Here is a 60,948-nt window from a genome sequence, read left to right as displayed (position 1 = left end):
GACCTAATTGATACTTTTTTTTTTCAAGGACAAATTAGTATAGTTATTAAAACCGGACCGGACTAATTGGTTCGACCAAAAAATTGGTAAACCAGACCTAATACAGGTCCAGTCTAAGTTAAGGACCGCTTAAGATAGAGAACTGATATGAACCGGTCAAACCCATAATGAACTAGTGAAAACCGGTCAAATCTAGTAAAAATCGGACCGAACCGAACCGCTCAGGTCGCAATTAAAGGGAAACCTACGACGCGTCGACGCACCAGCGTTCCACCGTGCTCCATATGCTCCATATCTTGCCAAGTGTCAAGGCTTGTGAATTTTAAAAAATTTTGAAAAATGGCCATCATGGGGTTCGAATCCCTTCACTATAGAATGCAACAAGGATGATTGTACCTCCTAGTTGCAATGCTTCTTACTAATTCATGTACAAATTATAATACATATCTTTTATTTTAGAGTAAAGTATCGCTTTTGTCCCCAATGTTTGGGGTAAGTCCCAAAGTTGTCTCTAACGTTTCAATCGTCCTATTTAAGTGCCTAACATTTCAAAATTGACTTAATGTTGTCCTGCCGTTAGGGATCCGTTAACAGAATTGACGGCGGGACAAAATTGAGACGATTTTGAAACGTTAGGGACAAAAACAATACATAAAAATAAATTTTAATTTAATTTTATCTTTCAATAATATTAATTTTTTTTACTGTACATAGTATTCAATTATTTTTTAATTACATTTAAATAAATTACACTTAATCACATTACTTTCATTTTAAATAAATTTATTTTTTTATAATTTTAAAGAAGAGCAATGCTAGGGGCCAACAACTTTTGTGATTGGTAGCCAGCAAATAACCATCAATGATGATTTAATGGTGTGAGATTGGTGTGAGATTTCATCCAATGACTCACATTTCTCTGTTGGTTACATGCTGGCCAAAATTCAACAAAACTGCTGGCCCCCTAGACTTTTCCTTTTAAAGAATTTTGATACATTAGAGAAAAATATATAATTTATATGTTATTGTATGTATATTTTTTTTCTTTTCTGCAAGTTTCTATACTAGTCATTCTACAAACATTTTATGATAACTAAAAATCTTAGTAAAATTATAAAAAAATTAATTTATTTAAAATGAAAGTAATATGATTAAGTGTAATTTACTTAGATGTGATTAAAAAATAATTGAATACTATGTATAGTAAAAAAATTGATATTATTGAAGGATTAAAATTAAAATTTATTTCTATGTATCATTTTTGTCCCCAACGTTTTCGTCCTATTTAAGTCACTAACGTTTCAAAATCGTCTCAATTTTATCCTGCCGTCAATTCTGTTAACGGATCTCTAACGACAGGACAACATTGAGTCAGTTTTAAAACGTTAGGGACTTAAATAGGACGATTGAAATGTTAGGGACAACTTTGGAACTTACCCCAAACGTTGGGGAAAAAAATGATACTTTACTCTTTATTTTATTTGTATTCAATTTATTTTAATTATAAAGTCACTCATTTTTAAATCAATTATATTTTATTTAACTATAAATTTTATTAAATATATACAAATTAAAAAGATAAATAAAAAATTTTATTAATCAGAATTTATTTTTTCTTTTCATGATTATGATATTTATTAATATCATTTTTTAATAAATTATATAATAATAGGTAAAGACTCACATGAAATTGTTTTCATATGAAGTTGATAGTTGAAAATCGTTAAATGATATTTAGTCAAACTTGTCGAATCATCTAACGGTTCTTAAATATTAACTTCACATGAAAACAACTGTATGTGAGTTTTTACCTATAATAACATAATAATATAATAAATATAAACTAATTAATAAAGTATTAAAATTTGAAAATGATAATAAAAAATAATAATTATTTTATATAAAAACAAAATAAAGATACTTGTAATAAAAAATAATTAAATTTTATATAATTATTTAATTATATCGGATTAATCGGTTCGACCAATGACCCACCGGTTGAACCAGTAACCCAGTAACTCAATAACTTGACCGATTCGATCATCAGTTCAGTTCTAATAACTATGTAAATTAGTCCAAAGTCAACATCTTCAAAGATCTAATTGTTATTTTATTCTTCTTTTAATTAAATAATCAGTTACTAGAATAATTAATTTTGCTATAAAATAATTAAATTTACAGTAGACAAATGATCAAATCTATTTATAAGTATGACAATTTTTTTATTAGAAGTCAAATATGTATTTTATATACAATATCTAAATGATTGATGATTGATTTTTTGTTTATATGTATCATGATTGAAAGTTAAATCCCGGATAGAATTCAATGATATTTTAAGAAGTGTTTTTGACTAATTCTCCACGTGGCCCCTGCACTGTATGAATTTTGTGGAGGGTAAAATGATTTTGTCAATTTGTCCCAAAATGTATACAACCTATTGTATCAAGAAGTTTTTGGCAGAAATTATTTTTAATATGAAAATGGAGATGCTGTTTTAGTTGAATATTAATATTTGAAGTATATTATAATATTGTAGATGTGAAGAAAATGTTGACACAAGTCATATAACATGCACGGAGCATGTTACTGTAAGAGCACCTCCGATGGTCGTTCTCATTATACTTTTTTTGACATGTGAAGGAACCAACCGTTTGAGAGAAGAGAAAAGGAGTCCCTGCACGTGTTTTGAGAAGAGAGAATTTCTCTAAATGGAGACTTGTATTGTCCAATAATAACTTGTCACTTGGCATGTTATTATAAAAATAAATAATTATATGAAATCTTAATTAATTAAATAATTATATTAAATAATTAAATAATAATTAATTTAGTAAAAATTATAATAATTAATTATATTAAATAATTATATATATTTAAATAATAATTTTTATTAATTATTTAAATAATAATTAATTAAACAATTAAATCATAATTAATTTATTAATAATTAGAATAATTAATTATATTAAATAATTAAATTTTTATTTAATTAATAATTTATATTAATTATTTATATCACAATTAATATTGAATATTATTTATATTATTATATTAAATTATAATTAATTAAATTTATTTACATAAAAAATAAATTTAATTTTTACACCTTAAAAAATAATTTTTTGTTAGGTTGGTTATTTTTATTTATAAAATTTAAAATGTTAACCACATTATTGAAATTAGCCGTTGAAAAATTTGCCATTAGAAACTAACAGTTACTATGTTATCGTTATTATTAATAAATTAATATTTTATTACTCTATATATACTACTTACATACACTTCTATTCTCACACTTTGTTCTACTCTTCTTCATCTTCTTCCAAGTTTATAAAATCAAAGTTCTGCTGATATTATTTTTTGTTCGAAAAAATGGATCCAAACCAACTCAACTATTTTTTCAATATTTACAAAACTTTTCTCAAATTTCAAATACCCAACAATCTCAAACCTCAAACTCTCAAGTTCTAAATCAAAATTTCACACTACCAAATACATTTCAAAATCCAAATCCAAAAAATCTTCCTAATTTCAATTTTCAAACTCCTTATAATAATCAATTTCCTATATTCCAATCACAAAATCAAAATTCACAAACACCACATTTTCCATTTTCATCCATATTTAACCACTCTATCAAAAATGTTACTACAACATCATTGTCGTTTTCTAATTCAATTCAATGCATCAAGACATAACCCATCTGGTTGGTGGCTCTTCTAACCCATCCTCTCAGACTCTATCAAAATATTCAGATTTTGCCAACACTCGTAGATTAGATGCTATCTACCTCAATGATGACGACATTGAAAATCGGAGGCAAGATAGTATTCAACATTGGCATTGGAAAAGCAAGAAAATGAATGCGCATCATTAGCACAACGGCTTTCACGTAGCTTAATTCCTTGCTTGTTCCCAAAAGTTCCAATAATGGGGAATTGGCCTTTGACTTCATAGCCTCCTTTCTTAGCTCTCAAAAAGGAATTTGATGTCAAATATTATAGAATAGCACAGTCCAATATTTAGATCTCTGTTAATAGAAAATAACGATTCTTTCTTTTGGATGTTCAAACAAGTCATTAATGGCATCTAGAGCCCTATAAAATGAAGAAAGGCCTTTGGTTCACAGAGTAACCAAATCTGTAGGTTAACGGCTTACATACCTATTGGTAAAGCTGCCTACACAACCGTCTAGGTGGGAAAGAAACATGTTTTTCCTATGATTTAAGGCCACCAGACCTTTTAGCTATGAGTGATTACGTTCCTTAAACCTACTTGCTATAGAATTCATCTTTTTATTCACCATAGGAGGATTCACTGGAATAATCCCGACTAATTCTGGGTTAGACATTGCTCTATATGGGCGAGCCTTCCCCTTTGTTGTATCTTTTGCCTTGTAAGAGTAGAAATTTTCTAGCAGCCTAAGTGCAGTTGAGGTGGCAATTTGGCAACGGTATTACATATTTTAAAATACAATGTTTTCTTTTTGTTATGTGACATGTTTTGGTTCGATTGCCATGTAACATTTACTCAATTCTATATTGTAGGTTTGAGGATATGTGCCAACTCATACAACTTTTGGGATAAACTTATGGAGGATGAAATTATTTTGTATGTGTGAGAATGACCAATCATTAGTTGAAAAACTTGGAATTTCATACTTTTGTATAGCCCAAAATAGATAGTTACAATTGATATTGAGGTGAAGGATTGATGTTTGCTAAAATAAGCTAGTGGGAAGAAGGATGGGGGATGAAGATGACATGTTTTGTTCTTACTTCTTATGGATGCTATCATTCTAATATACCAACAAAGCGAGCTCCCTACCTATGCTGTCACAATCCATTGGTTCATATAAAATTCATGTCATAGGTGTATCAAAAAATATTCTTTTTGCTAAGCGTATATAATAAAATAGGGTGAAAGGTCCGCCCCCAAAAGGGGGTACTAACTAACAGCTGAGTCCTCTCCGAACCGCAAGAGATAGTTTGATATGCGAAAATTATAATTCACATACAACTGGCATGTATACCGAGTCGTATCAAGTAATCAAACTCACTAAGAGTGAGGTTGATCCCACGGAGATTGGTAGATTAAGCAACTTTAGTTAAATGGTATATTTAGTCAAGCAAACATGGTTTTTGAATTCATGAGATTTGATTTTTGAATGTAATTACGGAAAGTTAAATGACAAGGAATTTAAAGAACTAGAATAAAGAAGGAAAATGAAAGTAAATAACTGAAACTTAAAATACAAGAAACTTAAATGACATTGAAAAATAAATCACAAGAAAGTAAAGATTGCAGAATTTGTAGAGAATAGAGAGGTAGATTGCAAGGAATAGAAACAGAATGTAAATGGCAAGAATGATAAATTGCAAGAATGTAGAAGGGAATTGGGTAGTGGGTATTCAAAGAACTAAAGAGCAAAAGAGATGAGAATTAATGATGGAAAGATCATTAGAGATCAGAGATGTAAATTGTCATGAATTGACTTTGCTCATCTCCTTCTCAATCATGGGTATAGATCCATGGCGGATTGTGAATAATTGAATCCCAATCTCTTGGTGATTTAATTTCTCTCAACACAATCACGTGCCACTCTCGTGATCTAATTGGTCATGAGAAGAGGTGAAGTTCAATTTCTAATCCAAAGCCACACAACTTCCAGAATCTCAACTAAGGGAGGTTACATCTCACATACCAACCCAAAGTGTATTGATCAAAGAAATCATGAAAGGATAACTCTAAACTGAATTATATGGATTCTTTCTCAAGTTCACCATATAGTTCATGTAGATTCAACCCTTCTCTCGAATGTAACTGAATCTGTGAAGAACAAGAGTTTCCCCTTGGATGAACCACTTGAATTGAGAAGGAAAAGAATAGTTGTCAATCCATTCAAATAAATAGAGCTCCTCCCCCTAATGAAAGTGGGGTTTAGTGAATCATAGCTCTAAATTCAACAACAAATGCAAAAGTAGGCATTCTAATTAAGTAGAGAAGAAAATGAAGAGTGAAGAAGAAGAAGTTCTTAGAAAACTGAAATTCAAAAATTGCTTCCGAAAGTAACTTCAACAAAAACTAAGTGTAAGAGTATCTAAAAGTAAAAAGTGCAAAAAGTGTAAGAAGTAAAAAGTCTGGAAGAAGTCCCCCAAGTACAAAATTCTACTCTATTTATACTACTCCTAAAACTCATTTGGAGGTCTTCAATTGGATTAGCAATGTGGGCTTTTCCTTTGTTAAGTTCCGGTCCAATGAAGGAAGTATTCCCCTTTGAAGAGACTGTAGAGAGCAAGAGCAAGTCCTCATCAATCCTGGCCCAACTGGGCGTTACTGGCAAACACGCCAGCTTTATGCACATTGGCAACATGCAAGGAATTTTCTGGGCACCAGGCTTGGTGCTTGGGCGTTGCCAGCCCAAGTTGTTGCCAAACACTTGGCCCTTTTCTGCCTTTTTGAACTCAGTTTTGATGCCCAAAGTTGCCTCTAGTTTGAGCTTTAATTTTGTGCTTCACTATAGACTGTTATACATGGTTGGAAAACTCTGAATGTCAGCTTTCCAATGCAACTGGAAGCATTTCAATTGGATCCCTATAACTCAAGTTATGCTCCATTAAAGAGGGCAAGGTCAGGCTGCCTTGGTTGGGCGTTTTTGGTGAACACGCCAGTGACAACGCCCTTAGTCTCTGAGGCTCTAAATGAAACCAGCTTTTGAATCTTCAAATGAACTCGAATCCCATACTATGATATATGGTTGGAAAGCTCTTGATGTCTACTTTCCAATGCCACTCAAAACACCTCATTTGGAGTTTTCTAGCTCAAGATATACTCCATTGAAGAGGGCAAGGTCAGGCTGCCTGGGCGTTGTTGTTAAAGTTGCTAGCAAACACGCCAGCAACAATGTGCAGGCCTTCTCCTCTATTTTGCAAGGGAGTTGTTGCCCAAGTTGTTGGCAAACACGCCAGCTACAACGTGCAACTCTTCTTCTCCATTTTGTATGGGTGTTGTTGCCCACGTTGTTAGCAAACATGCCAGCAACAACGTGCAATCCTTCTTCTCTGGTAGCTTCCTGGCGTTGTTGCCCACATCGTTGCTGAACACGCCAGTGACAACATGCAATCCTTCTTCTCTGTTGGCTTCCTGGCATTGTTGCCCACGTTACTGCCAAACACGCCAGTGACAACGCCCATCCTTGGAAACTTGGCTTGTTTCCTGGTGTTGTTGCCCACGTTACTGCCAAACACGCCAGTGACAATGCCCATCCTTGGAAACTTGGCTTGTTTCCAGGCGTTGTTGCCCACGTTGTTGCTGGACACGCCAGTGACAACGCCCAAGCCTTCTTTTCCCTGACAGCTTGATTTGTTGGGCGTTGTTGCTGGAGTTGTTGCTGAACACGCAGCCAACAACACCCTTTCTTCCTCCTTGCTGCACACACACTTTGGCGTTACCAACTTAGTTTCCAAGTTGCCAACATGTTTGTTCCTCCTTGCTCCAAGATTTTCTTGCTCCATTGTCTTCTTGCTTCATCACCTAACATAAACCGAAGAATTTTTCTCAAAGTTTTGCCATCTTATGCAATAATTTTTAAGGGAATCATTCACATCAACTTGTATATAAACTCCTTGAGTCATTTGCATGAATTATGCCAAATTTTACTTAGTTCTTGGTTCATGGATGCATGGAGGAAAATCTCACAAAATTGCTCATTTATTTCAAAGAAAGTGAATGAAACTAAGCCAAAACTAACTAAACTAACTAGTTAAAATGGTAAATATGAGAATGCATCATAGTTGCCCATCATACAGCTTACCAACTTCACTTGCCTTTATGGGAGACTCGCTTCGGGCAAGTTTGGATCACTTACAATATACTGTTCTATGAAGGAATGGGTTGGTGGGTTAGGAACACTTTTTAATATGATTTTTTTCATATTTGTTCGATGAGAAATGCAAGATGAGAACCCATCTCTTTTTGACTGGGAAATGCTACTCCAATTTTTCCACTTTCTCCATCCCTCTCTATCAAAATGATCAAAAAGGAAGGTGAGATTGCTTCTTATTCTCGTGTTCGATCCGTTCTATTTTTGCCTCGCTCGTTGTCACCTATGTTAAAGAAAGGTTTGGAACAATGTAGAGAATGAGGAGGGGCCGAGAATCTTCCTCTATACAGTGCATCTCAGGGCTCAACTCCCACCTGAATAAGTAAGGCCCCGTTAGCCTGCCTGGGCGAGGGGATAGGGAAAAAGGACCGAAGCCCCCTTCAGTCTGCCAGGGACTGAACATGAGTTAGCTTTGTAAATTGTAGTGCCGAGTGTAGTGTGGTATAGTAGTAGAAACTTCTAGGCCCCTTCCTGGCTACTAGATCACTCCCGTGCTTTGGATACTACGGACCCTCTAGCATCCATTGCAGCAGAGCCTTTTCATGATGGGATAGGAGAGTTTAGCACAGTTCTTTGAATCAATCATTGAATAAAAAAATTCTTTCTTATATAAATCTAAATTGGATAGGATAGATGGATCTATCTTTCTATTAATATATATGACTAAAAAAAGTCTTTCTATAGTTAAGTAGCACAACAAAATGCCCCCAATCAAGGATTTGGCCAGGAAAGACTACAATGCTTAGGGCCCAGGAAACAAAGGAAATGAGCTCGACTGCTTATCCTCCACACTTAGTTTTCTCCGTGCCTGTTTCGCATGTGCTTCACACATTATTGGGGGCTTTTCTTTCCTCTTATTTATTCCTCATTGGACAGTTCGGATGGACTTCACTGTTCTTTCCCAACTAAAATTGAAAAGGCTTATGTCACATTGAGATATTGATTAGTTTTCTGCCCTGGGAATTTGTACCCCCTATTTTGACCTTTGTCTGGACCCTTCATCTTTTTTAATGGAGGCTTGACCCATGTCATTCCAACAACCGACAGGGAGCACCTCAGTATACGATCGCACGCAATAACTGGGAGTCCTTTTACACCTTAGGCCAACTTCAATTCACCAAATCAAGTTTCATCTAGTGTAGTGATTGTGGACTCGTACAAGGATATTGAGTAGACGGTTGATGTATCCGACTCTATCCTATCTTTCGTAGCATGCATACCCATCTGTATCGCAACTGATTCGTTAAGTTCAAAAATTTAGACATCATAATTTAAAAATTTAAAGGTGAGATTTGAATTCAGTGAATTTTTCGAATGGAAAAGTATAATTTTCGGCAAAAATTGCGTAAAAATGCATATCGATAAATTAGCCAGCAGTACTGGCTTAAGTCTGTCTGATACTACGAGTGAGAAAATAAAACTACAAAAAAACTTAGAAAAATATTTAGAATTGAAAATTGGACACTAATTCTATAGAGTTTGGCCCGAAGTTGGGTCAAACGAACCAAAAATGCTAACTGGTTGGACCAGACCTAGGTTTGGCCCAAGCCCAACATGTATATAAGCTAATTAGAGGCCATTCAGCCTCATAACACACACAAAAAGGAAAGTGTGAAGCTGAATGAAGAAGAAAGGGTTTGAGTTTCCACTATTCATTCATCACTTTTCCAAGCTCATAACTTGAGCTATAGAGCTTCGATTTGCATGCCGTTTAAGGCCACGAAAAACTCTCGTTGAGCCCATCATTTCTAGCTAGAAAAAATTGGTAAGAACTCGAAATCCATACTCCAATTCTCTGTCCTAATATATTTTGCATTTTGAATTTGGTTGTTCAGTAGATTTTGTGCTTTTGATTGTTTAGGTGGTATCCAACATTGAAAAATTATTGGGTTTTGTCCCAGTCTACAGTGAATAAGATAAGAAAGCTCTTAGACCTTGTGGGTTGTCAATTTGTTAAACCTTAAGATTGATTTTTGGTAACTTGTATGGTTATAGCTTGAATTATTGTTGAGTTGGAGTTGAATTAAAGAATTGGTGCACTTGGAGTTGATCCTTCGTGGCTAGGAATTGTTGAGCTTGTTTGAGGAATCAATTTGGTGCATCTTTTTTTGTGTGAGAATCAGCCAATGTATAGTTTCGGTTTCCTTTAGTTAATATGTAATATTTCATGAAATTTAGGCTAGTGACCTTTAAGATATTATTGAATAATTAGGTGTATGATTAATTAATATAAATTGTTATGTTTGATGATGAGTGTATGATGATGATGATGATGATGATGATATGGAGTCTTAGATATGTGTGGTATATGAATTATGATGAAGATTGAATGAGTTGCATGTGTTGGAGTATGATTATGATGATAAAATGATGAGTATTAATATTGGTTATGATTGATGATGATTAATAATGTGATTAATATTGAGGGTGATGTTGATATGGATTAATGAAAATCGAAGAGCATCGATGTGATTTAGGTTGAATAATTGAGGAATGTTTGATATAAAGTCTTGAGTTATTTTGGTATTGTTTAGGTTGTCAGTAAAATTGGTTTGAATTGAGAGATTTGGTGTTTTTGAGGATTTGGCAACTTGGGTAAAAAAAATTTTAAACTAATTTCGACGGGTCATAGCATGTCCCTTGGAGTTTGGATTCAAGTGAAATTTATTTCAAATTAAAGATGGTTGAGAGAACTTTAAGATGATATAAAGAATAGAGAAATTGGAATTTCGTAGAGAAATTTATGAATGTTGGAAGTTAGGTGCAAAAAACTGAAATCTGTAAAATTGCAAAAATTCTGGTTGTGTGCCCACGCACACTATCGTGTGCACGCACGGACTAGAGTGTGTGTGGCAACTCGCTCTTACGTACGAGGGGGTGTGCGTATGCACACCCTGAAAAATTTTCAAGTTGTGCATACACACAACTTCATGCGTACACATGAGCTGGTAAATCCTTTTGGTGCGTGCGAACACATGGCTATCATGCGTACGCACAAGCCCTGTTTTTTCCACCTAAAATTCTGTTTTTAACTATTTTACCTTTTTGACAAGTTTGTAAACTTCCATAACACTCGTTTAAGACCTCTTAGCTAGTATTTAGGCTTTAGATTAAGGGAGAGTGTATTGAGTAGACTTAAATGGATATTTTTGTTATGGGATTAGAGCCGATGACTTAGACTTGGGAAGTATGATAGATGGGCTCGTTAATGTGAATTGGTGGAGTGCTATATTGACAATGAATTTGAGTGGTTGAGAACTAATGATGATTTCAATGAGATGAGAACTTGAAAGTAAATGATGATATGTTCTTTTGGTAAGTTACTATGCACCTCGGGTAAGGATGGTGGTGAATCCCGCTTGTCGAGGTAGCGGCGTCGGCGTAGGGACTATAGCAGTCTCCTGCCTATGTTTAGATGTGAGGGTTAAGGTAGTATCCCGCTGGCATAACCTTCTTTACTGCAAGAGTGTGCAGGGCTTTATATCTCTGGGATGCGCATGAAAGTGAGGCGGGTACTATATCCTTGGATTAATAGTGAGTATGGCACTATATCCCTATGTGGACAAAAGTGAGCAGCGCACTATATCCCTGGGCATGGCAGAAAGACTACATTCGAACGGATGTGCCGGGTTGGCAACTTTGAACCAACAATGTGATATCACAACCAATAGGACAGATATTCATCATATGCATCTTCTATATGCTTGTTTGCTTTGTTTAACTTCTGTTATGCCTAAATGAATCACATGCCTACTTGCTATTTGTTTTACTTGCTGTATATGTATATTACTTGTGCTTTACTTGTTTGCATTACCTGTGTTTTCTGTTAGGATTGAGGAGATTTGGTAGGCGGTGGCAATGGGATCGCATGGAGGATAGGTTGGTGAAGGCTGTGGGTCAGCGGTGACTAGTATTAGTTAAAATTTTCTTAAGTTAGATTACCTTGTTTATGGTGAATTTATATCTTTCATAAGCTTGAATGTCTTGTATCAATGTGAAATTCTAGGATTGTCTTTGTCTTTTCGAAATCTTATATCTTATCTATTGGACACTGTTACCATACTGAGAACTTCTGATTCTCATACCATATGTTGTTGTTTTTCAGATGCAGTTCGTAACCCACCTCGGTGAGTTTGCAGATGGTGATAGAGCAGAGGATGGTTTTCTTTTGTATTTTGTTTATTTTGATATAGCATTCTCTCACTTTTGGATTATTGTATTTTGTTGCCTTAGAGGCTTTACTTTTGAAAACTTTGAGAGATAGGATGTTGCTGTTTTAAACTTCAAAACTTTGTTGTATTCAGGTTGAGCTGGCCGACTTAAACTCCGCAGGCTGTGACTTATTCTCTATTCTATGAGTCTTTGATCCTTTATTCCTTTCATCGGATTTCTAGTTATATTATTTCTTGATTATATACTATTATATGGAGTTTTAGAACTGTCGTGATACTTTATCGCTTTTACTTCACATATACAAAGTGAAACTTAGTATGATAGGGTGTTACACTACGTGTCCGGTGCACGGAGACTCCGGTCCCCCAAACTTACTTACTTACTCGTGGCAACCTTCCGGCCGAGGCCTGGCTTGCGTCATTCCAACAATCGGCGGAGAGCAGCTCAATATACGATCGCCTGCAGTAACTGGTTGTCCTTTTACCTCGTACAATGATATTGAGTAGATGGTTCATGGTTGATGTATCAAACTCTACTCTGTCGTAGTATGCATTTCCATCGATATCGCAACTAATTCGATAAGCTATGTATCCGATGCACCGAGACTTCAAACTTCCAGACTTACTTACTTTCTCATGGCAACTTTTCAGCCGCCCAAAAACCAACGCTAGTTACTACTTTCATTGGGGTTAGGAAGTAAGCCCTACAACCCAAAGCGACAAAGAACTAATAGAATTTGCTATAAAAGTCGACTAATGGGAGTATTCTTGTCGATGAGAACATAGTAAAAGAGAAGGTAATAGCCCAAATAGAATTCGTTTTGGCTATACTGCCCAAATCCGCTATGTATAATGCAAAAACTATGGCGAATTATCTATGGTCATTAATGCATAAATTAAGATACCAATTAGTAGTGATTGAATTCTTTCTATGATTCCACATGAAAAATAATTACGAATATATATAATCTACATGTCCAATTAAACCTTCCATTTCTATCCTTCCAAAATGGTGACATTTTCATTTTTCCCAGTGGTCCTCCCTTAGTTTCTAATTTTATATTATTAAGTTAGAAAATTACATACGATAAAAATAAAAAACTTAATAGAATTAACTTAACGTTTAAACCTAATAAAGTACAAAATCAAACTTTTTAATTAAAATATTAATTATGTCATATGTCACTTTTACTACGTAATTGGTCAATAATCTTAATGTAGCTTACAAAGAAAATACGAGTTTAATTTAGGGAAGATGTTAATGTTATTATAGTAAAAGAATTTAAAATTTTTTATTTTGATAATTTTAAAAGATATCTATTATTTTCAAATTTTTATAATTAAAATTTATCTTTCTTGTGTTCTAAGAACATATGCTTAAGTTTATAAATTAAAATTTTTTTTATCAAAAATATAAAAAATTATTAAAATTTATCAAATACATCGTAATTAAACCTTTATAATTATTAGATCATTTATCCATACTAAACTATTCGAATTCTTAATAATATAACTTATTCGATATAAAAATATTATTTATACACTAAAATTAACTATTTAAATTAATTATTATTATATTTATATATAAATATATATGTAATTTAATATATTTTTAATATGTATTTAAATTTTAATATATATTTTATATTAATAATTAATTTTAATGTACGCTTAACATATTCGTATTCAATATTGTGTTTATACGTAATGCTAAAAAAAACTTTAGTGCAACCGATGGACATAGCCTCGAAAAACTAAGAAAATAATGTTTAAAAAAACTAAGACGAAGGTGAAGCATAGTGTGTTTAGTTAAAGAAGCGCGCCAATATCTCAAACCCGTCTCTTCTACGTAACTTTCGCATTCTCTCTCTCTCTCTCTCAGAACTGCTCATTGCAATCATTCTCAGAAATTCATCACACCCTTCTTCATGCTAATTTCAGAGGTACTTTTGCCAAAATTTCAATCTTTTTTGGTGCTGCATGAAAGATCTTCATCTGGATCATTCTATGGTTTCTAAATCTGTCCCCCATGCATATCCATTTTTGAGCTTCAAGCATTTTCCTTTTTCCCAACAGATAAAACAAATTAAAAGAATAAAAATATTTAATGCTTTCTTTGGGGAAAATTTCAATGTTAAGGTATTTTTGGTGATTTTGATGAGAGGCCCAAGTAGAAAGGATGGTGCTTGAGTTTTTTCTTCAGTTGTTCTCTTGCAGTTTCTTTCAGATGGAATGGCAGATCCAGCTAGTTATGGGAATTATGACCGTGATATTGAGCAAGTTAGTTTCAATCATAGAAACTTTGATTCTTCAGATTATATTTCTTTAATTGCAGGAATTATCATCAACTTTTGTGTCCATATGAACATACATTGAGTTAACAGATATTATGAAAAGATAACTCAAAATATTAGGGCTCTTTCCTTTGATTGTTTGATTGTTCATATGCTAAGTTTGTGAATTGGAAGGTATGACTATTGATGGTACTCCACCTACAATTTATTTGATTGCTTGTGTGGCCACTATAGCGGTAGGCTTCTTGAACATTTTTCACTGAACATCAAGGTTGCGTTTGGGATGAGGGACATGATGAGACAGATGCAAAAAATGGGAAACTAATGCTCTTCTTTATGAGATGCATATAGAGACAGTTTGTTTCAATCTTGCCGTGTCTATCTTCTGTTTCACCAACCATATCTATATACCTCCATATCTGAGTATTTGTGTCTTTAAGACCAACCAAATAGGAGCCCAATATATTACAATTAGTGGATAATGGAACACAAGCAGAATACTGGTACTAAATAAGCAAATGTATAGGGAACACAATCTTTCATTCAAATGGAACGCTATTTAGTTATTATCATTTTCTTACATAGTTTTTGATTGGGTAATGATTAGATTCACTTCTTAGCTTATCAATGGGAAATATATTAAGTAAAATAGTGACCAATAAAGTAGTTCTTTTTTTATGCAATAAGAATTTGTTGATAGTATTATATTTTCCAATATTGATTATAATGATGAGGTGCCTTAGGTATTAAAAGTTAATTTCCATTTTACATCTTGATGCAGGCACTAATTATTTTAAAAAAGGGCAGTCAATTAGTAAAGTATTGTCGAAAAGGGAAGCCAAAAGTTGTTCCATTTAGGCTCTCAGCAGTAAGTTCCTTTTTCTTTTGTGAAAAGTTTACATGCATGCATATCATATAGTTTGAATTTCACATCTTTGTATAAAAGGTTCATACTTTATGCCATTGACAGGATGAAACAAAGCTGATTTGGCTTTCTCATGGAAAGGAAAAGAGTCTAAAGTTATCTTCTGTTTCACGCATAGTCCCTGGACAGAGAACAGTATGTGACATGCTTGTTATTTGGATACTATATTTATTTAGGATGCACTTAACCCAAATATATCAATTTTGTAGGCTGTCTTTAGAAGATATTTGCGCCCTGAAAAGGACTACCTGTCATTTTCACTTATTTACAAAAAAGGGGAACGATCACTTGATTTGGTCAGAAAACATAGTAACTTCCATCACATTGATTTCTTGCAGAAAACTTCAACTATATTGATTTTCCTTATTTCATATTTCTAGATCTGCAAGGACAAAGCTGAGGTGGAGGTATGGTTTGCGGGCCTTAACGCATTAATATCTTCTGGACATAATAGTAAGCGCCCTAGAAGTGAGTTTACAGATGTGAGTTTTAATGGAATTTCTTTGAATGATACTCTATTTTTCAGATTACTTAGTTTACATCTTGCCAAATAGTTCCTAATTCCAATTAATTCCTTTAGTCTCTAATTAATTGGTTTCTTATATATGATAATTCTATTGGTTATCTAAAATTTAAGTTTTTGGAGAAATGAATTAACCATCTTTTCTTAATTTCATTTGCAGGATTGTTCTGACTTTGCTCATAATGAACGTCCTTTTGGAGTGGCATTAGAGTTTGCTTCAACCATCGCCCGTGGCAGGTTTTCTGTGGATTCATCTTCTCATGAGTCTTCATTGGATTCAGCAGGATCAGATGTGGCACCAGAAGCTTCAAATATGCCAGTGAGGACAAGTGGAGGAGATGGTTCTTCTCGTATCAGTGTGTCAAGTGTTGGCTGTGCAAGTAGTGTATTGTCCGGACAAGACGACATAGAATCTCTCGGAGATGTCTTCATATGGGGAAGAATTTGGGCACATGGAGCCTCACATGATGGGTTTGGGAGTCAGGTCCTTTCGACAAAGAATGTGCTAACTCCTAAGTCATTAGAGTCTAATATTGTTATTGATGTTCATCAGATCGGGTGTGGTGTACATCACATTGCTCTCATTACAAGGCAAGGAGAGGTGTTTACATGGGGAGATGACTCTGGAGGGAGACTTGGTCATGGGCTTCATAAAAATCGTGGGAGACTGCAACTCGTGGAGTCTTTAGCTGTTACTAGTGTAGGTTTTGTTGCATGTGGTGAATACCATACTTGTGCTCTGTCTACACATGGTGATATATTTACTTGGGGTGATGACATACATAATGCAGGACTTCTTGGGCATGGCACTGATGTGAGCCATTGGATACCAAAGAAGATTGGAGGACCTTTAGATGGACTTCTCGTTGTATCTGTAGCATGTGGCACATGGCATTCAGCATTGGTTACCTCCATTGGAAAACTGTTTACCTTTGGTGATGGAAAATTCGGTGTCTTGGGCCATGGAGATCGAGATAGTGTATCATATCCGAAGGAGGTGCGCTTAATGTGTGGACAAAGGGCAATCAAAGTTGCATGTGGAGTATGGCACACTGCAGCAATTATAGAGGTTGTTGATCATTGTGGTACAAATGCATCTTCATCTAGGAAGCTTTTCACATGGGGCGATGGCGACCAATATCGTCTTGGCCATGCTAGCAAGAATACCTATCTTCAACCAACTTGTGTCTCTGCACTGAGTGACTATAGTTTTCATCAGGTAGCATGTGGGACCACTATGACTGTTGCCCTCACTGCCTCTGGTCAGGTCTTTACTATGGGAGAAACTAAATATGGTCAACTAGGAAATCCAATGTCCAATGGAAGAACACCAAGTCTGGTCAAAGATAATTTAGTGGGTGAGGTTGTAGAGGACATATCATGTGGTTCACATCATGTGGCTGTGGTGACTTCAAAAGGTGAACTATATACATGGGGCAGAGGTGCCAATGGAAGATTGGGACATGGAGACACAGATGACCATAACACACCAATTTTGGTTGAAGCCTTTAGAGACAGACACGTAAAGCATGTTTCGTGTGGCTCAAGCTTTACATTTTGTGTATGCATACATAAGTGGATTTCTGGAGCTGACCAATCACTTTGCTCGGGTTGCCGGCAACCATTTGGTTTTACAAGAAAAAGGCATAATTGTTATAATTGTGGATTGGTGTATTGCCATCCTTGTAGCTCCAAAAAGTCAATAAGAGCAGCATTGGCTCCAACACCTAGCAAACCACATCGTGTGTGTGACTCTTGTTATTCTAAGCTTAAAGTTCCTGAGACTAGCAGTGCTTCTTCCACTTATAATAAGGATGTTACTCGTGCTCATAGAAAGGAAAGATTTGATACAAGAGAGGCAAAGAATGCAAAAATTCTCTCATCTCCCAGCACCGATCCTGTAAAATACTTTGAGACATTGACGGGTAAGAATATAACTTTGCATGACTCTTCTTCCACAGTCCGAGTTGCTCAAGCTCCTTTGCGTATTCCAATGGATAATGTGTTTCCAAGTTCATCTAGTGTCATGCAGAATGCTTCTGTTCCCGTTACACAATCAACTCAACCTCCAACTCCACCTACACCAAGTAATTTAAGACCTCCATCACCGTATGCAAGGAGACCAAGTCCACCACGTTCTAGTTCCCCCGGATTTTCAAGAAGCCTCATTGATAGTTTAAAGAAGACAAATGATCTTTTGAATCAAGAAGTCTCTAAATTAAAAAACCAAGTAAATTTTAGTCTTAACATGCTTTAGGTTTAGTTCTTAATCCTCGTATCAACATGTCTTGTTGATTAATTATTTCTTACGAATGTTTATTTTCTGGATATAGAATCAAAATTTGAAGCAGAAGAGTGACATGCAAGATATCAAGATTCGGGAACTTGAGAAAAAGATTGAGGAATCTACCTCATTGGTTAAAGAGGAATCATCTAAGCATAGAATACTGAAGGAATATCTCCAGTGCATGACAGATCAGGTACCTCTATTGAACATTGTTAAAGCATTACTTATCAAGATCGGCATAAAATTGAAATGAAAAATCATACAATTGGCAAGAAAATATGTCTGTGTAGTTTAAGAATCAAATCCCATTGATGAACCTGTTAATCGTTTGGTAATAAGTACTTTTTCTCATTTTTGGTTCCATACATATGAATAAACTCTCAATGACGATTCTTTTATCTTTAGATTTTCTCAACTTTGTGGATAAGGAATGAAAACTATTCTCCTTTGTTGATATTGTGGTTTTAGATAAGTAAGTCAGAAAGAGAAGACAAAATAGGGATTGATCAAACATGCGTCCAATAATAAATTACTAGATTTTAGTGCATGTGTTGGATGAGACAAATATTTTTAGAGGTCCATGAAAGCGTTTTGTTATTCTAACACCATAAGAGTTAAGAAAACATTAATTGATCAAACACAGTTAAGTTAGCTATCTTTATTCTTTATGAAGAGCTAAATTTTGAACAGGAACTTCTGTGAATTAAAAGAAACAAAAGTTTTCAAAGTTCAAACAATTGAAATATGTTGAAGGATCTTTTGATTTGGTGACCTTTGGCAGCTAATTGAGTCGGTTAATTAAATAGTAAAAAGTAAAAACTTTGTTTTTAATCTTCGAATATGAATAAATATCCATTTTTTATTTCGACAAAAGTTTCAAATGACAAGTCAGTTTCTTAAGATTTAAAAATCTTTAGTCCCTCTATATACAAATAAGTATATTTAAAAATTTTCAATATTTTTATAAGGAGGGACTGACTAACATGCCACTTTTTAAATGGTGAAAAAATGTAAGAACTTTGAAATACCAAAGGACTAATTTGTCCTATAAATTTGTTAGAGACCAAAATGAATATTTACTCTCGATATTACAAATATGGAATCTTGTACGTACACACTAGCAAAAGTGTTTTACTCTCACATCTACTTTTAATAGCATGTCATTTAAAAATGATTAATATTGGTGATTATGATTTCTAGCATGTCATTTAAAAAGTGTTTTACTCTCACATCTACATTTGTTTTCTTTTATTTATTTGTTTATCACTTTATCTATCTATTTGTGGGTTTCAGTTGAGGGAAGTGACTGAGAACTTGCCACCAGTTCCTGACTATGAATCTTTAATTACCTTGCATACTCATGCTGAGACATTTCTTAAAGAAAATATGGAATTCAAATCCTTATTTGCATCAACGTTGGAATCAAGGTCACAAAGTGCAAATGATTTACATGGCGCACACAATGACTCTCGTAAACAGCCAGAACAAAAAATGGAAGAAACCGTTGATGCTGCTGGAGCTGGTTCATCTATGAATGGAGGAAATGCTCTTCAAGAAAGCAATGAGTCATCTTTGTTGAGTCCAAATAAGCCAAGATCATCTAATCCACACAGACCCGGGAATGAGAAACAAGAAGAAATAGTGACCATCGAACAATTTGAACGTGGTGTTTATGTAACATTTGTAGAATTACCTTCTGGTGGAAAAGTTTTTAAACGAATTAGATTCAGGTACTGGTCACTTGCTAATACAATAAATTCTCAGATGATATTTCATATTCCATCTGAAATTTACTAATGATTCAATCTTTGAAAATTCCTGCTTCTCAATATGGGGATGTGCATTGCATGCGACTAAAGCATTGTAAGGATATGATTTCATCTCTTTCTTGTTTTCCTTTTTTTCTTCTCGGTGCAGTAAGCGCAAATTTGACGAGACTCAAGCAGCAGAATGGTGGAACCAAAACAAAGATAGGGTGCTTATGAAATATAGTCCAGAATCTGTACAGGATGCAGCTACTGGCTCATCTATTAGCCCCACCAGAAGTTGAATTCATGTTGATGCATAACCTTCCTCTTAGGGTGTGTAGTTGGGGGCAAAAAAATGGGGCTTATGAAGTTCTTCCATAGAATTTTCACCCCAATGATATAGATTAGAAGCATAATCAATTTACTAAGTGTATAGATCAGTATTAGGAAAAGTAGTTCAAAATTAAAATACTCTGGATATGACCTGTAACAGAGGATAGAATGGTAGGAATAACAAAAAGGTTTAGTTATAGCAAGATTTTGATGTTAACTTGCTTTAGATTATGGAGCTCTGATAAGATTTTTTTTTTCTTTCTTTTTGAGCCATCACATGAGACAGCTCTTAATTTTGGTATTGTACATCTCTACATGTGTAACCTTAACTCCTTTAACAAGTCTTGAGAAGCAAGAAATGTATGAATGACGGATAATGTTACAAGCTCAGTTACTTTTCTATAGATGGTCAGTCAAGCTTCTTGCTTCATTGATTTGATTACCTTTGACTAAAAATAATTTGTATATATTTGTTAAAGTTAAACTTCTGTTAATTCATTCTATTAAAATTTGTTGTTATATGCACTTGAGTAGAATACATAACTACTCCTAGAATGAACAAAGTTATAGATTTCTCACCAAAAACAGAAATATTCTAAAAAGTGTTAAACGTAAACAAGTTGATATGATAATAATGACGATGATGCTCCAATTTTGCCTGCATAAAAAAAGGACGAGATTAATATAAGACTAAAATTGAGTTTAACCATTTCTGACGTTGATATTTATTATAAAGAAATTTTATTAATTGCAATTGCACAAATTTTTCTAAGTCTAATGTTTTTCTTTCAGAGTAAATCTCAATAGTGATCCTTGAAATTCACGCAACTACTCAATTTGGTCTTTGAAGTTTCAATTTATTTTATAGTGGTCCTCCACATTCAGTTGTTTGACATTTCGAGACTGACTCAATAGACGGAGTACTGATGTGGCTACTCTCTGCCAAGCTGGAGGTAACCAACGGCTAGATAATGTGGCAAGATTGTAATTGTACTCAATTTGGTCCCTCCCTCCTTATAAAAACCTAATTCATCTCCAACTCTTTTTCTTATTCTTCTTTTTCTTCCACTTAATCAAAATTCTCTAAACATTGAGAAACCATACTTGCAGGATATTCACAGTCCAATCAATCGAGCAACCAAATAAAATAACCTAAGTAAAAAATCATATACCAGATGAGAATTGATCTCACAGTTATCTCCAGGGATCTTAAACCCACAAACGGAACAATCTACAACACTACTTGAAGACAGTGCATTCTCATTCTCATCATCCTCCAAAGACTTGAATCGTTTCAAGTCATTATCCTTCCCCAACTGAATTCCAGAAATGCTATTATCAGACCAAATAATCAATTCATCATTTACCATAAAGTTAAAAATGCAGAGGCAAACTGAATTTAAGGACATGTAAAATTGTGAGATGCTACTTATCTTGGGAGTTCAAAGTTCAAACAGTTGGTGGGCATTAATAGTTGATATTAGAAAGATAAAGAAAATGGAAAAGTGAGGTTATTGGATGGTATGCCTGGTTAGGAGGAAGGGTTTGGGAGAGAATGGAATGGCGATTGGGAAGGAAGCGACGCCGTTTTCCAATCAAACGAACCAAGCTTTTTCTTCCGGTCAGCATCTTAATTCGCCACTGAATTACAACAACATCATCATGATTAAAGGTGAACAAAACGCGCCGAAGAGTTTCAACTTTCAACCTTTCGAAAATCGAATGGAATGAAAATCCTCACATTTTCCAGCAACGAAATATATGTGGAAAGTGTTTGTCGTATAATTTTTTCAAATTCATGAATGTTGCCTGATTCAAGAAAAAAAAAGTAAGAAGAAGAACACAATTCAGATAATTAGAGATGAATTAGAATTTTATAATAGAAAAAAATTAAATTGGATACAATTACAATTTTACTACATCATCTAGCGATTTTAAATTTTTATTTAGAAAATAAGATATGATGTTATCTTTAAATAATTTTTTTTGTTTTATCTATAAAATAAACGATAAAAAATTTACACTTTATTTTCTAAATAAAATTCAAACCTCAAAAAATCCATATCCCCAATTAATTAACCTTCAGTCACCAAAAAAAAAATTAATTAACCTTCAACAGTCACATTAACATTCCATCAACTGAGTTAGCATTAAAAATAATTTTAGGAACCACCATAGTGTCTAAAATTGGATGCGAAGACCACTATCAAAATTTAAAACTTCGAAGAACAAATTAAATAATTACGTAAATCTCAGAATAAGCTTAAAACAGCCAAGAAAGCATGGAAGAACATAACTAACACATTTCGATTCAGAATCCGCAAACTAAAATTCCCAAACCCATCAAAAACCACTGTTCAACACCTTATTTCAACCTTTCATATTCCCTTACTCATCTCAAACTTATCATAACCTCTAAAAAGCGTTTCCTTCGCCACTCTCTCACGACTCCTTGGATCCCACTCACTCTTTTATTATTTGTACTTCCCATCACTACGACCACCATGTTCAACTTAAGAACTTCACGGCTGTACACATAGATTTCCTCTCCGCCAACGAGGCTTCTCATGTGTCTTCGTGTAATAACAAAATAAATAAACACAGAAACACAAAACTCCCTCAGTCCCTCGTCAATAACACACAGAAATCTCCTCCCTCCCTACGAACCCTAACTCAACTTCCCTGAGCCTACGTCGGCGCTACTTATTCCGTTCTCCGACAGCGACGTCGACGCGGTGCTCCTCTGCTTCCTCTCTTCCGTCGGATTTCTGGTTATCTTCTCCTGTGTTGTGCGTGGTTGGAAGTTGCTGCTGCTGCACGAAGCTCGCGTTCTGCCTGCATCCTCCGTCATCGCTGCCGCCGCCAGCCCCGTCACTTGCATCCTTTTCCCTGTTTTTCCTCTTCGAGAAATAAGCGGACAAGTTAACATTTCTTTCCTATGAACATCCTTTTTTTTTTTTCACTATTCGCACCCACACCATCTTCTTTCAACAAGAAATTATAGCTGTTGCTGTTTCTGATCTTTCAGCAATTTTTCGGTATGTTATATTTCCTTCTCTTTCTCTCTTTTCTACTTTGCTTTGATGATTTGATATGTGAAAATATTACATTGGTTGAGATTTTGTGTTATGCATTTTCTACTTCTTGGAGGACATTTGTGTTTCTTTATTGCTTTAGTGCTTAGGTTTTTGATAATAATTATGGATGTTTCTGAAGAACATAAAAGTGTCAGATAGTATTCATGGTGGAAAAGTGGAAAGGATCACTGTCTTTAGTTCTTCCATAAAATTTAAGTAAATATTTCCTAAAACATAATTTTAAACAAATACTTTGCAATCACTGTTGTAGTGTTGTTTGTTCTTCCATAAATTTGTAAACTCCATCATTTGATTCTAGTAAGTAGGTTTTCCTCTTCACTTTAATCTTCTTTTCTATTTGTTCCTTTTGGTTTAGGAGTATGTTTCAGATTTATCCGTTAGCCTATTTAGGAATTGGTTTGGAGTTTGGACATGTTTCTGAACAAATCACTTATGTAGCACGCTTGTCTGGGAGTAGAGATTGTGTGTATATATACTCTTTTTATGTTAAAATTTGATATATACTGCAACAGAGGTCCTATTAGGAAGTTAGGTGGAAAAAGTAGTTGCAAGTTGCAACATTTATTGTTTCAAGTTTCAAAATGTGACATTTAGGGGCAAGCATTGTTTGGACATTTAGATTTTAACACTGTTTATTATTTATTTTTTACGTCTTCAATTGAATTATGGGATTCCTAATAATATTTGGAAAAAATGGCAAACAAATTATTTGTTCCTTTTATATCTGATTATTTGGAGAGCAGTTTGTTCTGTCTCTCTATGCAACACTAAGCACTACTTTATGGCCTATGCTTTTTGTCTTCTGTATTCTGATGATGGAGCTCTTCTATTGCTCTAGAGAGTATCATAAAGTATGTTCTGCCTCTATTATCTATGTAGAACTCAATAATATTTTTTAATATCTCATACAACTTTGGTTGTATTAAGAAGTTGGCTTCATCCTAGTGTATATGTTTTATACAGTTGATTTTTTTTAGTTTTAGCTTTTAACTTTGAATAAAATATATAGACCATTTTGTTAGAATTAGAAAGCATGCATCTTGATTTCCATTAATATCACTTATTTAAGACTTAAAAGATCACCATTGAATTCATGTTAATCTTGTCATTATGCTAGATTAACAAGTGTTGGAGATTTTAGATGCACCTCATTCTGAGGAGAATCAGTGGAAAGGTTTAACTCAGAGAGCATCATTCTAAGTTTTATCATTCGTCGTTTCATTTGAAACTTAAGTGATATGTGTAGGATGGTTGAGCACAAATATTGAGTATTAGATTGTGTTTGCCTTGTAGCTTTCCGTGTTCTGTTTTCTCCTTCATTAGTAATTGATGACATCAATTATTTTTTGGGTCAGATAGTATCTTTCAATTATGTCATAGTAGGCATCTTTTGTTGTTTTATTTTAGAATAAAGTCCAAAAAAGGAATAAAATATTATTCTTTTAAAATCTTGAAATTCCTTAAAATCAGTTTGACCGGTTTGTGTTTTAATTGCTTTGAGAACAGGTATAAACCAACTTTTTAAACTTGAAAATCGGTGTTTGTTTGTAAATGGTGATAAACTGGTCTTTTAAACAGTATATATATAGTAAAACTGGTTCTGTTTCAATACTAAAAGCTTTTAAATTTTTGTGAACTAGTTTCAACCAGTAACAATAACTGATTTGCTATGTGGGAAACTGGTTAATGTGGTTTTACCACCATCATGGTCATTATAATACCCCTATCTCAATGAGATTGAACTTAATCCTCTTACAGAAATTTTATCCCCATCAACATATTCACATGCTTACCTCTCACCTCTTCCCATATATGCCAATACAGATTTGCTGAAAAGTAGGACCTGCATAAACATCAATGAAATGTTACATGGAATAATGCATTGAAAACTACAATTGATTGTACAGAATGATGAAATATGATGAATAGCTGTTTTTATTACTATTGTTTCAGTGTAAGATAATATGTCAGCACAACCTGGCATCGTGTTCTTGGAGGAATGGCTAAAGAGGAAATGTATCAATCCTGATAAATTTGTCACTAGAAAGTCTAATTCCTCATCTGCCAGAGCCATCATTCAGGCATGGGCTGACCTCCGTGGCTCCCTTCAAAATTCATCATTTAGTCAACGTCATCTGCAATCTCTTAGAACCCTTGTTGATTCTCAAACCTCTCTCCATGTTGCTGACCCCCAAGCAAGACTTGTCCTTGGCATTCTTTCATCTTCGAACATTTCTCTTCCATATGAATCATATCCTCTTTTCTTTAGGCTTCTTTACATATGGGTACGAAAGGCTTCCAAGCCAACTGCTGCTATAATTGATTCTGCAATGGATGTCCTCTCTAACCTCTTCTCTTCTCAATTTGATTCTGGAAACTGTCATGCTTTCTTCTCTGAAAGTGTTCTCCTGTTGGGTTCCTTTTCTTTTGCATCTTCGGCATTTGAGAGTACAAAAACATTCTGTCTGGATTTACTCTCTAGAGTGTTTGTGGAGAAACGTCAGGTACTTGGTTCATTCACAGAACTTTTGCCTGATGTTTTAGCTGGAGTTGGTTATGCTTTATCATCTTCTGTGACTGTTCATTATGTTACAATATTGGATTCATTGTTTGAAATTTGGGGAACGAAAGATGGGCCTCACGGTAATATTTCTCATGGACTAATGATTCTGTATTTGACTGATTGGGTTATGTCAAACTTGATCAATTTCCAGCTTTTGAATAAAGTGCATATTTTTCTCCAAGAAACTTTTGGAACCTCTAAGGAAAACTACACTCCGTTTGTTGTTTTCATGGCTGCGGCTGGAGTTTTGAGAGCTGCAAATAGGTCTACATCAAGTGGTGTGAAATTGGACATTGTGTCTCGAATCAGAACTTGTGCAGTTGTTTGTATGGAAGCTTTAGTTAGTGATTTGGTTTCCCAGGCATTGAGATTCAAAGTGTTGAGAAATGATTCTAAAAACAGGCTTTTGCTTCAGTGTGTCTTGTTAGGATTGGTTCGAACTGGCTCTTTTTCGAGCAATTCCTCTTTCTTTGTTTGTCTTGCTTTGGCATTGTTAACTGAAATGTTTCCATTGCCCCAGTTGTATGAATCAGTGTTTAGTTCAGGCAGACTGAAGCTGAATGAAGTCAAAGAACATGTAGATAGTATCCTCTTCAAGGAAGCAGGAGTAATAACTGGGATTTTCTGCAATCAATATCTTTCAGCCGACGAAGAAAATAAGAATATAGTGGAAAACTTTTTATGGCAATATTGTCAGGATGTTTACTTTGGATATAGGCAAGTAGCTTTGCTTCTTAAAGGCAAGGCAAATGAGCTTCTTGAGGTTTTGGAAAAAATTGCTGAATCTGCTTTCCTTATGGTTGTAGTCTTTGCATTAGCTGTAACAAAGCATAAGTTGAACTCCAAATTTTCTCAAGAAATGCAAATGGAAGTTTCATTGAAGATACTAATATCATTTTCTTGCATGGAATATTTTCGCCATGTCCGCCTGCCAGAGTATATGGAAACTATTCGTAAAGTAGTTGCAACTGTAAATAAGAATGAGTATGCTTGTACATGTTTTGTGAATTCCATGCCTTCGTATTCTGACTTGACAAATGGCCCAGGTATGATTTACTCAATTTCTTTTATAATGTAGGCTTCTCATGTATTTTAATTATTTTAGCGTTTTATAATATTCTATGTCTTCTAGACCAGAAATCCAATTATTTATGGTCGAAGGATGAAGTCCAAACAGCTCGAGTTTTATTTTACCTGCGAGTCATCCCAACTTTTATCGAGTGTTTGCCCAGCCTTGCATTCAAAAATATGATAGCTCCAACGGTGTTCTTGTATCCTACATCAACTACATGTTTGATTTAGCTTGTCTTTTGTACTAAACAGCATTTCAGCTAAGTGTTATCTTTTGCATCCTACATGTTTTGCTTCCTTATATATAAGAAACTAGATACTTGGAGCACCCAAATGGAAAAGTAGCCCAAGCCTCTCATTCTTTGTTTGCGGCATTTATGTCTATGGGAAAGGAATCTGAAGAGAATGATATAGCATCATTCAAGGAGCAACTTGTTTTCCATTACATACAAAGATCTTTATTGGTATTTGATTGATCCTACTAAAGAGCTTGATCCTTCTTCTAAGACCTGTTGTTTTGATATTTAATTTCTTTCTATCACCTAATATCAATACAGGGATATCCGGGAATTACTCCTTTTGAGGGTATGGCTTCTGGGGTTGTAGGGCTGGTCCAACATGTTCCTGCTGGAAGCCCTGCCACTTATTATTGCATTCAGAGTCTTGTTGACAAAGCCAATCAACTATGTTTTGAAGCCAATGTTTCGGAGGCTGATGCATGGAAGAGGCAGCAAGGAGAGCCAGAACCAAGCAAGAAATTATTGGGCTTGATCCTGCGCCTAGTTTTTCTTGTTGATATACAAGTAAGTTGTTAATTTATTAAACATTAACTGCTTTGGGTTGTACTATGCTTGACCGCTTCATGCAAAATTAAACAATAGATCATAAAAGCTCAAGGATGGTACTTACTATTCAGTTGCATGGTGTATTAATTGGACATTATGTTATTTCATTATGCATATGATATTAGTCAAATACTACTCTTAAGCCTGATTATGCAAGCCCTTTGTTACTTCTCAGGTCTTGCCCAAGTTGATGCAACTGTTGGCCCAACTTGTTACCAAGTTGCCACAAGATGCACAAGATGCGGTTCTTAATGAGTTATATTCTCAAGTGGCAAATTCTGATGATGTCATTCGCAAACCCACATTGGTTTCATGGCTCCAGTCCTTGTCTTATCTTTGCGCAATGGGTACACATCAAAATGCAGCTTCCAAAGAGAGTGAAAGTGAAGAGAATCCAACTTTGGCACGTGTTGCAGACCCATCGAGCCGTGTTAGACTAACTGCACAACTTTAAGAGATTTAGGACCAGTCTTTTATGTTTTCTTATACCTTGTACTATATACCCTGTTCTCTACTTACTGGTCCCCTCTCCCCTTAATAAAATATCCATCTCTCTTGGTAGTCTTGACATATAATTAGTGCATCTTGTTGCTGCAATGCTGCTGCTTATGTAGAGCAAAGTTTTCAACATCTAAATTTATTTCTCATTACCCAACGTGGCACACTTTCTAATTGGGTCGATCATATTGTTCTTGATGTCAAAAATCAAAATAGTATATAAACAAAGTGGACCCTGTCTTTCCCTTTACCCCCTCATTTTCACTTCTCTCTCTAACATCTCTCCATAAACTAACTTATCTCTGCATTATTTGAGCAGCATTTAGGTTAGTCACTCTTTCATTTTTTTTATTATTATATAGAAACGTAAGATATATTTTGTTACGAAAATTTTGTAGATTAATTAGTTGTTTATGATATAGATAGTTTAAGGATTTAGTAATTATTATGTTTATATAAATTAGTTGCTTAGGATTTGTGATATATTATTAAGTATCTGTTTTGGGATTAAATATTAGGTTAGGATAAATTATTATATCATGCTTGATTATATTGTTTGAAGGTGTGATTTTGAGTTTTGAATTTGCTTGTAATGCTTAAGTTCATATTTTGATTACTTCATCATTTTTAGAATTAGGTATTAACATAAAAGAGGAGGTTTAGAGCAATGGAAGGCCCAGAAAATTCACAAGAGGTTGGGCGGGCGCCCCCCCCGGGGTGGGGGGGGGGGAATAAACATAAGAATTAACAAAGTATAATTTATAGAATGTATATATATCAAGTAAATTGGGGGAGGGAAGAGGGGGGACCATTGTCACGGCCTTAGACACACTCCAACGCTACCGTGCCGGCACTCGGACTTACTCAACCTCTTGAGCTAAGACCAAGTTAGCCTAACCCTCAATACTTAGCAAGAAAGCTAAGAACACAAGAGAGCACAAGAGAAAGGAAGCTTTGGTGGAAGAACACTTTATTACTCAAGTGTTTGTTACAAATGATTTACACATCCTCACACTAACTCTTACCTCCTATTTATAGCCATCCACCTCCTCAATGGATGGTTAGGATTAAATCTAATCAATGGTCTAGATTAATCATCTAGAACCTTCTTTATAAATATCTATCCTACCATTACTTTCTAAATACTTCTAGATTGTTCCATACAACTCTTCATACTTTTATATCAATCCACACTCTTCTAGAATATTCTATGATCTTCTAGAGTCTTCTAGAATCTTCTAGGGTATTCCAGGAACTTCTAGGACATTCTAGAATGTTCCAGAACCATCTAGAGTATTCTCAAACACTCCAAAAAACTATACAAACACTGTTAAATCTAACCTTCTAAAAATTTACCGTGACATTCTCCCCCACCTAATGCGCAGACGTCCTCGTCGCGTTCTGTTCATGATAGCGCTCTAGGTGTTCTTGGAATTGCCACAGATCTTCACGAGCTTCCTAACTAGCTTCAGTTATCGGAAGTCATTTCCACTTGATCAAGTATTGGATACTTGGTGGTACTCCTCTTCGTCGCATGACGCGATTAGCTAAGATCTCTTCGATTTCTTTATCAAAGGATCTAATCACCACAGGCGGAGCACAACTTAAATCACCTCTATTCTGTTCATCTTGGTCTTCGTGATATGGTTTAAGCATACTCACATGGAAGACCGGATGGATCTTCATAGAGGGAGGGAGTTGTACTTTGTAAGCAACTTCCCCAACACGTCCAATGATCTCAAATGGCCCTTCGTATTTACGGATTAAGCCTTTATGAACCTTGTGAAAGGCTTTGAATTGTTGTGGAAGAAGTTTGATCATTACCTTGTCTCCCACTTGATAGCTTGCATGCCTCCTCTTCTTATCTGCCCATTTCTTCATCCTCTTTGCAGCTTTGTCGAGGTAAGAACGAGTGACATCTGCTTGTTCTTCCCAAGATTTAATCATATGATAAGCTCCAGGGCTCTTCCCTGAGTAAGGGGAAGGAAGAGAGTGAGGTGTAAGTAGTTGTTGTCCAGTCACAATCTCGAACGGACTCTTCCTTGTAGACTCACTCCTTTGCAAATTATATGAGAACTGAGCAATGTCGAGGAATTTTGTCCAATCTTTCTGATTAGCGCTTACAAAATGCCTCAAGTAACACTCGAGTAAGGTATTCACTCTCTCAGTCTGCCCATCGGTTTGAGGATGGAAGCTTGTTGAAAAATGAAGCTCCGATCCAAGGAGTTTGAACAGCTCTGTCCATAGTCGTCCTGTGAAGCGTGGATCTCGATCACTAATGATGCTCTTAGGCAATCCCCAATATTTCACCACATTCTTGAAGAATAGTCGTGCTGCCTCCTCTGCAGTGCAGTCAGTAGGGGCGGGTATAAAGGTAGCATACTTCGAAAATCGATCCACTACCACGAGAATAGATCCAAACCCCTCAGACTTCGGTAAGGCAGAAATGAAATCTAGGGAGACACTTTCCCACGGTCGCTCTGATGGAGGCAGAGGTTCCAACAACCCGCTTGGTGTCTTGTTTTCAATCTTATCTTGTTGGCACACAAGACAAGTCTTCACATAGCTCTCCACTTCATCTCTCATTTGAGGCCAATAATAAGAATATTCAATGAGTGCTAAGGTCCTTCGCTAACCTTGGTGACCAGCCCACTTGGTGTCGTGGCATTCTCTTACCAACTTCCTTCTCAGATTTTCCCATTTAGGAACGTATAATCTTCTCCCTTTTGTGTAGAGAAGGTCGTTTTCTAACCAAAATCTTTTGGTCTTACCTTCTCTAGCCAACTCCACCAACTTCTTGGCTAATGGGTCGTGATGCAACCCTTCCTTGATGGTATGCACAATATCTCCTTCCACCATAGAAATGGCCGCCAACTCAGCCTTGCGACTCAACGCATCTGCTACCACATTAGTCTTGCCTGACTTGTATTCGAATTCGAAATCAAACTCAGCCAAGAAGTCTTGCCACCTAGCTTGTTTGGGGCTTAACTTCTTTTGAGTTTGGAAGTAGCTTGTAGCCACATTGTCTGTCTTGACGATGAAGTGTGAACCAAGCAAGTAGTGACGCCAAGTTCTCAGACAATGCACCACCGCGGTCATCTCCTTCTCTTGGACAGTGTATCGCCTCTCTGTATCATTCAACTTGCGACTCTCAAAGGCAATAGGATGTCCTTCTTGCATCAGAACTCCTCCAATAGCGTAGTCAGAAGCATTAGTGTGGACTTCAAATACCTTTGAGTAGTCAGGTAGTGCTAGTACTGATCCTTCTGTGATAGCAGCCTTCAACTCATCAAAGGCCTTTTGACACTCCTTTGACCATTCCCAAGAGTGATTCTTCTTGAGAAGATCAGTTAATGGTGTAGCCTTAGCGGAGTATCCCTTGATAAACCTTCGATAGTAATTAGCCAACCCAAGGAATGACCTCAATTCAGATACCTTGTTTGGTGGCTCCCACTCTTTGATAGCCTTCACCTTTCCTTGATCCATGCAGAGAGTTCCACCTTTAATGATGTGTCCCAAGAAGTGGACTTCGTCCCTTGCAAAGGAACACTTTTCCTTCTTCACATATAGGTTATTCTCTCGCAAGATCTTGAACACGGTTCGTAAGTGTTCTACATGTTCCTCCAAAATATTGCTATAGACAACAATGTCATCCATGTAGACCACTACAAACCGATCAAGGAAAGGTCGAAAGATCTCGTTCATTAAGGTACAGAAGGTCGCAGGAGCATTGGTTAAGCCAAAAGGCATCACCAACCACTCATACGATCCATACCTCATGACACACGTGGTCTTAGGCTCATCACCATCGGCAATTCTCACTTGGTGATATCCTGACCTCAAATCTAGCTTTGAGAACCACTTGGCTCTACCAAGTTGATCAAACAAATCGGCTATCAAAGGAATGGGGTATTTGTTCTTGATGGTTACCTTGTTAAGTGCTCGATAGTCAATGCATAGCCTCAATGAACCATCATGCTTCTTTTGGAATAAGACTGGTGTGCCATAAGGTGCCTTCGATGGACGAATGAACCCAGCATCTAGTAAATCCTTGAGTTGCTTCTTCAACTCCTCAAGTTCTGGCGGTGCCATCCTATAAGGTGTGGAGGTGGGCGGCTTTGCTCCTGACTCCAATTCAATCTTGTGGTCCACCTTCCTCCGAGGTGGTAGTTGTTTTGGCAACTCGGGAGGCATCACATCCTTATTTTCTTCAAGGACTTCCTTGATTTTGGGAGGAACGTCTTCTCTTTCGGATATTGACTCCTCTTGTAATAGAGCCAAATATGTAATCTCTCCCTTCTTAAACCCTTTCTTGAGTTGCATAGCGGAGAGTATCGGTGGTCCTCCAACTTTAGAGACTGTAGGGACCATGCATGGAGAGCCTTTCTCCATGACGCATACTACGTCGTAGTATGGCATAGGTATTATATTTGCCTTCCTTTGCAAATCGAGCCCGGTGACTATTTTAAAATCATCCATGGGTGCTACTGAGAAATCCACAAGGCCCTTCCAAGAACCAAGAGTCATCTCAACCCCTTTTGCTACTCCCTTAAGGTGTTCACCCTTGGTATTCACAGGTTTGAACTAACCATTCTTTTCGGTGATCTTCAACCCAAGCCTCCTTGCTTCATCAGGAGTGATGAAGTTGTGTGTAGCACCAGTGTCGATCATAGCCATGACAGGTTTTTCATTGATAAATGCTTTGACATACATCAAGCCTTTCTTTTTTGCAGTGCTTGCCTCTTTGCCCTTCACAGCATTTATGTGTTGGATGGATCCAACACACTCAGTTACTTGAGTTTGGGCCTCTCGTTCCTCGGCGATAGATGCCAGAGTCCCTAACTTGGGACAGTCCTTCATTTGGTGTGGTCCCTTGCACACAAAGCATCCTCCTTTAGGTACGAAAGCCTTCTTCTTTTCCTCGTACTCTTTCTTTGAAGAGTATTTTCCTTCCTTCTTGGTTGAGAAACTCTTCCCCTTGTCTCCCCCACTTTTAGTAGAACTAGGCTTGGAAGAAGACTTGGGTTTAGAGTCTCCCCTATGATACTCAGTGAGTAATTCGGCCACCACGATAGCCTCATCGACATCCTTAACATTCCTTCTTTGTAGTTCTTGCTTTGCCCAAGGTTGGAGTCCATTAATGAAGAAGAACAATGCATCCTCTGATGCTAAGTTGGGGATTTGAAGTGTGAGAGTAGTGAACTCCTTTACATAGTCACTAATCGTACTCTTGTGCTTCAACTCCTTCAACTTCTTCCTTGCTTCATAAACAACATTCTCAGGGAAGAATTGTCTTTTCAACTCCCTTTTGAAATCTTCCCATGTGGTTATGTTGCAAGTACCCTTCTCTATATCTACGCTCTTTCTCCTCCACCATAAAGTAGCATTATCAGAAAGATAGAGAGTTGCAGTGCGTACCTTTATTGCTTCTTCGACCACCCCTTGGCCTTCAAAGTACCTTTCCATTTGCCATAGGAAGTTCTCCACCTCTCGAGCGTCCCTCACGCCCTTGAACTCCTTTGGCTTTGGGAGATCAATCTTTGTCATCTCCCTTATAATGGTTGGTCGAGATTTTGCCTCCTCGAACCAAACTCGAACTTCCTCAAATAGCTTCAAGGAACTCTCAAGCTTCTCTTTGATTTGGAGCATGCTTTATTTGAAACCATCTAATTCTCCCAACACGTGAGCCTCGAGGGTCTCCTTGTCATGTTCTATCCTTTGGAAGCGCTCATCCATAGAGGATAGAACATTTTCTAACATAGAAACTCTTTCTTCTAAGAAGTTAGAGTCCTTACCTCTAGGCTCACTTGAAGAACGGATCTTCTTGCCTCCCCATTGAGAAGGAATAACATCCCTTCCCCTTTGAGACTCAACATGCTCCATGGTGATATTAGAAGCCATACCCACAAACCACTTGTGCTCCCTCTCGAACCTTGCTCGGATACCAAATTGTCAAGGCCTTGGACACACTCCAACGCTACCGTGCCGGCACTCGGACTTACTCAACCTCTTGAGCTAAGACCAAGTTAGCCTAACCCTCAATACTTAGCAAGAAAGCTAAGAACACAAGAGAACACAAGAGAAAGGAAGCTTTGGTGGAAGAACACTTTATTACTCAAGTGTTTATTACAAATGATTCACACACCCTCACACTAACTCTTACCTCCTATTTATAGCCATCCACCTCCTCAATGGATGGTTAGGATTAAATCTAATCAATGGTCTAGATTAATCATCTAGAACATTCTTTATAAATATCTATCCTACCACTACTTTCTAAATACTTCTAGATTGTTCCATACAACTCTTTATACTTTTATATCAATCCACACTCTTCTAGAATATTCTATGATCTTCTAGAGTCTTCTAGAACCTTCTAGGGTATTCCAGAAACTTCTAGGACATTCTAGAACGTTCCAGAACCATCTAGAGTATTCTCAAACACTCCAAAAAACTATAAAAATACTGTTAAATCTAACCTTCTAAAAATTTACCGTGACACCATGGCCACCTTAAATCTGCCACTGAAAAGAAGTAAATATAAAAATTAAAAGAAATAAAAATTTTTTATAAATACTCTTTACTGAATTTGAATTCTTTAAAGTGAGAAAATTAATAAAGTGATAAAATGAAGGATTAATTACCATTGATTTTATAACTTTTATAAAGTATATACCTTACTATTTTAATTTAATTAACTATTTATTTTACTATTTAACTAACTTCCTCATTTTAGAAAATCTTGATCCCTCTTTAATATGGATCTCGTTGTATTTGAGATATTATATCATATTCTAAACGAGAAATATAGTAACATACTATCCAGGTCTACTACACATGCAAGCCTTTTTGGCTTACAAGCTATACAAGTTGGCCCAGCAAAAAAAAATACCATGTGCACTGCACTCCTTTAGAATGGAGCGTAAACGCACGCGTCTTACACAACGGTTGCATTTTTTCAAAACACGCTCATCATGGCAGACTCTTCCTCTTCTTCCTCAATCAAAACGCAAACCGTCAAGTTTCAAGCCACATTCGAAACAAATTACGATTCTGAAGAAACGTTCCAACTCCTCGCGAAGAGTAGAAGAAATCAAGAACAAAAGATATAAATCTCCATCAAAAATCACCAGAAAAAACGAAGAAAACATTATTCAAGGTACTGTTTTACTATTCTTCTAGATTTTTCACATTGTTATATGAAATTGAAGAACTATATCGCCAGTATTTCTCTCTTTGTTTCACTGTTCTTGGTTTAGATCTCATATTAATGTTCTGATGACACTGTTCTTCGTTTACGCTATTTCACGTACTTCTAGTGAATGCTTTAATGTGTGCTTTGATATATTTTGGTACATGTTTTTTAAGTAGATTGTGCATGGTTACATGAAAGACTCTTCCTCGTCTAAATGATTTTTGGGTGTATATGTCTTAGAACAAGTCAATTTTTCCTAATACAAATATATCTTATTCTAATGACTCTAATTTTTCTTTGTTTATAGCAAACCAAAGACTTGAAGTGTGCAACCCATTTGTTGAGTAAAATTTTTGAAAATATGAGCGAGGAAAAGAAAGCAATTATTCGGGATTTAGGTTTTGGTGGACTGATGCACATCCCGCCACTAAGGGTGCATCACAAACTATTAAGGGAGTTGGCTAACTCCTTTAAATTGGGGAAAAACACACCTGAAACCAGCTACAGTTCGTTTAGAGTTAAACCCAGCACAATAGGGGCTGCGCTTGGCCTCAACGCATCAGGTAACTCATTACAGAAAACCTCTATACTTCCATTCTTCGTAATATCTTATTCTGCTATCATATAATCAAGAAACAAACATAGGTGTATATGAGTGATATTGGGGTGTATATGAGTGATGTTTGGGTGTATTTCAAGTGATTTTCAATGTAAGTTGTTTTCTTTTTTGTAGGAGATCTATTTCCTCAGAAAGTCAGTCGTAAGGAACTTTCTGAAGATAACAAACAGATTTTTAGAAGATTCCAAGGGAAGACTCTAAAAAATTTGACGGATGAGGTGATGAGTATTCATGTTGGAAATGAATAGGATTGCCTGATGTTTAAGAGGATTTTCATCCTCTATATACAGATGGCGTTCTTGTTGCCAACAACAATAAACAAAATCACTCATGTGCACCTAGCTCCAATTTTTAAGATGGACAAAATAAAGGAGGGCAACTGGAGAGTCCATGTGCTGAATTTCATTATCAAGGGCATAACTAATTACAATTTGAAAAAGAAAAGATCAACAACGGCTGCCTGTTTGCCTTGATGATAGTCTATTTCCATTTGTCAAAAAACAAAGACAAGAAAGGAGAAGAAAGACCTGCACAACCCTGGATTGCCAACTGGAATAGAGAGCAGTTGGTTGAAAGGATGAGAGCAGAAATAGATGAACATATGGTAAGTGAACAGAATACCTTGGGTGTATTTTATTTACGTGGATGCTATTAACTAACATTTCTACTGTGTCTGGAAATTGTAAAGATGTCAGAAACAAAAAGAGAAATTGAAACAAATGAAGGAAAAAGAAAAGAAAGAAAAAAACAAAAAAAACAAAAAAAGAAGGCAAGTTCATCATCATCTGAGAGTGATACATCTGAAACTGAAGTCTCTTCTTCCGTTAAGTCTGAGACTGAAGAAGACTCAGAAGAACCAAAAAGGAAACAACCCACCCACACAGCCAAAAAGTAAGTAACATACTTGGGTGTATTTTGTCACTTTTAGGGTGTATTTTGTCACTTTTAGGGTATTTTTTACTAATGATTATTTGTCTTCCAGAATGGAATCCAAAAAAAGGAAGAAGATCCAAGAGGATTCCAATTCAGAAACTGAATCGAATGATGAGTAATGTTCTAAAATTATCATCGCTTTATTTTCCATTTATTCCCAAAATTTCATGTATTAACAGAGCATTTCTTATTAACTTTCAGAAGCGAAGAATCATCACCAGTAAAAAAATAAAAAACAAAGAAAAAATCAGAGAACACCCCAAAAGTAAGCACTACTTTGGATAGTATTTTATCATCAATTTTATTTATTTTTCTGATTCATACTTTTTTTCCAGGGCAAAATCCAAAAAGTGAAAGCAAGTTGTTGAGGATTCGTCTCCTGAACAAACTCAATCCTATGATGGGTAAGATAATTTGTAAAGCTATATTACCATTTATCATCAAAATTATATTTGTTAACATGTTCTTTTATGCATGTACTGCCTGATCTAAAATTGAAACTGGAGTATTAGAAGAATTCTTAAGGGAATAAAAAAAAGAAGAAAACCAATGAAAAAGCTGATGCACAGGGGTTTGTTATTTTTGGGTGTATAGTAGGCATTCTAAGGTGTTTTGGTTTCTCATAATTGTTTTTAGTTTCCTGGGAAGAAGGGAGCTCCGCTACCATCGACAGAAGGTCACTATGACTCATCCGAAACGAAATAACCTTTATTTGATAAAATCTTTTTATCCTGATTTAACTTTATTGTATTTTTACTGAATGATATCTATTCTATGTTTAGAATACCGGAGGTGAACTTAGGAAGTGAGAATGATCCTTTGTCTCAAGGACTCGCATATCAAAGCAGCATAAACAAACCGGCGGATAGCATGTAATTTCTCTTTCTAATACCGGTTGCTTTTATCTTTTATTACCTTCTGCTTCTAATTCTATATATATATATATATATATATATATATATATATATATATATATATATATTAGAAAAAAGTCCTTTATTGTTTTATTCAAGAAAAAAAGGCAGGAAAAAAAGCCAAAACTGCAACTGCGTAAGTTCTCAAAAAACAAAGCTTGTGTTTCTTTTGAATGCTTCAGGTGTATTTTTTAGTTTCTTTGGGTGTATTTCAAGTTGTGTCTGGTAGAAGAATCAGCCAATGACCCAGCTGAACAGAACATGATGGTTATGAGGGTAGAGACACAGTCACAAACTGAAGCCCTTTCAATGTGAGTTTTACAAGTAAATTTCAACCTTATAACCATTTTATTTTCACGGGCTTTCTTAAATTGTTATTTTTCTCTTGTTTAGAGTTCCGATTCAACTTTATGTCCCGCTGTCCCAGACAACCCCTGTGCCAGTAATTGAACCATCCCCTACAAAGTCTCCGAGAGAGAAAATTAGTGAAGAAAGAACAGATAGGTAAGGAATGATATTGGGGTGTATTTGGTTATTATTGGGGTGTATATTGTCGATATTTGGGTGTATATCTTCACAATTGATTTGTAACTAGTTTTTTTATAACATGATTCGTTTTATCTAACCCTGCAGCACTCCAAAACCACCCCCTGAAACCTGAAGAAAGCACACCCACGTTTCAACCAGCTCCATCTAAAATGTAAGTTTAGCAAAATAAAATTTGGTTTTCAATATCATTCGTCTATTCTTATTCTTATAGTACGTTATATGTCAACACATAGTAACCCAGCCCCAGAAGACGCTGCTGCACTGATGATGGTGGCCCGGACAACATCCTACATACCTAAAGAAGATCCGATGCCATCATTCAGCCTTGGCTTGACTGATTCAAGCCCAGAAGAAGCAGCGACGCAAGAGGGTCAGAGGGCAAAAACTCCTGAAATACTAAAATTAATCGAACAATTAGAGGAACTGGTGGAAAAAATTGTAAACAGTGGGGTGAAGACAGATGGTAAAAGACCACAGATTGAAAAGCAGAGTGGCGAAGAAATTTTTGAAAAGTTTGAAACTCCTGCGAGGACCAACGAGATGTCGGCTGAAATGAAAGAGAAATGCTACGTCTGAGCCACACGTGTGAAGACATATGAAGATGGAAGCACTAATGAGTATGACGCCGTGTGCGCACTCAATGCCCAAGATGGATTCATTTTGTCAAAAGTCCACTTTACATCTCTGAAAGCTGATACACATATAGAAGCTGAGGTAATATTAGAATAACATTAATGATTTTTTCGAAAATGTAACTGCAATGTTGATTGATGTAAATTGATTCGGGCTTTTTTTTCTAGATTGTCTCTACCATGTGCCTCATCCTTAACCAGCAAACATTAAAAGATTTCAAGAAGAAATATATTGTCTCCTCCTGATATTGTGGTAAGGTATACTTCAACGAATTTTGGATGTATTTCTTAAATCCTTTGGGTTTATTTCTGTAATCGTTTGGGTGTATTTCTGTAACCGTTTGGGTGTATTTTTGTAATCCTTTGGGTATATTTTTGTAATCATTCGGGTGTATTTTTGTAATCATTTAGGTGTATTAAATATTTCATTTGGTGTTTCACAATTGTTGCAGAACATGGCCGTTGGAAATCATCCAAATGGAGAATTGTTACATCCTAAAACCAAAAAGCCATTCAGGGTGGAAGACTATCCAATGTTTATACCCTTCTTGGACCTCAAAAAATTAGCATCACGTCCATATGTAAGTTTTCATTTCTAAAACTTCTTATCACCATTCTTTACTTATGTGCCAATTAAACTAAAACACTGTTCAATGTGGACATGCTTCAGATTTTTGCACCTGTTTGCTATTCAAACCATTGGTGGTTATAGGTGGCTGATTCAAGAAAGAGAAAATTTTATATACTCGACCCGTATCAGAAGACATGTCCCTCCGAAGCCAAAATGAACCTAAATAAATTCATTATAAGTTTTTTCTGTATTTTGTATTTTAATATTTGGGTATTTTTCTGTTCAATATAAGGTGTAAAGTTTGTGCTCCTTTGGGTGTATTCTTTTATTAAATTTATTCATATATTACTGATTTGTTTGTATTTTAAGGGATATGTAATTTCAAGAATGAGAGTATATGCTGGGGGGGCACCTTTGAAGAAAAAGGATCAGGAAATTGAACCACCATACATTAACATCTCAGGCCAAAAAACAAGGTATAAATCTTTCACTCTGAAAATTAATCTTTCCTATATGTAATTTGCTAATTTATTTCTTGTTTTTCAGCTATGACTATGCTATTTATGTAATGAAGTGGCTTGAAATAATTCAACCCGAAAATGTTAAAAGGGGGAAGTATGAGTGGGACAATTGGACTCAGGTAATTGTGTTTAAAACTATATAACTCTGTATTACTTTACTAAATTAACATGGTTGATTAAAAAGAATATTCTTTTAAATTTTAGGACGAGGTGGACCATTATAGAGTAGAATATGCTTTCCGGATTTTATTCCATGAAATGAATCAAGACAAAGCTGAAGCCACTAGGGGAGATGCAATAAGACTGTCCAAGCCATCCTCAGTGTTATTGAGTCCTTATTGTCAGATAGATTCTAATGATATTGACACTGATTAATCTAACTGTTATGTAGTCTTGTAACAATTTGAACACATGCTGTAAAATTTTGCCAATATAATCCAGTTTTATTATAAAAAAAATTTCCATAATTAAACTGTCTCTGCTGTATTCAAAAGGTCTGAATTACATGTGCTAAAATATGAAGGAAAACATCAAACCAGCTATACACCCAAAATATGAAATTTTACACCCAAGAAAAGTTGAATATACACCCAAACCTCTATTCCCTTATGTTGGATCCCTAAACCCCTAAACCCTAAACCTAAACCCCTAAACCCCTAAATCCTAAGACCTTAGACCCCTAAAACCATAAACCCTAAAACCCTAAAACCTTAAACCCTAAATCCCATAAACCCTAAATCCCTAAAACCCTAAACCCTAAAACCCTAAAACCCTAAAACCCTAAACCCTAAAACCCTAAAACCCTAAACCCTAAACCACCCAACCTACTATACACCCAAAATATGGAATTTTACACCCCAATAATTTCAATATACACTCAAACTTCTATCCCCTAATGTTGGATTCCTAAACCCCTAAACCATAAACCCTAAATCCTAAACCATTAACCCTAAACCCCTAAACCCCTAAACCCCTAAACCCTAAACCCTAAACCCCTAAACCCTAAACCATAAGCCCTAAACCATAAACCTTAAAAACTAAACCCTAAACCCTAAACCCTAAATCCTAAACCATAAAAACTAAACAAAACAATAATTTATAACATAAATAGGAGCATCTGAAAATATATAAATGTAAAATGTCAAACACAAGAAAATTCAGAAATACACCCAAAAAACTAAGCTTTACACCGATATTCTGTAACTATACACCCAAAAAACTATCCCCTGTTGCTGGTTCCCTGAACTGATAATTCATAACATATCCGTGATATTGGCTGGAATATGGACGCACCACTGATGCAGCATCAAAGAGGTTTAACTGGAAATAATAAACTCACATATTAGCAAAACTATTAACAAGAAAATTAAACTCAATCACCACATATTTAAAGAATATCACTTTCACCTCATTTAAAGCTTTCGTTTTCTTCTTCTTTGAGGCATTTGCAATCTGTTTGTCCAACTTTGAACCTAGCCTATTTTTTGGACGTCCTCTTGTTCGAACCCTTGGAGGGCTTTGAAGCTCGTTAACGGATTCCAAGTTGGCATCTTCATGAGATAACAAACATGTCCCTTTCCTTTTGGCTTTCAGTTTTTTCATCTCAACCATGACGTTATCGTGCGCACGGTGCAGAATGGCAGTCAGCTCCTCCGATTCTGATACAAATTCACAAATATTTTACGAACGAAATACCAATTCGTCAAACCTCTTGCTTCTTGGCTCCAACAGTGGCTCGTTGTGACTGCTCTTGATGTGGGTGTGTTGCCTCTTTACCTTCTTGCTCCATCATTCTAACATATATCTCGGTGACACTTGTGTTACTCGTTCAAAGATTAAAACGCTTAATGCATGACGGCACAAAATCCCTCTTGACTCGAATAATAAGCATTAGCATTTTACTTGGGCTACTACTGAGTTGTAAGTAACCACAAACTTGTTGAATATTGAGCTGAAACTTGTTCTCCAACTTTGTATATTGAATAGCCTAGAGCGGAGTTCGTTAATCTTGTGATGCAATTCGTCTTCCCTCTGAATTGTGCTTGGACTTCCCTAAACTTTTGGTGAGTGTACACATGTTGAAACTAAGCTTCAATGGAGGATTTTGTTGCACACGGTATCACCATATGAAAATCTGCATCTTCCGATTCTCTCTATGCTTGCTCCCTGCTTCCGAGGCAATTATCATATTGTTTAACAAATTGAATAAGCGAGCTGTTCCGGATAATAAATGGTGCGAAAATTACGACCACAAACTAACCGACAAGTGCACCGGGTCATACCAAGTAGTACCTCAAGTGAATGAGGGTCGATTCCATGAGGATTGATGGACTAAGCAACAATGGTTAAGTGATTTACTTAGTTAGACAAATAGAAAATGGTGTTTAAGAGTTCAAAAAGTATTAAACAAGAACTCAGAATATCAGAAGACAGGCAAATAAATAAGTTGGGAATAAAATAGGGAGAAAACAGTTAAGGCTTCAGAATTATCTTTTTTTTGGATTGAATTTTTTTATTAATTTATTTTAATCATGCAAGATTTAATTCCTGGAAAACTATATATGACTAAACCCTAATTCCTTAGACCTTTTTAGTCTCCTCTAAAATTTATCAACCGCCAATTCCTTGGTCAATTAATTCTAATTAGAGGGTGAAGATCAATTCTAGTTATATGCCACAGAAATCCTAATTACCCAAATATAAGAGGATTATATGTCATGTATCCCATTAAATCCAGATAATTAGAAATTTAAGAGAATATGTTTTCAAGCTGTTGTTCAAGTAAAGAGTTTTTCCAAGTTATACAAAAACTCAATTAGAAAGAGGGTCATACTTCTGTTCCACCTAATTTCATAAAATAAGGAATGAAAACAATTCTTGAAATATAAATTAGTACATAAATTAAAATAGAAAAAACAAGGAACAAAATCAATCCATACAATAGACAGAGCTCCTAACGTTAACAGTGGAGGTTTAGTTGCCCTTGCAAAAGAGTGAAAACTAGGATTCTAGTAAACTGTGAATTTTTGGGATCAGGTAGAATAATCCCCAGAAGAAAAGTTTCTTCTTTTTATATCTAAACCTAATTAATTTAAAATCTATTTTCTAAAATTAAAATAATATCTTTTTTCTATTTTAAAATAAAATTTAAATTTAAATTAGAATTAATTAACAATCTGTGCGAGCCTTGTAAGCGTGGGGACCACTTGGCTTCACTAGGATCCACGCCTAACTTGGGGAATAACTGTGCCTTACTTGAGATATGCAGGGAGTTTTGGGGTGTTGAACTCACATGGTGCGCCTTACTTGAAGATTTGGGCGCCTAACTTGAAGAATGGAGTGCTACGTTGTGTGTTGTTGTTATGCTTGGTGCCTAACTTGAGAAATCTCAAGTTAGGCGCAGCCTTGGCAGTGTTGATGGAGAAGAAGTATAAACTATTATATATCGTTGGAAGTCTCTAGAAGTTAGCTTTCCAACGCTACTGGAATCACATCTATTAGACCTCTGTAGCTTGAGATATTCAGGTTTGAGTGCAGAGAGGTCAGGGTTGACAACATCATTCGTCTTCTTCTCTTTCTCTGCGAAAACTCCATCGAATCGAATGCTACCTAAAATAAACAGAATTGCACACGACTCAAAGTAGCATCCATAGTGACTAAAAGATAATTAATTATTGATTAAACTCAACAAATTGAATGCAAATTCACTAGGAAAATATAGAAAAGATGTTCACGCATCACAACACCAAACTTGAATTGTTGCTTGTCCTCAAGCAACCAAACTAATATAGGCTTAGAATGTGAATTTGCATGAGAATGAGAGTTCGATTAAGCTCATGTCTCTTCTTATAGTGGGGTTTACAACTGCAATCCTGAATAGTTTTGGCATCTCACTCTCCTTTGAACCAGAAGGATGTCACTGTCATTCGGAATTAGAATCCGGATAATATTATGAATTCTCTAGTATTTTATACTTTAGTTTAATCTTTGAACATAGCAAATCTCCTTTAATTCTCTTTTCTTTGGTGCTTTACACCTTGAGCCTAGCCGTGACTTTAAATGTTTTGTCTCAAGCTTCACTTGACACAGAAACACCAAAAGCACTTAACTGGGGAACTCTCGTTAAGTTCTGATTTTCCTTTCTGTTACTCCCAGACAGTGGTGCTCAAAGCCTTTGGCATAATCTGTTAAATGTATTTGATCTCGACTCTTAATGTTCTGTCTCAAGGATTACTTGACACATTCACACCACAAGCACATGACTAGGGAAACAACTCTTTGAGCTTTTAATCATGTCTGACCTCCTTAGTCATTGATGCTCAGAGCCTTAGACCTTGCTTTTATTTTTCTTCTGCTATTTTTTTTTCAAGGATTAACTTTCAGTTATTGCCGAGAATTCATAATAGTTCTCTAAATTCCTATTCCTTGTATATCAACATTCTTTGATACAAATTTAAATATGCATTGTTCATGTCATACATTTAGAATCACAGAAAATACCACCATATTTGGATAAATGAGACTACTCTTAAAATTAAACTTACTTTCTCATGCAATACATCACTTCTTTTTCTTTTGAATTCAAGCTCAGTGAGTAATACATGAGAAATTTTTTTTTTGTTTTTTTTACTAAAAGAAAATGACAGAATGAAACTAAATCTAAGAACTGAAAGTACTAAACATCATGCAGCCAATCAAAGCAACAGAAAACAGAAGATAACAAAATAAAAACGGAAGAAAAATATAATGAAAGGAACTCAACCACCTCAGTTATGCTGGTGGCCATCTCATTCCTCCATGAAGAACATTCATCTGCCTTTGGTGCTATTAAAATAAACAGAAAAGGCCAAAAGCAAAGCGACATCACCAAACTTAAAGTTTACTTGTCCTCAAACAAAGAAAATCTGAAAATAAGGTGTCAAAAATTCTTCTTAATTGCTCCTGTTCCTGTTCTAATCATTCTACATGACCAAAACACATGTAAAACAAGAAAAATTCTAAAAAAAAGAGATAAAGTAGTTTAAAATCAAAACTAAAATAACTATAATTCTAAAATCAAAATAACTATAAAATTAAAACTACAGTAACTGCAAAAATAAGGATACTAGTAGTTGGGTTGCCTCCCAACAAGCGCTTCTTTAATGTCACTAGCTTGACACTTGATTGTTGAATTTTCTTCCTCTTCTTTCAGTTTGTTAAAAGAAATGTATCCAAGGGGGAAGAGGTGAAAATTAGTGCCCCCTGATATAAATTCCTCCTAACAAGCTTTCTTTTATTATGGTTAACTTGATTCACCTTGCTTGTTGGGGTAGAGGTTGGATTATTTTTTTCTGACCTTCTCTTTTTCATGGATATTTTCTTCTGTTTCTTGGTCACAATTCCCTTTTCATTGCTTTTCTTGGTTGCCTTCACTTCTTTGATTTTAAAATTTGGGTGTTGTGTGATGGTTAGAGTGTACCCTTCATCAATAACTTCTTGAATTAGTGGTTCAATAAACTCACCCTCTATGCCACCCTCTGCTTCATTGGAGTGTAGATTCCTATAATTGTTTTTATCCCTTAAAACCTCCTTTGTTTATGCATCCTCCTTCTTTGTTGGTACATCTTCCTCCTTTATTTTTGCATCTTCCTCTCCTTCCATGTGTGAGGGTGAAAAGTTCTCTAATTCACTGGAGTATGAACTCCTTTGATTGATTTCCTCACTTTCTTCCATAGGATCTTGCATTATATCTCTTGGGAAGGAATTTGCTTGTTCCTTTTCCTGGGACTTGATAATCAACTGCACATATTTCTCTACATTTTTTACCCTCGTCTTTATATCATGTATGAATTCTTTCATGAGAAGCTCAAGAGCTGATGGTTCTTGATATGAATAAAGAGATGGTGGCTCTTGATATGAATAAGAAGGAGATGATGGTTCTTGGTATGAATAGGGAGATGGTGGCACTTGATATGGGTAGAAAGATGATGGTTCTTGATATAGATAGAGAGGTGGTGGTTCTTGGTATGAATAGGGAGATGGTGGCTCTTAATAGTTAGAACATGGAGGACTGAAGTTTCTTTGGTTTTGACTTTGCCAACTAAAATTTGGATAGTTCCTCCATCCACAATAATATGAATCACTACTTGGATGTGAGTAGTAACCCATGTGATATCTCTCCATTATTTTTTCTTAACACAAAACACCAAACAGAATTAAACGCACCATGTGGTAAATAGAAAAGCAAAGAATAAATAATAGAAAGATTTTTTTGGTTTAAAAAAAAAATATATATATATATATATATATATAATTTTTTATCAAAATAAATAAAATAAAAAAATAAAAATAATGAAAACAAACGAAATAAAATAAAAGAAAAACAAAAACAAAATAAAAAATAAAATTAAAAATAAGCTAAATAATTAAGAAACTAAAAAAAGAAAAAAATTAAAAAGGAAAATAGAAAAAAAGAACGAAAGAAAGTTTAAAAAAAAATCAAATTGAAGTTAGAGAAATAAAAAAATAAAATTAAAAAGAAAATGAAAAGAAGACATGGGGACAGGGAAAAATGCGAACGAAAGAAAAAAAAGACAAAAAAAAAGAAATAGAACAAAAATTAATAATACTAAAAATTTAATTTAAAGAAAAAATTATCTAATCTAAGCATTCAAACAACAAGTAGTTGTCAATTACAGTCAATCTCCGGCAACGGCGTCAAAAATTTGGTGCAGAATTTACAACCACAAACTAACCAGCAAGTGCACTGGGTCGTACCAAGTAGTACCTCAAGTGAATGAGGGTCGATCCCACGAGGATTGATGGACTAAGCAACAATGGTTAAGTGATTTACTTAGTTAGACAAACAGAAAATGGTGTTTGAGAGTTCAAAAAGCATTAAACAAGAACTCAGAATATCAGAAGACAGGCAAATAAATAAGTTGGGAATAAAATAGAAAGAAAGCAGTTAAGGCTTCAGAGTTATCTATTTTTCGGATTGACTTTTCTTATTAATTTATTTTAATCATGTAAGATTTAATTCCTGACAAACTATATATTACTAAACCCTAATTCCTTAGACATTTTTAGTCTCCTCTAAAATTTATCAACCGCCAATTCCTTGGTCAATTAATTCCAATTATCAACCACCCAAATAATGATTTTATATACCCAAAAAAATCCAATATACACCTATGCAGCAGATTCATAGAACAAACATTAATTTAGCATCATAAACAAGAACAGCATATTACCTGTTTGTATTGTAGGTGGTGTCAAATGAAATAACATCTCCGAAATACTCAAAGGCAGCTCTGCTCCTTGCATCAGCCCAAAAAGCCACCTTAATCGACTGATCGTCCTCGAGTTCGAGCTCAAAAAATAAATTCTGATTCTTCTCTTTCATTCTTAATAAATATTTTCTGAATTCCTTTGCATCGTCTTGTTCTGAAACATTCCGTACTTCTCTCATGATGTAATTTCTCACGTCTTTTTCGATAAAATTTAACTCGCGGTGACCCCCGGCTGCCGCAACGAATGATTGGTAAGTTTTTCTTGGTCTGATACCGGCCTCTTCGTTATTCTCTATTGTACGACGAACGGACATGCTTTGTTCCCTGTGTTGTTTGAGCAACTCTGCTTGAGTTGGACAACAAGGATGTGAATGATGCAACACGACCTTCGAAATAATTCAAGCACCAACATCCTTTAATGTGTGTATATAAATTCTTGCAGGAAAATTTAAACCAGCTATGGAATTTGTTTTCTCGGTCAAAGATATTTTAGATTTCCATTTTCTCTCTCTACTACATGTAATCAATTGATTCTTAATTTCGTTTCCCTTCTTATTTGTGCTCTGAACTCTTATAGAAAAACCTGCATCCTTGGCATAGTGGTGCATGAAATTGTGATCATCAATGGCGCCATCAACATGGTACGCTCAATTGCAATCTCAATTCTTTATCACAACTTCGCACAACTAACCAGCAAGTGCACTGGGTCGTTCAAGTAATAAACCTTACGCGAGTAAGGATCGATCCCACGAAGATTGTTGGTATGAAGCAAGCTATGGTCATCTTGTAAATCTCAGTCAGGCGGATTCAAATGGTTATGGATGATTTATGAATAAAACATAAAATAAAGATAGAGATACTTATGTAATTCCTTGGTGAGAATTTCAGATAAGCGTATGGAGATGCTTTGTCCCTTCCGTCTCTCTGCTTTCCTACTGTCTTCATCCAATCCTTCTTACTCCTTTCCATGGCAAGCTGTATCTTGGGCATCACCGTTGTCAATGGCTACAGTCCCGTCCTCTCAGTGAAAATGTTCAACGCGCTCTGTCACAGCACGGCTAATATCTGTCGGTTCTCAATCAGGTTGGAATAGAATCCAGTGATTCTTTTGCGTCTGTCACTAACGCCCAGCCTTCAGGAGTTTGAAGCTCGTCACAGTCATTCAATCCTTGAATCCTACTCAGAATACCACAGACAAGGTTTAGACCTTCCGGATTCTCTTGAATGCCGCCATCAATTCTAGCTTATACCACAAAGATTCCGATTAAGGAATCCAAGAGATAAACATTCAAGCCTTGTTTGCTTGTAGAACGGAAGTGGTTGTCAGGCACGCGTTCATAAGTGAGAATGATGATGAGCATCACATAATCATCACATTCATCATGTTCTTGGGTACGAATGAATATCTTCGAATAAGAATAAGCTGAATTGAATAGAAGAACAGTAGTAATTGCATTAATACTCGAGGTACAGCAGAGCTCCACACCTTAATCTATGGTGTGTAGAAACTCCACCGTTGAAAATACATAAGAACAAGGTCTAGGCATGGCCGAGAGGCCAGCCCCCAATGATCTAAGAACTAGACGTCCAAAGATGATCAAAAGATCTAAAGTGATCAAAAGATGTAAAGTGATCAAAAGATGAAAATACAATAGCAAAAGGTCCTATTTGTAGAGAACTAGTAGCCTAACGTTTACAAAGATGAGTAAATGACATAAAAATCCACTTTCGGGCCCACTTGGTGTGTGTTTGGGCTGAGCATTGAAGCTTTCATGTGTAGAGACTTTTCTTGGAGTTAAACGTCAGCTTTTGTGCCAGTTTGGGCGTTTAACTCCCATTCTTGTGCCAGTTCCGGCGTTTTACGCCAGAATTCTTGAGCTGATTTAGAATGCCTGTTTGGGCCATCAAATCTCGGGCAAAGTATGGACTATTATACATTGCTGGAAAGCCCAGAATGTCTATTTCCAACGCAATTGAGCGCGCGCCAATTGGGCTTTTGTAGCTCCAGAAAAGCCACTTCGAGTGAAGGGAGGTCAGAATCCAACAGCATCTGCAGTCCTTTTCATTCTCTGAATCAAATTTTTGCTCAGGTCCCTCAATTTCAGCCAGAAAATACCTGAAATCACAGAAAAACACACAAACTTATAGTAAAGTCCAGAAAAGTGAATTTTAACTAAAAACTAATAAAAATACAATAAAAACTAACTAAAACATACTAAAAATAATGCCAAAAAGCGTATAAATTATCCGCTCATCACAACACCAAACTTAAATTGTTGCTTGTCCCCAAGCAACTTAAAATCAAATAAGATAAAAAGAAGAGAATATGCAATGAATTCCAAAAACATCTATGAAGATCTGTATTAATTAGATGAGCGGGTCTTTTAGCTTTTTGCCCCTGAACAGTTTTGGCATCTCACTCTATCCTTTGAAATTCAAAATGATTAGCTTCTATAGGAACTCAGAATCCAGATAGTGTTATTGATTCTCCTAGTTAAGTATGATGATTCTTGAACACAGCTACTTTATGAGTCTTGGCCGTGGCCCAAAGCACTCTGTCTTCCAGTATTACCACCGGATACATACATGCCACATACATATAACTGGGTGAACCTTTTCAGACTGTGACTCAGCTTTGCTAGAATCCCCAATTAGAGGTGTCCAGGGTTCTTAAGCACACTCGTTTTGCCTTGGATCACGACTTTATTTTTTTTCTTTTTCTTTTTCTCTTTTTTTTTCGTTTTTCTCTTTTTTTTGTATTCACTGCTTTTTCTTGCTTCAAGAATCATTTTTATAATTTTTCAGATCCTCAGTAACATGTCTCCTTTTTTCATCATTCTTTCAAGAGCCAACATTCATGAACAACAAATTCAAAAGACATATGCACTGTTCAAGCATACATTCAGAAACCAAAAGTATTGCCACCAGATCAAACTAATTAATCTGTTATAAAATTTAAAATTCATGCAATTCTTCTCTTTTTCAATTAAGAACATTTTTCATTCAAGAAAGGTAATGGATTCATAGGACATTCATAACTTTAAGGCATAGACACTAAGACACTAATGATCATAAGACACAAACATAGATAAACATAAGCATGAAAATTCGAAAAACAGGAAAATAAAGAGCAAGGAGATTAAAGAACGGGTCCACCTTAGTGATGGCGGCTTGTTCTTCCTCTTGAAGATCTTATGGAGTGCTTGAGCTCCTCAATGTCTCTTCCTTGCCTTAGTTGTTCCTCTCTCATGATTCTTTGATCTTCTCTAATTTCATGGAAGAGGATGGAATGTTCTTGGTGCTCCACCCTTAGTTGTTCCATGTTGGAACTCAATTTTCCTAGGGAGGTGTTGATTTGCTCCCAATAGTTTTGTGGAGGGAAGTGAATCCCTTGAGGCATCTTAGGGATTTCATGATGAGTGGGATCTCTTGTTTGCTCCATCCTTTTCTTAGTGATGGGCTTGTCCTCATCAATGAGGATGTCTCCTTCTATGTTTACTCCAACCGAATAACAGAGGTGACAAATGAGATGAGGAAAGGCTAACCTTGCCAAGGTAGAGGACTTGTCCACCACCTTATAAAGTTCTTGGGCTATAACCTCATGAACTTCTACTTCTTCTCCAATCATGATGCTATGAAACATGATATCCCGGTCTATAGTAATTTCGGACCGGTTGCTAATGGGAATGATTGAGCGTTGGATAAACGCCAACCATCCCCTAGCCACGGGCTTGAGGTCATGCCTTCTCATTTGAACCGGCTTCCCTCTTGAATCTCTCTTCCATTGAACGCCCTCTTCACAAATGTCTATGAGGACTTGGTCCAACCTTTGATCAAAGTTGACCCTTCTAGTGTAAGGGTGTTCATCTCCTTGCATCATGGGCAAGTTGAATGCCAACCTTACATTTTCCGGACTAAAATCTAAGCATTTCCCCCGAACCATTGTAAGCCAATTCTTTGGGTCCGGGTTCACACTTTGATCATGGTTCTTGGTGATCCATGCATTGGCGTAGAACTCTTGAACCATTAAGATTCCGACTTGTTGAATGGGGTTGGTAAGAACTTCCCAACCTCTTCTTTGAATCTCATGTTGGATCTCCGGATATTCACTCTTTTTGAGTTTGAAAGGGACCTCGGGGATCACCTTCTTCATGGCCACAACTTCATAGAAGTGGTCTTGATGCACCCTTAAGATGAATCTCTCCATCTCCCATGACTCAGAGGTGGAAGCTTTTGCCTTCCCTTTCCTCTTTCTAGAGGTTTCTCCGGCCTTAGATGCCATAAACGGTTATGGAAAAACAAAAAGCAATGCTTTTACCACACCAAACTTAGAAGGTTTGCTCGTCCTCGAGCAAAAGAAGAAAGAAAAGAGTAGAAGAAGTAGAAATAGAGGAGATGGAGGTGGCTTCGATATTCGGCCAACGGGGAGAGGTAGTGTGTAGGTTGTGTGAAAATGAATGAGTGAGGATGGGTTTATATAGGAGTGGAGAGGGGGTGTATGGTTCGGCCATTATGGGTGGGTTTGGGAGGGAAAGTGGTTTGAATTTGAATGGTAGGGTAGGTGGGGTTTTATGAAGGATGGATGTGAGTGGTGAAGAGAAAGATAGGATTTGATAGGTGAGGGGTTTTTGGGGAAGAGGTGTTGAGGTGATTCGTGAATGGAGAAGAAGAAGAGAGAGAGAGGTGGGATAGGTGGGGATCCTGTGGGTCCACAGATCCTGAGGTGTCAAGGATAATTCATCCCTGCACCAAGTGGCGAGCAAAATTGCTCTTTCTGCCAATCCTAGCATTAAACGCCGGGCTGGTGCCCATTTCTGGCGTTTAACGCCAGCTTGGTGCCTATTCCTGGCGTTAAACGCCAGTCTGGTGCCCCTTTCCAGCGTTAAACGCCCAGAATGGTGCCAGACTGGGCGTTAAATGCCCAATTGCTGCCCTTACTGGCGTTTAAACGCCAGCAAGGTTTTCCTCCAGGATGTGATGTTTTTCTTTCTGTTTTTCATTCTGTTTTTGCTTTTTCAATTGATTTTGTGACTTCCCATGATCATCAACCTATAGAAAACACAAAATAACAAAGGAAATTAGATAAATATAACATTGGGTTGCCTCCCAACAAGCGCTTCTTTAATATCGGTAGCTTGACAATGGGCTCTCATGGAGCCTCACAGATGTTCAGAGCAATGTTGGAACCTCCTAACACCAAACTTAGAGTTTGAATGTGGGGGTTCAACACCAAACTTAGAATTTGGTTGTGGCCTCCCAACACCAAACTTAGAGTTTGACTGTGGGGGCTCTGTTTGACTCTATTTTGAGAGAAGCTCTTCATGCTTCCTCTCCATGGTAACAGAGGGACATCCTTGAGCCTTAAACACAAAGGATTCTTCATTCACCTGAATGATCAATTCTCCTCTGTCAACATCAATCACAGCCTTTGCTGTGGCTAGGAAGGGTCTGCCAAGGATGATAGATTCATCCATGCACTTCCCAGTCTCTAGGACTATGAAATCAGTAGGGATGTAATGGTCTTCAACCTTTACCAGAACATCCTCTACAAGTCCATAAGCTTGTTTTCTTGAATTGTCTGCCACTTCTAGTGAGATTCTTGCAGCTTGCACCTCAAAGATCCCTAGCTTCTCCTTTAAAGAGAGAGGCATGAGGTTTATACTTGACCCTAAGTCACATAGAGCCTTCTTAAAGGTCATGGTGCCTATGGTACAAGGTATTGAAAACTTCCCAGGATCTTGTCTCTTTTGAGGTAATTTCTGCCCAGTCAAGTCATATAGTTCCTTGGTGAGCAAAGGAGGTTCGTTCTCCCAAGTCTCATTATCAAATAACTTGTCATTTAGCTTCATGATTGCTCCAAGGTATTTAGCAACTTGCTCTTCAGTGACATCTTCATCCTCTTCAGAGGAAGAATACTCATCAGAGCTCATGAATGGTAGAAGTAAATCCAATGGAATCTCTATGGTCTCATTATGAGCCTCAGATTCACAAGGTTCCTCATTAGGGAACGCATTGGAGGCTAGTGGATGTCCATTGAGATTTTCCTCAGTGGCGATCACTGCCTCTTCCTCCTCTCCAAGTTCGGCCATGTGGGTCACGTTAATGGCCTTGCATTCTCCTTTTGGATTCTCTTCTGTATTGCTTGGAAGAGTACTAGGAGGGAGTTCAGTAACTTTCTTACTCAGCTGACCCACTTGTGCCTCCAAGTTTCTAATGGAGGACCTTGTTTCAGTCATGAAACTTTGAGTAGTTTTGATTAGATCAGAGACCATGGTTGCTAAGTCAGAGTGGCTCTGTTTAGAATTCTCTGTCTATTGCTGAGAAGATGATGGAAAAGGCTTGCCATGGCTAAACCTGTTTCTTCCACCATTATTGTTGTTGAAACCTTGTTGAGGTCTCTGTTGATCATTCCATGAGAGATTTGGATGATTTCTCCATGAAGGATTATAGGTGTTTCCATAGGGTTCTCCCATGTAATTCACCTCTTCCATTGAAGGATTCTCAGGATCATAAGCTTCTTCTTCAGATGAAGCGTCCTTAGTACTGCTTGGTGTAGCTTGCATTCCAGACAGACTTTGAGAAATCATATTGACTTGCTGAGTCAATATTTTGTTCTAAGCCAATATGGCATTCAGAGTATCAATCTCAAGAACTCCTTTCTTCTGATTCGTCCCATTGTTCACAGGATTCCTTTTAGAAGTGTACATGAATTGGTTATTTGCAACCATTTCAATGACTTCTTGAGCTTCTGCAGGCGTCTTCTTCAGATGAAGAGATCCTCCAGCAGAGCTATCCAATGACAACTTGGACAGTTCAGGCAGACCATCATAGAAGATACCTATGATGCTCCATTCAGAAAGCATGTCAGATGGACACTTTCTGATCAACTGTTTGTATCTTTCCCAAGCTTCATAGAGGGATTCTCCTTCCTTCTGTCTGAAGGTTTGGACTTCCACTCTAAGCTTACTCAATTTTTGAGGTGGAAAAAACTTTGCCAAGAAGGCATTGACTAGCTTTTCCCAAGATTTCAGGCTTTCTTTAGGTTGTGAGTCCAACCATATCCTAGCTCTGTCTCTTACAGCAAAAGGGAATAGCATAAGTCGGTAGACCTCAGGGTCAACCCCATTAGTCTTGACAGTGTCACAGATTTGCAAGAATTCAGCTAAAAACTGATGAGGATCTTCCAATGGAAGTCCATGAAACTTGCAATTCTGTTGCATTAGAGAAACTAATTGAGGCTTAAGCTCAAAGTTGTTTGCTCCAATGGCAGGGATAGAGATGCTTCTCCCATAGAAGTCGGGAGTAGGTGCAGTAAAGTCACCCAGCACCTTCCTTGCATTGTTGGCATTGTTGTTGTTTTCGGCTGCCATGTCTTCTTCTTTGAAGATTTCTGTTAGGTCCTCTACAGAGAGTTGTGCTTTAGCTTCTCTTAGCTTTCGCTTTAAGGTCCTTTCAGGTTCAGGGTCGGCCTCAACAAGAATGCTTTTGTCTTTGCTCCTGCTCATATGAAAGAGAAGAGAACAAGAAAGTATGGAATCCTCGATGTCATAGGATAGAGATTCCTTGAGGTGTCAGAGGAAAAGAAGAATAAAAGGAGGAGGTAGAAGAATTCGAACTTATCAAGAAAGATAGAGTTCGAATTGTGCATTGAGGAGGAGTGTTAGTCTATAAATAGAAGGATGTTAGAAGAGGGGAAGAAATTTTCGAAAATAAATTAAAAAGATTTAAAAACATTTTGAAAAATGGAAGAATGATTTTCGAAAAATATGATTGGGAAAAAAATAAAGTGATTTTTGAAAAAGACTTTGAAATTAGAAATCAAAAGATATGATTGAAAACTATTTTGAAAAAGATGTGATTAATAAGATATGATTGAAAAGTTATGGTTTTAAAAAGATATGATTGAAAAACAATTTAAAAAGATTTGATTTTGAAAATTAATGACTTGGCTAACAAGAAATTTAAAAGATATGATTCAGACATTAAACCTTTTTCAACAGAAAAGGCAACAAACTTGAAATGCTTGAATCAAATCATTAATTATTAGCAAGTATTTTTGAAAATGGAAAGAAATTGATTTTGAAAATATATGATTGAAAAGATATGATTTGAAAAAGATTTGATTTTGAAAAATTATGAAAACTTGAAAAAAATTTGAATTAAAAAGAAAATCTTCCCTCTTGTGCCATCCTGGCGTTAAACGCCCAGAAAAACTCCACCCTTTTGGGCGTTAAACGCCCAGCCAGGTACCCTGGCTGGCGTTTAAACGCCAATTTTCCTTCCTCACTGGGTGTTTTGAACACCCAGCTTTTTCTGTGTAATTCCTCTGCTGTATGTTCTGAATCTTCAATTCTCTGTATTATTGACTTGAAAAGACACAAATTAAAATTTTTTTTGGATTTTTAATAATGAGAAATAATCAAAATGCAACTAAAATCAAATAAACAATGCATGCAAGACACCAAACTTAGAAGTTTGTATACTATTGACACTAACAAATTGAGAATGCATATGAGAAACAACAAAACACTCAAGATAAGAGAATTTAAAGATCAGAGCAAGGAAATCACCAAGAACAACTTGAAGATCAATGAAGACACATGAATGAATTCGAAAAATGCAAGAAGAATAGAAACATGCAATTGACACCAAACTTAAAATGAGACACTAGACTCAACAAGAAACATAAAAATATTTTTGATTTTAAGATTTTATAATTTTTTTGGATTTTTCGAAAATTATATGGAAAAGAAAATAAAGAGATTCAAAATTTTTAATAAGAATTCCAGGAATCATGCAATGTTAGTCTAAAGCTTTAGTCTAAAGAAATTAAACATGGCTAGCCAAGCTTCAGCAGGACATTGCATTCAAGAGCTAAATTGATGAGAATCAATCAGCTTTGGTGATGATAAAAACATCACCTTGAAACACTAGAATTCATTCTTAAAAATTCTGAAGAAAAATACCTAATCTAAGCAACAAGATGAGCCGTCAGTTGTCCAAACTCAAACAATCCCCGGCAACGGCGCCAAAAACTTGGTGTGCGAAATTGTGATCATCAATGGTGCCATCAACATGGTACGCTCAATTGCAATCTCAATTCTTTATCACAACTTCGCACAACTAACCAGCAGGTGCACTGGGTCATCCAAGTAATAAACCTTACGCGAGTAAGGATCGATCCCACGAAGATTGTTGGTATGAAGCAAGCTATGGTCATCTTGTAAATCTCAGTCAGGCGGATTCAAATGGTTATGGATGATTTATGAATAAAACATAAAATAAAGATAGAGATACTTATGTAATTCTTTGGTGAGAATTTCAGATAAGCATATGGAGATGCTTTGTCCCTTCCGTCTCTCTGCTTTCCTACTGTCTTCATCCAATCCTTCTTACTCCTTTCCATGGCAAGCTGTATGTTGGGCATCACCGTTGTCAATGGCTACAGTCCCGTCCTCTCAGTGAAAATGTTCAACGCGCTCTGTCACAGCACGGCTAATCATCTGTCGGTTCTCAATCAGGTTGGAATAGAATCCAGTGATTCTTTTGCGTCTGTCACTAATGCCCAGCCTTCAGGAGTTTGAAGCTCGTCACAGTCATTCAATCCTTGAACCCTACTCAGAATATCACAGACAAGGTTTAGACCTTCCGGATTCTCTTGAATTCCGCCATCATTTCTAGCTTATACCACGAAGATTCTGATTAAGGAATCCAAGAGATAAACATTCAAGCCTTGTTTGCTTGTAGAACGGAAGTGGTTGTCAGGCACGCATTCATAAGTGAGAATGATGATGAGCGTCACATAATCATCACATTCATCATGTTCTTGGGTGCGAATGAATATCTTGGAATAAGAATAAGCTGAATTGAATAGAAGAACAGTAGTAATTGCATTAATACTCGAGGTACAGCAGAGCTCCACACCTTAATCTATGGTGTGAAGAAACTCCACCGTTGAAAATACATAAGAACAAGGTCTAGGCATGGCCGAGAGGCCAGCCCCCAATGATCTAAGAACTAGACGTCCAAAGATGATCAAAAGATCTAAAGTGATCAAAAGATGTAAAGTGATCAAAAGATAAAAATACAATAGCAAAACGTCCTATTTGTAGAGAACTAGTAGCCTAAGGTTTACAAAGATGAGTAAATGACATAAAAATCTACGTCCGGGCCCACTTGGTGTGTGTTTGTGCTGAGCATTGAAGCTTTCATGTGTAGAGACTTTTCTTGGAGTTAAACGCCAGCTTTTGTGCCAGTTTGGGCGTTTAACTCCCATTCTTGTGCCAGTTCCGGCGTTTTACGCCAGAATTCTTGAGCTGACTTGGAACGCCTGTTTGGGCCATCAAATCTCGGGCAAAGTATGAACTATTATACATTGCTGGAAAGCCTAAAATGTCTACTTTCCAACGCCATTAAGAGCGCGCCAATTAAGTTTCTGTAACTCCAGAAAATCCACTTCGAGTGCAGGGAGGTCAGAATCCAACAGCATCTGCAGTCCTTTTCAGTCTCTAAATCAGATTTTTGCTCAGGTCCCTAAATTTCAGCCAGAAAATACCTGAAATCACAGAAAAACACACAAACTCATAGTAAAGTCCAGAAAAGTAAATTTTAACTAAAAACTAATAAAAATACAATAAAAACTAACTAAAACATACTAAAAACATACTAAAAATAATGCCAAAAAGCGTATAAATTATCCGCTCATCACATAGTCCTTGTAAAATTTTGCTGCATCTTCAAGGGTGTGAAAAGTCATTCCAACCATGAGAACAAACTGGTCATCAACAACACAAAGGGACTATAAAATACACCATGTTAAAACAAGGATATACTATAGAGTTTCTGGACGTCATAAAAAAATTAACAATTCAACTAAAATACACCCAAGAATTCATGATCTACACCCGAACGACAACAACTCAACTAAAATAACAAGAAAAGCCATAAACTGTAAATACACCCAAACTTCCCTAAAATATACCCTAAAAGTTCTGATCTACACCCGAACGTCTGGTATAAAATGCAGAAAATTAATCAAAACTAGTACATTAGATTCAGTTTATAGTCAATGTTCACGCATTAATTTCACAGTCAATGTTCATGGATAATTCAGCTAGACAATCATAACTGACTAACTACATCAAATTCAGATTCAATAATTAACCGAAACTAAATCACACCTCAGAAACTTTGTTTGATTCAAAGTCAAAATTCACTTTGCTCTGGTTCAGTGGTGGACGAAATTGTGATTCATACTTAAATTGTTGTTTGAAATTGATTCCCAGGTAATGGCCCCAAAAACTTGGTGCTCAATACCATGTTCTAAACATAATTTCACAACTTCGCTCACAAGTGCACTAGGTCGTCCAAGTAATAAACCTTACGTGAGTAAGGGTCGATCCCACGAAGATTGTTCGTATGAAGCAAGCTATGGTCATCTTGTAAATCTCAGTCAGGCGGATAATAAATGGTTATGGAGTTTTTGAATAATAATAATAAATAAACAGAAAGTAAGGATAGAAATACTTATGTAGATCATTGATGGGAACTTCAGATAGGCGTATGAAGATGATGTGCCCTTTCAGAATCTCTGCTTTCCTATTGCCTTCATCCAATCCTTCTTACTCCTTTCCATGGCAAGCTGTATGTAGGGCATCACCGTTGTCAATGGCTACATCCCATCCTCTCAGTGAAAAAGGTCCAAATGCTCTGTCACGGCACGACTAATCATCTATCGGTTCTCGATCATGTCGGAATAGAATCCCTTGATTCTTTTGAGTTTGTCATCACGCCCCACAATCGCGAGTTTGAAGCTCGTCACAGTCATTCAATCCCGGAATCCTACTCGGAATATCACAGACAAGGTTTAGACTTTCCGGATTCTCATGAATGCTGCCATCAATTCTAGCTTATACCACGAAGACTCTGATCTCACGGAATGGAGGGCTCGGTTGTCAGGCGAGGGCAACCATGCGTCGTGCATCAGGAATCCAAGAGATACACACTCTAGCTTTCGCTTGTAGAACGGAAGTGGTTGTCATGCACGCGTTCATAGGGACGGATGATGATGAGTGTCACAGATCATCACATCCATCAGATTGAAGTACGATTAGTATCTTAGAACAGAAATAAGATTGAATTTGAATAAAAGATAGTAGTAATTGCATTAAAACTCGAGGTACAGCAGAGCTCCACACCCTTAATCTATGGTGTGTAGAAACTCCACAGTTGAAAATACATAAGTGATGAAGGTTCAGGCATGGCCGAATGGCCAGCCCCCAAAACGTGATCACAGAATCAAAAATACAATTCAGGATCCAGGATCTGGTCAAAAGAATCTGAATACAATAGTAAAATGTCCTATTTATACTAGACTAGCTACTAGGGTTTACAAAAGTAAGTAATTGATACAGAAATCCACTTCCGGGGACCACTTGGTGTGTGCTTGGGATGAGCTTGAGCTTTACACGTGCAGAGGCTTCTTTTGGAGTTGAACGCCAAGTTGTAATGTGTTTTTGGCATTAAACTCAGGTTCGTGACGTGTTTCTGGCGTTTGACTCCAGAATGCAGCATGGAACTAGCGTTGAGTGCCAGTTTACGTCGTCTAATCACAAATAAAGTATGAACTATTATATATTGCTAGAAAGCTCTGGATGTCTACTTTCCAACACCGTTGAGTGCACGCCATTTGGAGTTCTGTAGATCCAGAAAATTCATTTCGAGTGCAGGGAGGTCAGAATCTAACAACATCAGCAGTCCTTTGTCAGCCTTTTATCAGAGTTTTGCTCAGGTCCCTCAATTTCAGCCAGAAAATAACTAAAATCACAGAAAAACACACAAACTCATAGTAAAGTCCAGAAATGTCAATTTAGCATAAAAACTAATGAAAACATCCCTAAAAGTAACTAGATCCTACTAAGAACTATCTAAAAATAATGCCAAAAAGCGTATAAATTATCCGCTCATCACAACACCAAACTTAAATTATTGCTTGTCCCCAAGCAATTGAAAATTAATTAGGATAAAAAGAAGAGAATATACTATAAATCCCAAAATATCAATGAATATTAATTCTAATTAGATGAGCGGGACTTGTAGCTTTTTGCTTTTGAACAGTTTTGGCATCTCACTTTCTCCTTTGAAGTTTAGAATGATTGGCATCTATAGGAACTTAGAATTTCAGATAGTGTTATTGATACTCCTAGTTAAGTTTGTTGATTCTTGAACACAGCTACTTTTATGAGTCTTGGCCGTGACCCTAAGCACTTTGTTTTCCAATATTACCACCGGATACATAAATGCCACAGACACATAGCTGGGTGAACCTTTTCAGATTGTGACTCAGCTTTGCTAAAGTTCCCAGTTAGAGGTGTCCAGAGCTCTTAAGCACACTCTTTTTGCTTTGGATCACGACTTTAACCACTCAGTCTCAAGCCTTTCACTTGGACCTGCATGCCACAAGCACATGGTTAGGGACAGCTTGATTTAGCCGCTTAGGCCT

At 36.3% G+C, this 60,948-nt stretch overlaps 2 protein-coding genes across 3 annotated transcripts; both read left to right on the top strand.

The window, feature by feature from the left end:
* Window positions 1–14,271: 14,271 nt before the first annotated feature.
* On the top strand, window positions 14,272–20,606 carry LOC112742962 (PH, RCC1 and FYVE domains-containing protein 1). Its single transcript, XM_029291888.2, has 9 exons — window positions 14,272–14,337; window positions 15,133–15,219; window positions 15,322–15,411; window positions 15,486–15,572; window positions 15,657–15,758; window positions 15,960–18,029; window positions 18,133–18,279; window positions 19,380–19,816; window positions 20,004–20,606. Exons 1-9 carry the CDS (start codon window positions 14,290–14,292, stop codon window positions 20,134–20,136), a joined length of 3,201 nt encoding a protein of 1,066 aa, XP_029147721.2. The 5' UTR covers window positions 14,272–14,289; the 3' UTR covers window positions 20,137–20,606.
* A 1,702-nt stretch (window positions 20,607–22,308) lies between these two features.
* On the top strand, window positions 22,309–28,319 carry LOC112742954 (uncharacterized). 2 transcript variants are annotated; one of them, XM_025792198.3, is made up of 6 exons: window positions 22,309–23,205; window positions 25,219–26,874; window positions 26,961–27,099; window positions 27,216–27,363; window positions 27,457–27,702; window positions 27,920–28,319. In XM_025792198.3, exons 2-6 carry the CDS (start codon window positions 25,230–25,232, stop codon window positions 28,196–28,198), a joined length of 2,457 nt encoding a protein of 818 aa, XP_025647983.1. In that variant the 5' UTR covers window positions 22,309–23,205; window positions 25,219–25,229; the 3' UTR covers window positions 28,199–28,319. The 2 variants fall into 2 exon arrangements, with proteins under 2 accessions (XP_025647983.1, XP_072073213.1); XM_072217112.1 differs by having other exon boundaries at window positions 22,460–23,205; window positions 25,195–26,874.
* The last annotated feature ends 32,629 nt before the right edge of the window (window positions 28,320–60,948 follow it).

Source organism: Arachis hypogaea, chromosome 2 (assembly GCF_003086295.3).
Source record: "Arachis hypogaea cultivar Tifrunner chromosome 2, arahy.Tifrunner.gnm2.J5K5, whole genome shotgun sequence".
Lineage (NCBI taxonomy): Eukaryota > Viridiplantae > Streptophyta > Magnoliopsida > Fabales > Fabaceae > Arachis > Arachis hypogaea.
This window is presented reverse-complemented; position numbering and strand designations above follow the sequence as displayed.

Coding starts and splice junctions, on each gene's coding strand:
- LOC112742962 (XM_029291888.2), top strand. CDS start 14,290: ATGGCAGATCCAGCTAGTTATGGGAATTATGACCGTGATATTGAGCAA. Junction 15,220..15,321: donor TTCCATTTAGGCTCTCAGCA/GTAAGTTCCTTT, acceptor TGCCATTGACAG/GATGAAACAAAGCTGATTTG. Junction 15,573..15,656: donor GGGAACGATCACTTGATTTG/GTCAGAAAACAT, acceptor TCATATTTCTAG/ATCTGCAAGGACAAAGCTGA.
- LOC112742954 (XM_025792198.3), top strand. CDS start 25,230: ATGTCAGCACAACCTGGCATCGTGTTCTTGGAGGAATGGCTAAAGAGG. Junction 26,875..26,960: donor TGACTTGACAAATGGCCCAG/GTATGATTTACT, acceptor TATGTCTTCTAG/ACCAGAAATCCAATTATTTA. Junction 27,703..27,919: donor TTTTTCTTGTTGATATACAA/GTAAGTTGTTAA, acceptor GTTACTTCTCAG/GTCTTGCCCAAGTTGATGCA.